Source organism: Diadema antillarum, unplaced genomic scaffold (assembly GCF_040938485.1).
Source record: "Diadema antillarum isolate AM-2024a unplaced genomic scaffold, OU_Dant_1.0 scf00000040, whole genome shotgun sequence".
NCBI classification, from domain to species: Eukaryota; Metazoa; Echinodermata; class Echinoidea; order Diadematoida; family Diadematidae; genus Diadema; species Diadema antillarum.
In genome coordinates this window covers 647146-719234 of record NW_027270929.1, presented here as the reverse complement: position 1 = coordinate 719234, position 72089 = coordinate 647146, and the positions used below count along the sequence as shown (strand labels likewise).

At 39.2% G+C, this 72089-nt stretch overlaps 3 protein-coding genes across 3 annotated transcripts in view; 2 read left to right on the top strand and 1 right to left on the bottom strand.

The window, feature by feature from the left end:
* LOC139711267 (acyl-coenzyme A thioesterase 1-like) overlaps positions 1–921 on the top strand; it is a 9786-nt gene extending 8865 nt beyond the window's left edge. Inside the window, exons 5-6 of the mRNA XM_071623181.1 lie at positions 1–22; positions 773–921. The exon at positions 1–22 is cut by the window's left edge and continues 117 nt beyond it. Of these exons, the coding sequence (XP_071479282.1) occupies positions 1–22; positions 773–921 (171 nt within the window). The remainder of the gene's footprint in view (positions 23–772) is intronic.
* A 24759-nt stretch (positions 922–25680) lies between these two features.
* LOC139711256 (acyl-coenzyme A thioesterase 2, mitochondrial-like) lies at positions 25681–50146 on the top strand. The gene is made up of 6 exons (XM_071623170.1): positions 25681–25951; positions 30713–30960; positions 42760–42977; positions 43603–43717; positions 49106–49244; positions 49995–50146. The coding sequence occupies exons 1-6, from the start codon at positions 25681–25683 to the stop codon at positions 50144–50146; spliced, it is 1143 nt and encodes a 380-aa protein (XP_071479271.1).
* An 8006-nt stretch (positions 50147–58152) lies between these two features.
* The window catches only part of LOC139711808 (ubiquitin-protein ligase E3B-like), a 56451-nt gene continuing 42514 nt past the window's right edge, over positions 58153–72089 (bottom strand). Inside the window, exons 19-28 of the mRNA XM_071623662.1 lie at positions 68628–68747; positions 67879–67956; positions 67174–67272; positions 65792–65899; positions 63750–63887; positions 62449–62573; positions 61359–61541; positions 60552–60663; positions 59371–59463; positions 58153–58371 (exon numbers count right to left, since the gene is read on the bottom strand). Of these exons, the coding sequence (XP_071479763.1) occupies positions 58180–58371; positions 59371–59463; positions 60552–60663; positions 61359–61541; positions 62449–62573; positions 63750–63887; positions 65792–65899; positions 67174–67272; positions 67879–67956; positions 68628–68747 (1248 nt within the window). The 3' untranslated portion in view covers positions 58153–58179. The remainder of the gene's footprint in view (positions 58372–59370; positions 59464–60551; positions 60664–61358; positions 61542–62448; positions 62574–63749; positions 63888–65791; positions 65900–67173; positions 67273–67878; positions 67957–68627; positions 68748–72089) is intronic.

Genomic DNA, 72089 nt, shown 5'->3' with positions numbered 1-72089 from the left:
TACATGCCTGATGTTGTTGACGGTAAGTCAGACAAAAATCGATTTTTAAAATTAAAATTCAGCTGGCACTCAATGAAAAACTTGTCTATTATAGATACTGGTATTGCTTTTACTCTCATGCAGTTCTACCCTTTTGTATCTGTATTTATGAAATCAAAAATTGGAGACTCTGACGAAGGGGCTGATAAAACTGTGGAAACGCTGCAGACTTATGTTGCAGTCATTTCCTGTTTAAAGTAAATAGAATGACACTGCATTCATAATTTTAATGCAAGTTGTACTTTCAGAACATATGACATTTTCTAGTTACCCTGTCAATTGATGATTTATCTGTATTTTTATTCGTTTGATTCATTGGTCGATAAGTAAGTTATGGTCACCAGTTTTACGAGAAGAGACCTCGTATACTGTCCGAGTCTTTAGACAGAAGCAACCCTCCGCAGGTCAGGCTGTGACATATTGGAATTAAACATTTGCCATGAAATCCTTTTTATTTGTTTGTTTGCTTTAATCAATACCAACGACTTAATGTATATACCGTAGTTGTATCATAATCTGAAGATAGTGAGGAATTTGGTGATTTGTTTCAGCTACTGCCAAGTACCCGCCCCCTCAAAAAAAAAATCCATACAATTTGCATTGAAACCCAGGGATACATGAAACATTTTCCCCACTGTCAAACTGTTGTTTTTGATAATCTTATTTTTAAGAATTTTCAGTGAAGATATAATTCAAAGGTTTAACACATTCTAATGTATATCCGATCCAACAGCCCCCGTATACGCCCGCTGGGGCGGTGAACCGAAGCTGCATGCAGAGGCGCAAGTTAAAGCATGGCAGAAGATGCTTGACTTCTTCAGAAAGCATCTTGGCCCTGTAGAGTCTTTGAGACGGGACTGGTTATCCAGTGATTCTGTCTAAAATAAAAAGCTTGAATTTGGATACATTTAGAGTGACAGGTTATAAAGTAAATGCTAGTTGGACTGATCAGCCAATGGCGAAGCCATTATATTTTGTTACTCTCCCTACTACTTCGATTTTTTTAACCATTTAGCATTTTGATGTTGAAGTATTGAAACTGAATTTTATTTGTTGAAAATTAAGTAGTTTTCACTTTTTATGAAAGACCCAGCACAACCTTCGTAACAGAGTGATGCATCCACATTTCCGTGGCAGAGAGTATATTATCGACAGAAAAGAAAGTCAAATTCAAAACTAAGAACCGTAATGAAGGCGATGGAGGATTTGGAGATGGATTTATTTAGTTGATACATGTATGACAGCCGTGAAACAGTCGTGCGTATACTTTTAACATTTTTCACTTCTTCATGAAAACTTCATGACGGATCATCATCAAATTTGGCAAGTAGAATCTCCACGGGAATAGCATCCAGAACCCCCTATCCGTCCCCAAACGATGTTTAAAACAAACAGTGCTATAAATGAGAAAAAAAAATATTCCGAAAATGTGAGAATAATGAGTAACTTGAAAGCTTTTGAAAGAATGTTTATAGAGTATGTGTGTTAGTGTGGATTTCATAATTTTGTTTGAGCTAATTTATCTTAATTTACTTGAACCAGTTTGTGTCGCCCTCTTATTGAGCGTTTCTGGTTTAAGTGGTTGTGAGTTATGTCCATATTTCCTTTTTTTTCCCGTTGGTTTCTAGTTTCTGCTATGTTGTTATGTATTTCATCATGTTAAGCTTGTTTTTATTGTCAATTTGCTTTGATTGATTTGTTGACTGTTGTGTTGTTTTTGTTGTTGTTGTTACACTGTATTCACGGCCTCTCTGGAAAACAGCCTTACTGGTGATTGAGGGCATTTTATTCGGTGATAAGATAAAACAAACAAACAAATTTTGATTACATTAAAAAAAAAACTTAAGGGGGGGGGGAGGGCGGGTAAGAGGGTGCGCGTTGCTCCTCCGGATCTACCACCCAGAACCACATTGTCATTTCACAGATACCGATAGGTCAAGACATTCCCATTTCGGAGAAATTCCTGGTGTCTCTGGACAACAGTAATGACGTCAAGTGAAAGCTTAACCAATTCAAAGTAAAATGATAGCGACAGTTTTACAGATAGACAGCGCCAGCCAATAAGGGAAGGCGGCAGAACATAATGCGAAACTTTCCAAGAAGTTATTATGTTGAAACAGGGCGAGACTGATACCTCCTATTGTCTACACTTTCATCTTTGGAAGAGGGGTCTTTCATGTGCCGAAACTAGCCCTACTTTTTATAATTTCATTTACTTCTTATTCAGCGTTGATCATGCTTCTGGGTCTTTCACATGTGAAAAAAAAAATTCATGCGCGCCCCCATGCGGCGATATATGATGACAGATCAAAAAAAAAAAAAAAAAAAGACCTATTGTGTCGCGGAAAGTCGGCTGCAACACAAAAGTGGGAAAAGGTGACAGCCAAATCTGGCATCAATGGATATATCGAAAACACAAATAATTAGCCTATTTTTCAGAATATTCACCATATAATGTTCATGAAGATTGCGTTTCTTTGTATTTTTTACAGCATTCGTACAGTAAAATGAACTCTGCAGACTATATGGGAGGAATTATAGGTCTTTTTTTTTTTTAAATGTTTGTGGGGGAATGCTCGATCTTTACAAGGATTGCTTTTTTAGCATTCCTCCCAATCCCCTGCAACTTCAAAATTCTCTTTATGTTTTTTCTTTTTTTACCTTATCAATATTGTGGTATATCCACAAGTTCTGTATACCATATTTTGTCATGTCTGTTCTAAGCACTTATATCTTATTAAAGAATGTAATAAGTAAAAAACATGTTTTGTAGGAGATGGAAAAAAAAAAAGAATGAATGAATGCATGCAGGAATGAATGAATGCATGCAAGCATAAATCAAATGAATGAATGAATGAATGAATAAATGGGCTTGAATGGGGCTAGCAGAGCAAGCGCGTAACATGGACCGAAAAAGGTCAGTCGGGGATATGTTCCGCGGAAACTACGTATATACACTACAGACGGAAGGCTCTCGTACCCTATACTGTAGGGCTATGCATACCAACGGAACCAATGTAATTGGCTGACGATGATCAGTTAAAATCGTGTCATTATAGCGTGCCGACGAGCTGATAGCTGTCTCTTCCAGTGAAAATTCAAACCAGATCCTTGATATTCTGTCAGCTGTTGAGGGCAGTGTATTTATAAGATATATCTACTATTTTAGTTTCAAAACTTGTCAATCTAGGATTGTGACTTAAATGTGATGGAGGATGGTGAGGTATACTTCATGCAACACGTCCATAGGGACAGTGGTTACGCATCCCCCTCAGCGGTGCCAATAGGGGCAAGGGGAGAGCGTGGGGGGGGGGGAGGCTTTGTCTGTCTCTCGGAGGAGAACCGCAAAACTCAAAAGCTCCTGTAGAATGGTATAGTAAAATTAAATTTTTGTGTTGATTTACCTTCAAACACTAAGAGCTAAAACATACTTCTCGTAAGGACTTACAATTCATCTTTCATCAATCATTATTATTATCATTATTATCAATCATTGTTATTATCGCCAGAACGACAATGGTTCATCCGCCTACAGCATGTGGCTTATCCGACCCCAAATCTGCATTAGAGAAGAATTTGCTGTATAACTGTATAAATGTACTTTTTTTTCTCTATGTTTCGGTCATTGTTGTACCCGTGCTCCCCATCTTAATCTTTAACTCGACTTTAACTGGGACCTACGCTCAACAAGCTCGCTTTTAAGTAGGTTCCTTCATATTTCTTTAGCATCCATTCACAGATTCAAAACTTCATATATCGATCACTATATGTTTTATGTATTTGCAATATTTTATGTATGTCTCCAGCTTGATATCATGTACTTCATTTAATTTTGTTATATTTGATGTATTTTTTCATCGAGAAATATGAAAATAAATCGAAATTGAAATTGAAATTGAAATCATTTGAATTTGCTAGCAGTATAAAATCGAAAAGCTCAACAAAAAAATTCTCTGGCTGACGAGATTTGCCAGATAATGAATTATCTTCTATATAATTTCGAGTTCAAAAGTGTGAAATGATGAAAATCAGTAAACCGACTTTTATTCCGGCAGCGTCATCCCCGTTCAGTAGAGGGTGTGTGTCCGGGCGTGATGATCGAATCGTGTTCAATCAGTAATGTTGAATCGCATGCAGACACAAAATGCGTGCAATTATACCCTCTCGCGAGATGGATATCGCAATCGCCCGATATGTTGTAATCGATGTCATCGAGTGTAAAACGTCACGTAGCAGCAACGATCGGGTAAATTCTGATACTTCCGGCGAACCTATTTGGTTGATATTTCGCACTTATGTCATTAACCAATGGCAATCGCGTTATCATGGTGTGCTTTCGCACATTCATCTACATTAGCGTAGCCTATTAGAGCAAAAATCAACAGTTCTACAGACCCACGAGTACCTGAAGAGAACTGTAGGTTTTCACTTTAAATGAGGAATGGAAAACTCTACTTCTTGAGCCCCCCTGCTATTATCTTGCATGATGCTGCGCTGTGATCATAATACGATGAATAAGTACAAAGTACGTTCACATACATGCCAACATTTTGATTTGAGAAAGCAGTAATCCAGGCAAGGGCGTGAAACGACCAAGCGGTGGGGGGGGGGGGGGGAATAAGGGGGACTTGCCCACCTCCCAGAGCAGGAAAAGAAAGGAAAAAATGGAGATTTGAGAAGTAAGATGGGTCGACAGGCTGCTTAGAAGTCCTATTTCAATGATGAGCAAACGATAATCAAGACTCCTAGATTAATTTAGACATCAGTCAATTTTACTTTTATGCAACAATTATGTCAGACCAGCAATCTATTAACATATTGTTACCCCTCATTCAAGGTGAAGGACAACATGTCTTACCATTGGTATAGTTACTTCAAGGGTAAATCATTCAACACTGTTTGAGTTTTGTAAACATTGTGTTTTTAGCGAAAATTGTTCAAGTACATGGAAGGTAATTTTATATTTTTTATATTTTTTTATCTTTTATATAGAGGGCGCGCGCCTGACAGGCAGCCGTCTTACGAACTTTGTCTCCCAAAATCACTTCATATCGACAATATTCTTGTGTCAACCTACTTGAATCAAGTATCAATGTGTTCGTTAATGCATCGTGACCTCCTTGGATCTTATTCGTGGCACTTTGGAGTCGCTTTTTCTTTGAATTAACGTTTCTTCAAACACTTGGTCTCGCTACCTCCAAGCTCAAGTTGATCTGCCATCTGTTTCTACACGCTTGTTCGCTTTACGTGTTATACAACATCGGGCATTGGATTATCAACCCTTTTCTTAAGAAGCAAAAGAACTCAACCCTCTTCTAAAGATCGTGACAATGAACGAACCGCACCGATGGGTTTCTTCAAGGCATTGATTCTTGTCTACACGATACTACTGGTAAGCGAATGCGAATGTAGTGTTTGTGTCCGCCATGATGACCATTCGCTCTATCCGTCCTTCCGCGCAAAAACAGCTAACTGTTACGCTCCGAAAAGATACTTCAACGCCCCGGTAAGATATTGTGCGAACTCATGTGCCACATTCAACATTCCTTTGATATGCTGTGGTGATATCAAATCGAACCCTGGGCCCGTGTATCGAGCTCCGTGTACCTCACATCTTCACGATGAATTACCTGCGAGTAATGGGTTTACATACAACTCGACCAAACTGTATAGCTTGGCACATTTACCTAACCCGTACCACTCCGAGAAAACCTGGAACACCATTAAAGAACTTGGCATTAGAAAGAAATTACCAACTCATCGAGGTACTCGTGCAGGGAGAAGGAAAAGCAAGCATTTTCGCAACCATATACCAACAGTCAATGAAGTCTACAGGCAGAAAAGAGACGTTTCGAACAGAACCTCGAATGCACAAAACATAATTCGAGTCCATTCGTCTCGTCTTTCAAGCAGTGGTGATCATTGTAAGTTATCGTTACCGTCTTTCCTACTTCTCAATGCACGTTCACTACCTAACAAATTTGACGAACTCGAGTCCACCATTCTCGAACACAACATCGATCTCTGTGCAGTCACTGAAACTTGGTTTCGGCATGATTTACCCACTGAACTAGTGTCGATTCATGGCTACTCTGTGTTTGTTAAATCAAGAGTGAATCGTGTCGGAGGAGGGGTTGCCTTTTACCTGAAACATGACCTGTACCCTTCTTATCCAAGTGACATAGTTGTGCCTGATGACTTAGAGGTAACCTGGATTCGTCTTCGCCCTACTCGTTTACCCCGGGATGTTTCTTGTATATTCTGCGCTGTTATTTACTACGCACAGCCTGACACAACGACAGCGAACAGACTGACTGAACACCTTCTAACCAGTATCGACACGCTGTCGACATCCCATCCTGATGCTGCTTTCATTCTATCAGGCGATTTCAACCAGCTAGACGTGCGACCTCTTTTGACAGATAACCGATTCATTCAAGTGGTTAATCAACCTACCAGAGGTGACCGCATATTGGACAAAATTATCAGCAACGTGAGCCAATATTACTGCAATGTTCGAATCTTGTCTCCGATTGGAACATCTGACCACGCCACAATACTTTGGCAACCTCACTCCCCATGGTAAAAGACAAGCAACATATCCAGTCTTCGCGTGAACCGCCCTATGCCCGACAGCGCCAAACGCTCGTTCGGCAGGTGGATAAGCTCTCATGATTGGTCAGAAGTTACAACGGCCAACAGCGTCAACGCCCAGTGCGAATCGTTCTTCCAGACTCTTCGCGACGCTATAGATCTACACTTCCCGAAACGCCATGCAAAATTGCACTCTCGTGACAAGCCCTGGATGTCCGCCGAAATTAAATTACTTATTAAACGTCGTCAGGTGGCGTTCCATAACAAGCGCTCTACTGAATGGAAATGTCTCCGAAACCGTGTCAAAGATGAAATCAGGAAAGCAAAGAAAGAATACTACTCTTCTCGAATACAGCGCTTAAAACGAGAAAATCCAACCGCATGGTACCGTGAAATCCGTGTCTTAACTGGCAGTAGAAGTGAACCTCCTCCCTTTGTGATCGACGGAATAGAGCCCTCTGATTTCAAGGCGACTGCCGACGCGATAAGTGAATATTTCGTGGCGATTTCAGAGGATTTACCTCCATTAGATTTGGCTCTTCTTCCTGCCTTTCTCCCTCCCCCATGCCCTTGCCCAACAATTTACCCATGGGAAATTCAGAAAGCCCTACAAAAAGTCAAACTAAAAACAGCATGCGGACGGGATGAGATTTCAGCACGGATCATACGTGAATATTCATTCGAATTAGCCACTCCACTCGCACATATCATTAACTCTTCACTACAAAAATGTGTCGTTCCGGATATGTGGAAACGTGCTATCGTAATTCCGATCCCAAAAGCCTCCCCACCTAGGCTTGACAAACTACGCCCCGTCTCGCTTACTGATCATTTTGCAAATGTCGCTGAAGGCTTTGTATCCAAGTGGACTTTCAACGACATGCTGCCAAAACTAGATCCACATCAATTCGGGAACCGGAAGTTTTTGTCTACATCACATTGCATCATTGACATCTTGCACCACATGTACGTGAATGCAGAGAAGTCGAAATCGTCTTCCACGCTGGTTCTGACTGATTTTACAAAAGCCTTCGACCGAATCGACCATTCTGTAGCGATAACTAAACTCATCAAACTAGGAGTTCGCCCTTCTGATTCCATGGATCGCTGATTTTTTGTCCTCGCGTCAACAATGTGTACGTTACAAAAGCACACTCTCCGACTGGTCAAGTATACATGCAGGTGTCCCCCAAGGTACTCGATTAGGTCCCATTATCTTCCTCGCAATGATCAATGACTACCAACCCCCTCCCGGTATTCAAGCGTATATGTATGTTGATGATGTGTCTCTCGTTGAATGCCGCTCCCAAAATCAACTATCCAACATGCAACTGACGGTTACTCAGTTCTCTGAATGGTCTCAAATGAATGGAATGAAACTCAACCCTGTCAAATGTACCAGGATGGAAATCTCTTTCATGCGTGACCCCTCGACAATTGTTCCTATTCGACTTGAAAACTGTGTCATTGACTGTGTAGACACAGTGAAACTTCTCGGTATCACCATACAAAAAGATCTTAAGTGGGACTCTCACATTGCAGACCTTGTGAAACGTGCCAACAGAAAGCTTTACATGTTACGCCTATTGAAGCGCCATCATCTTCCAATCCCCGACATGATCGCGATATTCCATGGTTACATCAGGCCTATATTAGAATACGGAGTTCCCGTCTGGAGTGGTGCCGTTAACAAAGAGCAAATCGCGACACTGGAGCGGATCCAGAAACGCGCTCTTCGTATTATCTTTGGAAGAGATTACACAACCTACGACCAAATACTGCTCGCGCATGAACTTCAATACTTGGAAGGAAGGAGAAAGCTGCTTTGCTTGTCCTTTTTCAAAAAGTCGATGAGAAACACTCAGCAATTCAGAGACCTTATCCCACCAACCCGTCAAACTGAACGTCAGTTACGACACACTCGTAGTTTTCAAGAGATACGATGCAAAACCAACAGAATGAAGCAAAGTCCTATTCCATACCTGGTTCGGCTATACAACTCTCAGTAAAGCTCCATTATATTCATTGTTTGGTCTTAATACTACGACCTTGCTTATGTTTATTTATTCTAAAAAGCAGATGTGCAATATTTTTTTTTAATATAGTATGGACTTCAACAATTCGCTTCTTTGTGTGTGTGCCAAGTGGCCGTCTTGTTTGTTTCATTATTTCTTTCTCTTCTCTTCTCTTCCCTCTCCTTCTTCTCCCTTCCTCCCTACATGGTCCGGTTATACAATTCACAGTTAAGCTTTAGCATATCAATCCCAATGGTTTATTGGTCACACTCTCCTTATGTATTTTTCTTTCTTTCTTTCTTTCTGGATGCATAATGTGCATTATTCATTTTCTAAGCTTTGCATTGTATTGTATTGTGCTCTATTGCATTGTATTTACGTGCGCTTCCAACATGGAATCGTCTATGATCAAGCTGTTATTTCTTTTTCTTCACTCTCTCTCTCTCTCTCCTTCTTTTCTTTTGTGACAAATACTTGTACTTATTGTACATTGTACTTAACCTCCAACACTTTTGCAATTTGCTCTCATTTGAGGTTTATCAATGTCTTTTGAGCAATACGTCCGTTTAAATATAATAATAATAATAATAATAATTGTTTTGGATATAAACTCCAAATTTTATTGTCCAAGAATGGAAATTCATATGTAATGCATATGTGTGTATACGTGGTATCTTTTTTTTTATTTTTTTTATTCCAGATATGCACGGTCCGTTGTTGTTGTTGTTGTTGTTGTTGTTTTTCCCCTATGTCAATACCGATGTTTGAAACTCATGTTAGTATTATGTGAATGTTTACAAGGCAGACTGCTATGTTTCTGTTTTCGGGGTATTTTTTTTTCTAAGTCTCACATATCTTCCCTCGCATCCGCTATAGTTTTTGGTTACATTGATTCCTCTTACTCTTCACTAGACTATATAACACTCCTCTTCTTCTCACCTTCTTTCTCCCTTGCATAGTTATCCCTCCGTTCTTTTGCGCGTTCTCTCTCTCTCTCTCTCTCTTCTTTCTGAATACAATTACGGTTGTATCTTTTGTTTCCAAGAGGATGGTACGGTTACTGTTTCGATTGGGCTTATGGGTTCCAATGTGTGTGGTTTTTTTTTTTTGTTTTTTTTTACGATGATTTCGAGATAATGCGAAATATTTTATTTGATATGAAAGAGTGTAAATTTTATAGAGGAATTTGATTTATATTATGAAAATATGTATATTTGTAATTCTGTTAATTGTTCTAGTCTTTGTACACTTGATAATTTCATCAATTCCATTTTTTCTTCCGCGGACTGTTTATATCTGTATTATGATATGATTCATTTTATGGAATTGTTGATTTATTTTTAATGCTCCAGCATTTTGAAGTAATGAACAGTTGCATACAAATGATTGAACTTATAAATGTATCTTAACTGATGATGTTTATGTTTTTTTTTCTTACGCGGACTCCCGCTTTCTCTTTTTCTCCCACCCTCATTTCTGCCTCCATAATCCCTATCAGTCTGTCTGTCTTTCTTCCCTTCCTCACTTCCTCTCGAGTCCATATCCGACTGATTATAATATGATGTGTTCATAATGGAAATGCTCTTTGTAATTTTATCATTATTTTATCTATATTGTGTATGTGTTATACTTTTGTAACATCGTGCAATTCAGTCTCTGACTGCAATACGATCGAAATAAAACCATTATTGAATTGAATTGAATTGAATTGAATTTTAATCACTCCGCCGAGTGAGATACGCGTGAACCATTTTGTTTTGTTGTTTTTTGTGTTGAAAAATTGTTATCATATGAGCACATACAAATTCCAACGTTAAAGGCATAGTGACGGGAAATGTAAACAGTGGGTATATATTCGAATGTTTCATTGTTTCCCGAATAAAACTTATTCATTATAGTGGGGAAAAAGGGGGGAAAGAAATGAGAAGTCTCGCTTCATGGCAGATTTTTAAAAGGGTGACAATGGGGAGGGAAGATGTCGCTCTGTATCACAGTGGCTGTAGGTGGAGGTGAGTGGGAGGTACAAAGACTCGCCTTCCAAAGAGCGGACAAACACATATTTTCTTTTCTCTTCTTTATGCCATCGAGATATCTAATACACAATAAATTCGTTTTCATTAGTCAACTTGGCAGTCTGGTACTCCACCCCCCCCCCCCCCCCCTCCATGCCCGTACAGTGTTCAACTCACATTGTCATTATAAAACAGACTTTCGGTATATCATCACTTGCGAAGGGGTAGAAATGAAGTACCCGGCTATCATCACGATCAATGTATACAGCATTTTTTCCTTCAAATTTGATATAATTTAGGCTATATACTCAGTAATCAGAAGATGACAGAGGTCATTTTCCGAAACTCTGACGCGTACAGAAAATTATGCAGTGTGTGAGTATCATAATTCGCGATCGATCTCCCATATTTGCCCGGATCAAAATGGCATATGGTACGGCTCCTTCATATCAGCACAGCAATGAGGGAGCGAGGTCTCCAGTGTTCTTAGCAACAGTTGATATCAATACACAATGGCAATATAATGCATTGATTACACCGATGATAATGTGCGCTACACGGTATACTCGTATGGGGGATTGTACATTGCAATGCCTGAAGTAAATTGAAATAAAGTGGAATATCAACGTACACAAGGCGAAAAACGGAGGGACCCACTGAAAAGACGGAGCTTGTAGAGTGTGGGCCCCTCGGGAGAGAAAGAATCAGTGGATAATATTGGTAGCAATCGGCATCAGAACAGAACAAGAATGACTGAAGCAACAACAGTAGAAAATAATTGTAACAGCAAAAGAAGAAAAAGTAAAGAAAGAAGAAAAGATGGAGAGAGAAAAAAGAAATGTTTAAAACAATTGACAAAGTAAAAATAGAAATAGACAAAATGAAAATAGAAATGGAAGCCCACACAGTCAGATAGAAAAGGAAAAAAACACACATAATGACAGCACTGCCACATAATGACAGACTGCCACATTTGTAGAGCCAACAAATGTCAAAATCACCCGCTAATGTCAAAATTACTACAAATGTCATAACACGTCAAACCATGGAATGTCAAAATTTCCATTTTTACTGCAAATGTCATAACGCGTCAAGAACAAATGTCAAAACTCATTGTTTGCATTATAATGATGAAAAAATAGCGAATCAGACTATAATTTGATCAATGTTTGTTTGTCTGTCCGTCTGTCTGTTAATTAGGATGAAACTTGGTGGGTGGATGAAGGCTGATCCCAGAATAACCCGTAAATGCCTAAACTCATGCTTGCATTATAACAGCGAGAAAAATGATATAATGAAATAAAACGGATTAAAATACAATCAAATCAAATAAGTGTCCCTGTTTTATGTGTATACGGATATATTAATCGTCTGTTTAGAGCATGGTTTTAATCTATTTGTTAAGGCCCTGTCACACCTTTCCGGGTAAGCTACGCGGGTTTGTAGCGAGTAGGAATTTTCCAGCACGCAGATGAATTTTCTGCGGGCGGACAATGATGTTGGCGAGTTTAATACGTACATTGCGTCTTACCTGCTAGACGCGTGCTACTTACCTGCCACTTGAGTGTATTCCGAGTGACCTTCGTGAGAGCTCTGAAACCGATCCGTTTTCAGTAACGAGCGACATACGGGGCCTGCGAAGTACCTGCGTGGGAGTTGCCTGCGAGGTGCTGCCGCTAAGGGCCTCCTTCTGGTGTTCTGCGTGACCTCTGCAGGCAAACCCTCTCGACTTATCCAGAACAAGTTTAGAGCATGCTCAAGGCCTTGTCACACCGTGTCTGGGGAAGCCTTGTTGATTTGCGGGGATTTTTTTTTTTTTTTTTTTTTTTTTTTTTTTTTTTTTTGCTACCCGGGGCTCCCTGCAGTTGGCCCGCACCTGACAGTAGGCCTACCTAGCACGTATCTCGCCCGTGGTTGCCCGGAAGTGCGCACGAAAATCATATTTACCCGCAGCCAAGTTTTGAGCGTTAATGACCAAAACTTTTGGTGAGTCGCGGACTCGCGGGAATTACCTGCGGAGGTCCACACAGAGCAATAAAAGCGGTAACTGATCCTCAGCGTGCACGCAATTAGTTCCCATAGCTCGCTCTTCGCCCGCAGAAGTGACCAGCTACATGGAAGTTGGCAGTCACTGTAAGAAGCCCGTAGTTATAGTTGCCGCAAGTCACAGGTAGTTGGCCAGCTTGAAGTACGTAAGTTGCCCGTGGATCTATGCCAATGCGCCAGAAGCGCGTGTCATTTGCGGGCATTCTATGAACATATCGTCGGCCGTTTCACATGTTTCGCGAACCGACGTAAGTGGTAAATTTCGAGCAAATTTTCACTTTTGAGTTTTTCATATGTTCTTAATGTACATACAAAGATCTACATATGAATTGAATTTGGTAGCATAAAAACACCGGGAAATATGAAAAATCGTTTACGTCCCCTTGAAAAAGAGGCCCTTTAGTCGAGGTGAGTGTTTCACGAACTGACGCAAAGCAATGCGTCTATGGGAAATGAGCGTGCGGTGTAACTTCGCGCACAGTGAAACGACGTGGACAATGTTTAGCACTGTACAGGACCCTCACACCCTGACACGTCAAGGCGGCAAAAATATTATGACTACAGCTGACAGTGTGTACAGTTGCAGGGATGCCAAGTTCAAAAAGTTTTTATGAGTGAGATTTCCATGACTCGGCATCTCGTCGCGCGAATATGTGCGCGAGCGAGGGTTTGGGAGAGGTTCTTCTCCCCCGTGGCCTCCCTCGGTAGGGAGCTTTTTCAATTTTTAGCTTTTAATGGTGCGATCAGGTGCTTACTTTAGTGACTTTTTTTTACTTATTTTGAAAGACAAAAGGGAAATATACCTTCAATTGCAACTACCACTTTAATCTTTTGAGCTATGCTTGTTATTATAGGCCTAAGTTGCAGACTTCGCCCGATGCGTGAGAAAAATGGGTGCCATGCGTGAGATCGTGAGACGGACCCTAAATGCTTGAGTCTCACGCAGAATGCGTGAGACTTGGTAGCTCTGCAGTTGCTATGCAATCGATGAATAAAGATTCCGTCCGCCAATGCATGATACATGTCCGCATTACATTGCACACAATGTGTTTTGCGCTGTACAACTCGAGTTCCACTTAATATCAAAGATATGTAATAAAAATTGCTTCATGCATTTGAAGATAAGAGGAACTGAAGAACTCTTTTTCGTAACATCCGTAAACAGGCATAGGCCTACGTTGAGATACATGTAAAACCATTGTTAAATCATTTTTTTTTTCTTTTTAATAGTCTAATTGAGTTACCGTTTTATGTTAAAGCTTGTTCTTATGAATCTAGTTTTAAACACACCGCACAGGAAGAACGTAAACACTTTTTTGGTTTTTACTTTCAGGTTTATATTTTACTGTAATCAGTAACAACAAATATAGCTTAAACGTATCACATTTTAGCAAACGTTATACTCTTTTTTAGGCCGAGGCAGTAAGATAAAATTCGATTTTTTTTTCCTATACATTGTTGAGTTTTCCTCTATAAGGTACAAAAGCAAAGAGTGAGAAAATGGACAATCTGTCGTTGCTTTAATACGAATACCATTAATGTAGCAATGGAAACAAAGGATCAAGGTGGAAAAATAGCTCAATCTTTGAGTGAAATGCAGATTTGATTGAAGTTCATAATTGAACCTCCGGACTGTTAATCTACTGCACTCATCGAAAATGATGGTAGCCTAGCAAGACATTTAGTTTTAAGGAGAAACAAAAATTATAAAGACAGAATTATGCTGAGTCTAAAGAAAGGCAATGTAAGTGTCAGTCATAATCTATTTTTTTTTTCAAAGTGCAACAAATCATACAAAGTTTTGTCATGCGATGTTTTATTTTTAACCCCTTAATTCTTTTTTAAGTTTTAGCGCAGCAGGAAGACTATCTATGTTGTTGTGTCACCGAAGAATAGTGACTAAAAAAGAAAATACAAATAGAAAGAGATTATTTTTTTTTTACATAAAGACAGAGCACTTAAAAGAAGGTAATGCGATTACGATTACCTTAAATCAATGTTGGTCGAGTATATTATTATGAACATTTCATTCAAATCTTTAGAAATGCTACGTTTTCAAAAAAAGAAAAATGTTGACCTGCAGTGACATCAAGTAATGCTGTCGACGTCTCATCCAGCGATGCCGGCATCGAAAATTACAAAATTCACCCATACTTTTGAACGGATTGACTGACTCTTCCCAAACTTCAACGAAGTTTTCTTCGTATATTGTTGCATTCACTCAATCAACATGTACTGAGTAGTTCCCAAGAAAACCAATGGGCAGGACCTCCCAAGGGGATAATGAGCTGACTTCAAAGATCTGCTTCTCTAATTCTTCTCCAGAATTGCTCACTTCAAGATTTTTTTTTTTTTTTTTTTTGGTGATGCGAGCTGAGTCCCGATTAAGAATCATATTTTGGCATAACAGGTTCTGTTGTGCCTCAATTCAGTGCTTGTCAGGGGCAACATTATATCTATCGTATATCAGAAGCGTCTCAATGATTTTATTTATGCCTTTATTATTGGTTGCTTACATTAGTAAAAAAATGGAGTTCAATCATATTCAATAAAATTCACTGATTGATTTAAATCAAAATTGTCCTCAGACGGGAATTACAGGGTTTTCAAAATAATAAAGTATGTTTACTTGGCTTGACCCACGGGATAGTCCACCAAATTGCAAAGACTATACTGTATAACATGGGCATAAAGATACATTTCTTTCGTTTTATTAATGACAATTATGAGAAATATTTTTAAAGAGGAAATACACCCCCTCGCCCCTCAAAAAATGAACTTCAAAAGAGAGAAGCATTCAATACTCAACAATAGAAAAAAAAAAGAATGACAAAAAATTGGGATGAGAAATGAGGAAGATAATTATGACAGTTTGAAATTTCATTTTTTTTAAACCGAAAAACACCAGCGGATTATTTTCCTGACCAGTCCTTATGAATATTCAAATAAGCGAGTTGATGTCATAGCCTCACAATTTCTCAAGTATGTTATAAATGAAATTCAGAAAAATTGTTATTTACAGCTAATACAAGTAAAAACATGTTCCCATGCCAAGATATTCCAGTGTTAGCATCTGTTCCTTGGTGGTTTTTTTTTTTTTGGTGTTTCAAGGCAAGTTTCGTATTTGTACAGCTGAAAAATTAGATTTTTTTTTCATTCCTGTATGTAAAGTGAATAAGAACTTGTAAGAGCATGACCTCGTCAATTTGCTGTTTTGAATATTCATAACGACCGGTCAAGAAGTGTTTCCCGAAGAAAAAAATGTGAAATTTAAAAATGTCTTATCTTCCTTATTTCTTATCCGATTTTTGCCATTTTTGTATTGATCTGTAGGGAATATATTTTTCCTTTTATTTCTATACAGATTGGTCTGAAGGATGCTGAACAATTTCTCATGAATATGTCTATTATCTTGTGAAGATATCGGATTTCATGACGACGATTGATGGCTTACCTTTTTCACCTTATACAAGATAATATGCTCTTTGATATAAATTGTGATTTTAATGGAAAGTGACATTGGTGATAACAAAAATGAATATTGATACGTTGTTAACATATCTATCTAGTTCGTGTAACTGTATTTAGAAGCATTACTTCATTGTAATCAAGAAAACAAGATTACTTCACCGACATGGTTTTAACGCCATTGGTGCCAGTGTCTAGAAATTATTAGACCTTCATAGAATAAAACAAAAGTAGCAATGACAACAAAATGGTAAGGGTGATCATAATCTGCAAAAACAGAAGAAAAAAAAAACCAATATCCAGACACATCTTGTGATGACCACAATTCATATCGATGGTGCTTCCTAAACACTTACTGGTATTTTCCTAGCTTGATTCATGAAATTACTATAATTGATAGGTATTGTAAACAAAGTGTAAAATTGACAATTAATAGCAAGAATTAAAGTAGTTTTATTTGATAGTTAGGGTATTTTAGAAAATCTCTGGACCATCTGTGAAAAAAATTGCTTACCAATAGCTTTCTTCATCAGTGTGTTCATAAAGGTGTCTACTAACACCTCTCAATTAGTTCCAACCCGAATCCTTGTGGACAATTCTGGGGAGCCAATCAAAGTTGGGCACCCGGAAAGGGGGGAGGGGCAGAAATGGAAAAACAATTTTTGTCCAATATAAGCATGTGAGATGTCTAACTAGGGGTTTATGGGGGTCCTGAATCGATTCCAACATTTAGTTTTGAGTAAAAAACTACTATCTAACCGTAAATTAGGCCACGCCCTCCATTTTCCACCGCCGAAATACGTTAATATTGGTATTTGTATACGTATCTCATTGGGCTTATATAGTGGGTTTTTAGGGTACACTGAAAACGCATTTGTGTGCGATGGGAAGTAGTCGTTCCCATTTCTCTTATATCCATTACACCAAATATAATTCTATTACTGCTGTACATACTTATTAAATGTTTGATTCTCAATAAGTTCGAACTAATATCCTTGTTGAAAGAACTGAAGATCCAGTTAAACCTACGCAACAAGGGAGGGGGGTTGGTCAAACACTGGGAAATTATTTTTATTTTCCAGTATTAGCGTGTGAGATGTCTAATTAGGGGTTTCTGGGGTGCTGAATGGATTCGAAACACTAGTTTTGAGTAAAAACTACTAACTGACCATTAAATTAGGCCACGCCTACTTTTTGCTCCCGCCGAATCATGTATCATTGGTATTTTATACGTATCTCAGTGGGTTTATGTAGTGAGTTTTTTAGAGTGCTGAATTGAGTTCCATCATTGAATTTGAGCTATACCCACTCTAAAAAACAGTGCGCAAAACACTGCAACATAAGTGTGCAACTGGAAGTAGTCGTTCCCACTTCTCTTACTTCCATTACGCCCCATTACAATCCAACAGAAATGTATCCCAATATCAAAACCTTGGTACTTTACCCTACTCCCCGACATCTCCCTCACTACTCTCATCAGCTCTTTGGTTGATGTTCTGGCAAGAGTTACCATGACATTTGCCGCAAGCAGAAATACACTTGACTCCTTGCTACAGCACGTAAGTGTGCTACAGTCCCCCTCACAGTTGCAGCTGACAAACTTCAGAAGATAGTCCGGTGCCATGGGGTCTGTTGAATGGCCCGGTGCGTAACCTTGGTCACCGAGCTTCCATCCGTACTCCAAGACATGAAATGGAGATGGAGTTTGCAACATTAGCCAATCGCTGGTTTGGAGATAAGCTCGTAGAGAATACTGCGCTACAGATTCTGTTGTCGGGGACAGTTTCTCAGGTTTGATGCTCCCAGCAGCAGCCCACATGCTGAAGATGTCAAATCTCAAGTCTCCCAATTCTTTGGGCGGTTTTCCATGGAACATGAGCTTAAATAATTCACAGCCGGCTTTAATGATATCATCTTTTTTGGCTCGGATGTCCAGAAACACACCCATGGCCCTTTCTGCATTGTCAGTCTCGCAGAGTTTGTTTGCCAAAGTTGATTGGCTGAACCCAGAAATCGCTGACACTGTATCGCAGCCGGAGAAGCTCTGCAAGAAGATCAATACTTCCATTATCTCTCTGGGAGGGCCTCCCTGATCTTTGCGATATCATAAGATGTTTCTTTTGCTCTTGTGAGGAAGATGGGGTGGTCTGCAGCATGATGAATCATCAAAACCATGATGTCGGTGTCCTCAGCCCTAACCTCAACAGGAGAATCTTTTGACTTTAGCAGTGTCTGCATCATCGTGGCATTGCTGTACACTGATCCCATTTCTACTGAATGTCTCAGCAAGCAGCAGAATGAGCTGGACCTTGTTGCTCTTGTTGTCAAGGAACTTTTCTCTTGGAACGAGGCTTTTGATGTCTGGGTAAATCAAAATGTCGCAGCATGGTCCTTAGTGGAGCTGCCGTATCCATCAAAGACCATTGTGATTTGGAGAAACTGGCTCCCCATGGACTTCACAAACTGGAGGTAGCTTTCGGCAATGCCCTTCCAGGTGAGGTTAGCCTCCCACTTGACGTTGTGCAGGAACCACCCACCATCAATCAGCACACTCGTGCAGGGGGTTTGTTCAACGGGTTCCACAAATGGCCTTCGGTCTTGACTTCACGCTCATTGATGATGATTAGACGGTTGAAGAGCTTGAGTGATCCAATAACCAGCTTCTTTTCATTGACTTTGGGTCCACTTCTGAGGCTCTCTAATGAGTTCACCTTGTGCTTAGTTTCCATTGAATCCAGAACCGTTCGTCCATTCATCTTGGCCTGCATGGCTCTGCCAACCTCCTCTGCCTGATCAGCGTTGACTGGGTCCTCTGGAGTGCTGCTGAATCCTGTTGAAAGGGATACTAGGGTCTTCTTGTCCAGTGTTGCATCGAAGGGGTTGACCTCCTCCAATCATCCGACAATGGCGTTGACAGCATCTACGTCATTCTTCATCTGGGCTCTTGTGACATATGGTTGTTCATTCCCTGTTCAAGTTCCTGGTGAATGCATAAGCAGTGTAGCGTCTGAACCCAACACCTGTGAGCAGATTCACTCCGGAACCGTCCTTTGTTTAGACCGCCTGAGGACTTGGCCTCACACATGAGTGTGGTTTCTATCATGATGTCAGTCCATGTACCTGACATCTCGTGGTCTGAGAACCTGACTGCATGGTTTCCATACACAGTGAATTTGGTAAGAGCTTACCAAATTCTAGACAAAGGACGCCTCCGGAATGAATCTGCTCACTGGTGTTGGGTTCAGACGCTAAACCACTTCTCATGCATTCACCAAGAACTTGAATAGGGTATGGGCAAGCGTGGGGTACCTGACCACACAGACGTCACAAGAGCCCAGATGAAGAATGACGTAGATGCTGTCAACGCCATTGTCGGATGGTTAGAGGAGGTCAACCCTTCGATGCAACATGGGACAAGAAGACCCTAATATCCTTTTCAACAGGATTCAGCAGCACTCAAGAGGACCCAGTCAGCGCTGATCAAGCAGAGGAGGTTGGCAGAGCTATGCAGGCCAAGATGAAATGACGAATGGTTTTGGATTCAATGGAAACTAAGCACAAGGGGAAGTCAGAGAGCCTCAGATGTGGACCCAAAGTCAATGGAAAGAAGCTGGTTATTGACTCACTCAAGCTCTTCAACCGTCTAATCATCATCAGTGAGCGTGAAGTCAAGACCAAAGAAGCTCTGATTTGACTTGACGCCAACACCAATGTCTCTATTTGACAAAGACCAAAAGATGCGAAAGCGAGACAAGGCTGCCCTAGCAAGATTTCTGAAGGCATCTGTCGAACCCGTTGAACAAAACCCCTGCACGAGTGAGCTGATTGATGGTGGGTGGCTCCTGCACAACGTCAAGTGAGAGGCTAACCCCATCTGGAAGGACATTGCCGAGAGCTACCTCCAGTTTGTGAAGTCCATGGGGAGCCAGTTTCTCCAAATCACTGTGGTCTTTGATGGATACGGCAGCTCCACTAAGGACCATGATCACCTAAGACGAACAAAGAATGCATGCTGCGACATTTTGATTCGCCCAGACATCAAAAGCCTCGTTCCAAGAGAAAAGTTCTTTGACAACAAGAGCAACAAGGTCCAGCTCATTCTGCTGCTTGCTGAGACATTCAGTAGAAATAGGGTCAGTGTACAGCAATGCCACGATGATGCAGACACTGCTAAAGTCCGGGCAGCTCTAGTTGAGGCAAAAGATTCTCCTGTTGAGGTTAGGGCTGAGGACACCGACATCATGGTTTTGATGATTCATCATGCTGCAGACCACCCCATCTTCCTCACAAGAGCAAAAGAAACATCTTATGATATCGCAAAGATCAGGGAGGCCCTCCCAGAGAGATACTGGAAGTATTGATCTTCTTGCAGAGCTTCTCCCGCTGCGATACAGTCTCAGCGATTTCAGGGTTCAGACAATCAACTTTGGCAAACAAACTCTGCGAGACTGACAAGGCGGAAAGGGCCATGGATGTGTTTCTGGACATCCAAGCCAAAAAATATGATATCATTAAAGCCGGCTGTGAATTATTTAAGCTCATGTTCCATGGAAAACCACCCAAAGACTTGGAAGACTTGAGATTTGACATCTTCAGCAAGCTGCTGTGAGCATCAAACCTGAGAAACTGTCCCCGACAACAGAAGCTGCGGCGCAGTACCGGTTCTCTTCGAGCTTATCTCCAAACCAGAGATTGGCTAATGTTGCAAACTCCATCTCTATCTCATGTCTTGGAGTACGGATGGAAGCTCGGTGACCAAGGTTACGCATCAAGACCTTTAATAGACCCCATGGCACCGGACTATCTTCTGAAGTTTGTCAGCTGCAACTGTGAGGGGGACTGTAGCACACTTAGGTGCTGTAGTAAAAAGCAAGGAGTCAAGTGTATTTCTGCTTACGGCAAATGTCATGGTAACTCTTGCCAGAACATCAACCAAACAGCTGATATGAGCGGTGAGGGAGATGTTGGGGGATAGGGTAAAGTACCAAGGTTTTAATATTGAGATACATTTCTGTTGGATTATAATGGGGCATTATGGAAGCAAGAGAAGTGGGAACGACTACTTCCAATTGCACACTTATGTTGCAGTGTCTTGCCCACTGTTTTTACTTTTATAGAGTGGGCATAGCTCAAATTCATTGATAGAACTCAATTCAGCCTTCTAAAAAAACTCAATATATAAACCCATTGAGATACGTATAAAATACCAATAATACATGATTCGGCGGGTGCAAAAAGTAGGCGTGGCCTAATTTGATGGTCAGGTAGTAGTTTTTACTAAAAATAATGTTTCGAATCCATTCAGCACCACCAGAAACCCCTAATTAGACATCTCACACGCTAGTACTGGAAAAAATAATTTCCCCATTGTTTGACCCCCCTTGTTGCCTAGGTTTAACTGGCTCCCAAGTTTGGTTTTTTTTTTCCCCACAAGGATATTGGTTCAACCTTATTGAGAATCAAACATTTAATAAGTATGTACAGCAATAATAGGATTATATTTGGTGTTTATAATGGATATAAGAGAAATGGGAACGACTACTTCCCATCGCACACAAATGTTTTCAGTGCACCCTAAAACCCCACTATATAAGCCCAATGAGATACGTGTAAAAATACCAAAGGTGTAAGTAGACACCTTTATGAACACACCGGTGAAGAAAACTATTGGTGAGCAATTTTTTCACAGATGGTCCAGAGATTTTATAAAATACCCTAACTATGATGTTATCATAACTTCAATTTGGTTCTGAAAAAGCCATGATACCGCTCATTTGTTCTTCGAGTTTGAACATATTCAACAACTATAATCTCTTCATCACAAGTCATTGCATGATTTATTGCCCAAGATTAGAGATTCACAATAAGTGGGTCTACAAAATCTCAGAATGCGCGCTACTAATATAGTCGTACGCGCTGTTACGATGATTCTGTACAAAATGCTGAAACGCACATGCAGCGTCCCATCTGCGTCAGTTCGTGAAAGGTATTGGCGGCAGTTGTAACGAAAAACATGGGAGGCGTAGAGGGATGCGTCGGTTCGTGAAACGCGCAAGCGCGTAAAAGCAACGTTTTCATTTTCACGAACTGACTTACATGTTTGCTTGAAGATATTTAATAAATTAACGACCAGATGAAGTTCAATCTAACGTTACATGTAATATGAGAACTTACTGACTCTTCCTATCTACAAAATTAATTAATTTCATTCTGTAATGACCAAGAAAAAGCAAGTCAAACTTTCCAAAGCGTTTATCTCAGAATCAACTTTTGACCGTCAGGTGTCACTTGCGTCGGTTCGTGAAACGACCGACGAGAATACGGGTGTTTTACTGGCAAGGAACAGTGACGAAACTGCCAACTTCCATGTAACTGGTCAGTTCTGCGGGCGAAGAGCGAGCTATGGGAACTAATTGCGTGCATGCTGAGGGTCAGTTACAGCCTTTATTGCTCTGCGTGGACCTCTCCGGGCAATTCCCGCGACTCACCAAAAGTTTTGATCATGCTCTAAACTTATGGCTGCGGGTAAATCGGACTTTCGTGCGCACCTCCGAGCAACTACGGGCGAGATACGTGCTATTTAAAGTAAAAGGTACCGTCAGTTGCGAGCCAACTGCGGGGAGCTCCGGGTAGCAAGAAATTTTCCCCGCAAATTAACCCGCAAGGCCTCCCCAGACATGGTGTGACAATAAAGGCCTTGAGCATGCTCTGAACTTGTTCTGGATGAGTCGCGAGGGTTTGCCTGCAGAAGTCACGCAGAAAACCAGTAGGAGGCCCTTAGCGGCAGCACCTCGCAGGCCAACCTCCCACCCAGGTACTTTGCAGTTGTAACGCAGGTACTTTGCAGTCCCCGTATGTCGCTCGTAGCTTAAAACGGATCGGTTTCAAAACTCTCACGCAGGTCACACGGAACGCACGCAAGTATCAAGTAAATAGCACAGGTAAGACGCAAGTACGGAACTCGCCAACATCCTTCTCCGCCCGCAGAAAAATTTCGTGCGTGCTAGAAAATCCCTACTCGCAACAAGGCTGCGTAGCTTACCCGGAAAGGTGTGACAGGGCCTATACAATGGGTTACGTCTGCCGCGGATTGATACGGATGAGTGACGTAGGGGGACGCAGCTTGGACGCAGGCAATCGCAGGGTCGCATGGTGACGTAACTGTCCGTACATAATCCGTAAAGAAACGCAAAATGACGGCGCCAAGCCTGCGAAATTTTGAAATGTTCAAAATTCCGCAGAGGGACTCCACGGATGCAGACTCACGCAAGTAACCGTAACTAAACGTAACTTCCCATAACTGAACGTAACTATCCGAAGCTTGGACACAGACCATCAGCAAAAACAAACACACAAACAAAAATAAAACAAAAACAAAAACAAAAAACTCGTCCATTTGCGTGCATTTGCGTCCACCATAAGTATGCGAAATTAACCGCAAGTTAAGGTATCCGTTTGTCCGCTTATGGATATTTACGGATAGTTACGGATGCTGCGGACGATTGCGTCCTTCGACGTTTTCGTTTCCTTTCCATTTCCATGGGACGAGAAACTCATGGGAAACCACACAACCAGTGTTGGCAAGCTGCAGGGCATTAAACTTTTTACCTGAAGGACTGCTACAACACAGTCGGAGCGGTGGAGAGGCAGAACCGCATGGTCGAGTTATGAAATTTCTCTCATAAAAGGTCATTTTCGGTGTCACCCATTAATACACATGACCCTTGGTGCTGAACTTTTTTTTCTTGCACTATTTGAATATATATTATTCGAAAAAAAAGGCAATATTTTGGGTAGGGGATTCGGTGACAGCATTTAATTCATTATTTTTTATGTCCGGGAAAGGTGTGGGACAGCGATGATCCGAACTATTTAAAATGAGAACGAATTTAATATTTCTCTATAGTCTCACCCATTTTACACTCAATGGAATGTGTTTTACATTTTTTTTATATTGTAGTTGGGTGTGGAAGAGGGTGTTTCAAAGTCCTATTGTGTTTTTTTTTTTCTGGAGATTTATTAAGCATTACTTTATCATAGCAGTCTCCTTAACATAACCCAGTAAGTCATGAATATCGCTGCACAATTACAGCGTACAATCTGAGTTTGTCTATTCCATGATTGCAAATTATATTTTCTTATATACTCTATTCTTTAACTTATCGATCTGTATTGTATTTAATTTGTGTCATAATTATGTTATGTATTCTGTAGCCTATATTATGATGTATATTCATATTTGAGTTTCACAAATAAATTCAAACTTCAAGTTCAAAATTTCACTTTTCCTTTCTTACTGTAAAACAAATTAAAGCAAGACGAAAAGTTTTCACAACTTGCACACTATTCAGTTTCAGTTTTCCTCAGTATACAATATAAGACAGTCCAATATGTGATAACCCTGCTGTCATAAATAGCCTACATTGACTGAGCAGGGATCGTCAGAGGAAAACCGCATTGTCCATGATTGTTAATAACAACCTGTAACTATCTGAAAAAAAAAAACCCGCAACTCTCCGCAAGTGTTCATAACTATTCGAAAGTTTACGCAGGTTGAAAGAATAAATTACTTGCTAATTCGTAAGATTATCCACAAGTGGACGCAAGTATTCGCATATGGTCGTATCTGTCTGTATCGCCCGCATTTTCCCCGTATGTTTTGTTTTAAAAAAATGGTGACGGCAAGGGAACCGTGGGAGTCCGCAGAAAATAAATGATTTTTTTTTGACGTTTTTAAACCCCCACACGCATACAAACACCCATTTCCCTTACACTAACCCATCATCCACCCACTCCACACACTCACACACACACACACACACACACACACACACACAGCCACACACACACACACACACCCTCACCCGTCCCTCAAACCGACACCCCGTCCATCCACTCCTCTTCTCTACACGCGCAACCCACACATACACACACACACACACACAATCGCAAACTAAAATGGACACTCAATTATCATGTGCGCGCGTACATACACACTTCCTCGACTTTTACATGCCTTGTTTGCATCGATGTAGCCATGTAAGTTATGCATTGGTATTCCAATGTCTACTCAGTATGTCAAAATGGTGTACCCCCAAATGTGCTTTGAGGGCGGGCGACAATGCCGTCAGCTCCCTGCACAATTCGTGCAGGGGGAGGGGGGGGGGGCTGCAATAGTTCTGACTTACAATGGTGAGAGGAAGCAATTAGTAACACAGTAATGTGATAAAGCAATGATGTCTGCAGTGTCTGACCTTCACAATTCTTCATACATGACTGGCGAACAACATGGTTTCTGATCTTTTTTTTTTGTGGCGCTGTAATAAGCTTTTGATACGAATAAGCTGTTCGCATTAAAGTCGGTTCGTAGTTGGCATGCCGTGACTGTTTCTTCTTCTTCCTGTGAAATTTCCATTTACAAATAAAATCGGTGAATTGATAATACACGAGACGTCTACAAGTGTTACAGGTTTTGGTGTTCTTACAAACTGGTTTGCCAAGGAAGCATGGCTATGCCGGGAATTTGGCAGGATTTTGCCAGGAGGACATGCCGGCTGCTCGCCGGATTCAATGGCTTCAAGCTATTCCATTCCAGAGCACCTGCAATTGAAGTTTATCCACAGGTAGGGATGATGGATGAACAAGTGATAATAGGAGCAAGTGGTTTGGAACCCCGTCAACAGATAATCCTACGATCAAGCGTCAAGTCCGAATGCGGAAAATACTCGTTTCAAGCGCACGCTACGTACGAAGCTGATAATCTTGGTCGTGTGAGAGGTGAGCCCGACCTCAGGCACTGATGTGCCACTCTTGGTGAATGGTGGTATAGACCTAACTCATAACTACGATCATACTTAGTAAAATTAAATGAATAAACAAGCAAACAAACAAAAACCCGCACTTATCTTATGTGGTCACAGCCATATCCTACAAAGAGATTTAAAAATAAATTTGACTTCATTTTGTTCTCTGTGAAAAAAAAAACAACTTTCAATTTTAATAAAGAAATTGAATGTGTTAGTGACCATGCATCATATACCATGTAAAAGTCGCGGGCCACCAGAGGCAAAAATAGTTCAACCAAGGCAATATTCAGGTTTTTGTATTTCCTAAACGAGCAATTCTTCTTCATAATTCATTAGTTTAGAAATAATTTTTTTTCACAATTACTGTTTCGAAAACTTATTCAAGTGCAATTAGATATGTCTTAAAGGTCTTTTTCAAATCTTACAAACCGTTTAGACATTTCTCACTTTTAATCCCAGAACTTTTGAAAGGATTAAGCTTCTCCAACAATCGTTCCCATGAAATATCACCACGCTAAGCCAAGCATAAATTCTACCCACAAGTATAGCCCTAACCCTAATACTAATTCTCATTATTCTCAACCTAAAACCCTATCCCAGTCCATTTGTGTTATTTTATACATGATTTCAAAGCTTAGTGTATGCTCTTTCAGATTCTGCCCTAAACTAAAAATCCATGAATGTGTGACAAATTTTCGATGGTTTTTGTGATGCGGGGTCATTATAAAGAGATAAAGAAACAAACATTCAAAATGATTGGTTCTACCTATCATAACTGGCAGTGTGGCAGTACTTGCAAACCTCTTCAATGTTAATCAAAATTTATGTCCATCAAACGTCCTTACAACCATGACTATTGACTGATAATTACATTATCAAATCAATTCCAACCTAATCTCTAATGATATTTGCAAAGTTTTCTGCTTGTGCACTTTAGCTGTAACCTAACAAAATTGAAAGCGTTTACATGCTGCTTTTTAATGAATGGACAAAAGTTGGAATCAAACTATGCACTGTCGCTTTGCATTTAACGCGCCTCCTATACTGCGCGATGGTGATATTTGAAATAATGTCACCTTAATATTAATATTTCGAAACTATATATCAGATAACAGTGTCATTGATATGAGTAATAGCTGAATTATATACGATTTTGTTGGAGGTGATTTGAATAAGAAAACATAAAACACTTTCATTAAATCCATGATTAATTCTGATGTAAAAGAGGCATTCCAGACGATTTTCATGATTTCACATCGTGGAGTACATAAATCAATAGCGCAATGTATAGATTCGTGGAATTTGTTGTGATCCTTGAACAAAAAAAAAAAAAAATGATACTCTGAAAAAACCAAAGGAATTTCACCAAACAAGAATTATGACATAGGAGCTTCACATATTTCAGAAATGTAGCAATGTAATTCCTATGTAGTTCACCTGTGAAGAATTTATGCATGCTTTCTTCATTTGTTCTGCTTCCTTGAGCCCTTACTTATGCATTCTTATAATGAGGCTGCCATGTCATCATCCTTGTTCATTGTGATTTGTTACAATTTTTTAAAAACATTGTTATTCCTCATCCCAATCACTATAAGTTCTGCAATCATTGTACCCAGCATAACCGATTTATAGTTGTTCATTCTTTGTAAAAGTCTGAAAATCATCCGAAGGTCTCCTTTAAGTTCCAGATTTTGGTCAAATCAATGAGGTCCAAGAGAATGCATGGAGTCACAACTGACTTATTTCCTTTGCTATGTTCGATGCCGTCGCTCAAAAATATTTGAAGCATGTGCCAAACAGGATCTGCCACGCAGATAGGAAGACAATTGACTCGTGTCGCATTGCATAATCACTAGCCACTTTCTAAGGAAGATATGTCTTTGTGATGGTAATTACTTTTCGCTATCCCTTTTCATAAAAGGTAGGTGGTCAATATGACACGAGAATGTGCGAATAGAAATTGCGCAAAAATGCTGAAAAAAAGATGAAAATTACTCGACTAGGCATACCCAGGCACTAATCTGATATATCTATCAATAAAGAATTATACTTAAAGGTTATTCCATGTTAGTTTTATTTGTTGGAATTAAGCGGAAAAGTGCTAAAACCTGCTTTTCAGGATGGTACAGTTTTAAACATTTTCACATGATACAGCTCTGATTTACACTTTTGCACAAATATCTGCACGGGATTGACTTTTGTTTTACATGCTTTATCATTAAATGAAATTTCGTTTCATTTAATAAAAAGATAAGCAAAATATGACCAATATTATGTTAATGTTCAAAATGAATCTTCAGATTGCTCAGCAAGACGACGGCTTCGAACATCGATCATCAAAGGCACAAATGCACCTGTGAAATTTAATATCAATAGAAATATGACAACTGTTTGAATAACTACAGCCAGTTGGAACTCCAGTTCTTAAACCTCCTTGGTCAAATTTGAACTCTCTGTACAATATTGAACTTTACACAGGAACCAATGATGTGTATGTGAGTGTGTGCTTACAATGACCCTGAACAATAGACATGGATACCACAATTACCACCTTTCCAGAGCTCTGCTGACAAAGCTTCTGGTCTCTTCCTCCAAGGCGCATGAATGCTTATTCATAAGTCATGATGGCTTGCCCTGGGCACTGCTAGTCTGAAGCCATGTTCAGACGTATTTTTAGTAGGAGTAAAATTTTATGGCGCAGCAATTAGAATTCAAATTTATGCTTATCTTACCACGACCCTGTGTCCACACGACGGTCGTGGGGAGAAACTCTGACCAATTTACCACGGCCTTCGTGGGGATCACCGTGGAGGGTCGGTGTAACTTCCGGAAGTGGTAGCGCCGCGCACGTCGACCATATCATTGTTTTTTTTTACCAGCGGCATTCATCTTCTCCATTCTTGTTGATAAGAATTTTTGCAATTAGAATTCAAATTTATGCTTATCTTACCACGACCCTGTGTCCACACGACGGTCGTGGGGAGAAACTCTGACCAATTTACCACGGCCTTCATGGGGATCACCGTGGAGGGTCGGTGTAACTTCCGGAAGTGGTAGCGCCGCGCACGTCGACCATATCATTGTTTTTTTACCAGCGGCATTCATCTTCTCCATTCTTGTTGATAAGAATTTTTGAGCGCTAGCTTCTCCGTTGCGATCAACTAGGTTAGAATTGTACTGCACGCGGACGTGTACTCGCATTTGACTCCGGAAGTTTTACCTAGGTCGTATAAGGTTTGTAAGGTCATAGATACTCCAAGGGCTTGTCCGCACGGGTAATTTACTCCGACCGGCTAGTCGTGGTAGCGAGATACTCCTGAAAAAACTCAGGAGTATCTTGGACGGAGGAAGAGGTCGTGGTAAATTCCCCCAACCGGAGGAAGTTACCACGACCTTGTTCAGACGGGCACTACTCCGACCTTTCCTCCGACCTTCCTCCGACCAAGCTTCCTCCGACCCTTCCTCCGAAGTTACTCCGACCAAAACTGCCTCCGTCTGATATTCATGGAAAAGGGTAAAATGCATGCACATGAAAAAAAGTAACCACACGTTTTCATATGTTGCATGCACTACATTTCAGGATGAATAAAAAACTATATACTCATGAATATGTAATAATAAGCATTCAAACCCTGGCCATTGTTCAGGGCCACTGCCTGGGTGTTAACCACACACTCCCATACATACCAAGTTATGTACAGAGGGTTGAAGACAGAGCAAAATGTAACTTAAAAATAAATATTGAATTTAATGAAACTGATTCATGCTTTCATTTTTTAAATCACCTCCAACAAACACCATTCAGCTATTGCTCATACCAATGTCAGTGTTATCTGATATACAGTTTGTGAACCATTAAGGACCAAAAGTTGGATTTTTTTTGTAACACCTTATAGTACTTATATACATTACAGAGTGCCAGAAACTTGCGACATCATAGCCATCTATCGCTATAGGAAATTGAATTTAAACAACCTCACCTACAAACCCGAGTGTTTACGCTTTCATCTGGTTTCAATCAAAACCAACCTAAGAATGTGTCATCATCACTTTGGTACTCTAGGACCCCGTTTACAGTGCGGGGCTGGGCCGAGCCGCGGCCGAGCCCAGCCTCAATTGCGGGGCCGAGCCCCGCAATTTTGTCCGTTTACACTGCCGGGCTCGGCCGCGCTTTTAATTCAAACCTTTCAATATTTTGTCGTAGTGGCGCTCTGCTTGTAAACAAACGCAATTTGGTATAGTCTGGTTTTCAGACCCTTTGCCAACTGGATTCCGTGGCGACGAAGTCGCCGTTCGGGCAAAGGCCTTTGCCGAAGGAAAATCCTTTGCAGGACAAAACCACCTTAAACTATACTAGTCTTCGACGTTGAGGGGGTTAACATCCTGAATAATAACCAAATAGTACGGACAGAGGGTTTGGAAGCCAGACTAAAATTGGCCGCGCATTTGGCCCAGTTTGCGTTTACACTGAGAAAAGGCCGGGCTCGGCCGCGGCCGAGCCGCGGCCGAGACCACCTCCAGAGCGTGGCCAAATTCGCGGCCAATTTGGGCTCCGCATTTGGCCTTTTGCGCGTTTACACTGAAATGAAAGCGGGCTCGGCCGCGGCCGAGCCTCGCACTGTAAACGGGGTCTTGGAGCAATGTATCATAAGAAAATTATGTAAATTTGCGTATACATGTGCGTGTGAGTGGTGGAATGTTGATTACATACTCCCTGTCTTGCCCCTATCAGTGAGTGAACAACCGTCACTGGGAGGAACCTATTCAGGACTTGACCCTATGGGATTGCTGTGGGGCGTGGTTCCTGACGCGGAATCCGCCAAAAAGAAGGCCAGACTTTTTAAGACCGATCCAGACATTCACCACTGGGTGTACACTCTCGATCTGTGCGACGGACATGTGCCCAACGTAGACCAAGGCCCCGGAGAAATTCTCGCCTCCGAAACCTTAACAAGACGTTTCATCGCCCCGTATGTGGAAGTGAAGGACCTGGCATATGAATCATTTCATGGAACACTTTATTTACCAAAGGAAGACGGTAAATATGACAATATAGTTGTATTTCAACCTTTATCTGAGCGAAACATTTTAATTATTTTGTCCATGCGAACATGTAGGATCACAAAACCGTAGGATCAAAAACTAAAAATGAGAAAAACATTGTATCAACATAATGAGATATAGGGCCTACGCTTTTTATACAACGTATCAAAATTCCAAGAGTTACACATTTTCTAAACACCTATATTAGGCTTACTAGGCAAGTTTTACGTCTTCAGTGTCACTATATTTCGCTGAAAAGCAAAAAAGTTCATTTCGCTGATGAAAGGAGAAGTTTGGCCTCAGGCCAAATAGAAAACAACAACAACAACAACAACAACAACAACAACAACAACAACAAGACAAGTAGAAATTACCTGTACATGTAGTTTCTTGTCGTCATGCACATCAGATTCTGGTGCCACGTAGATTTTTTTTTTTGTTACCATTTACTGTTTTTTTTTTACATGGCAATGAAAATATCAACAAATTGTACCCCTCATCCTTGTCCGCATCTTTTTTTTTCAAGTTGCGTCATCATTTTTATTATTTGTCCCGCACATATGCTGATCATTTTTTTTTTTTGCCTGATTAGCGTTTATCATTCCGCTAGGTAAGAGTGATCTTCAAGCCAGGCAATGTGGCTAGATCGTCCGATGAATGAACTAAGCTCAGAGCTTAATTCGTCATCGGACGCCTTTCTCGATAACAAGTTGTATTAGTGTCGGATGAGTGTCGAGTCAATCTGTTAGTGTGTCAGATTGGTATTGCGCAGCTATTGACCGTGTCTGGCCGATCAACGTCAGGCAACAATTTGTGGAGTATCCGATGATTAACCGTCATCTGATGCTCACCTGATTCCAATCTGCGGTCCGCACGACGTTTTCGAGATCGAGATCGAAAGGTTGATAGCTTATCAACTCAACTGTCACCTGACACTCATCGTCCACTCATTGTACAAACCTAGTCACATCCAATGCATCCAATCCATCCAATAAAAGGAGGGTGATTGCGGCCCTCGCGGTTAGCCAACATGGGCGCCTTGGCAGACTTTTATCGGACAATAACCGTTAGCTACATCCTGATTATGAAGATTGGGAGTCCATGACTAAGTCCCTTTTGTAGTATTTGTAATGTGGAATGAGACCTCAGGTATTATAGATAAAAATTTGGATTAAGTGAATGCAGTAATATAAGTCGAACACATCAGTAAAAGCTAGAGGAAACTCGGACGATCTGTTCACAAGTCATGAATTGTTTAACCCTAACTAAGCCGGGGGGGGGGGGGGGGGGGGCCTCCGAGGCCCCCCCCCCCCCCACCTCGACGTTCCGCGCGATGTATCGCAATCGCAAAAAGCTATCGCCGCGACGTTTCATGACTTTTTTTTTTCGAGTCTCCCGCATCTTTTGACACCAAATTTGCGACGCCCGGGCGCGCGGTTCCGAAGTTACGCATAAATATGTACATGCATGTCAGACCAAAAATTGCTCAAAAACGTTAATTCGTGTACAATTTCAATGCAAACTGTGCTTGCAGGCAAATTTCATAAAAGCATGATTATTTTGGGGTTTAATGATTAAAATCAATGAATAACATATTTTCTTGTTCGGAGCGATGTCGCGGACAAATTTCATCGAAAAAACAAAGAAATACATTAGAAATTCAAAAAAACAATAAAATACTTAAAGAATTTTTTCTGATATCACAATTTTTTTTATTACATTTGCTAAGGACACTAAAAAGAATATTTACACAAAAAATGTGCCTGTTTTGAGCTTTATTTTGTGATTAATACCAAATAGTCTGATTTTATGTATCATTATGCATAAATTAGCATAATTTAGCATAAATGATGATTTTTTGAAAAAATAACTTCATGGTATTTTAGATTACATCATAGGCAATGTGTGTGCCAATTTTCGTCGCGATCGATGGTTGAGATCTGGAGGGGGGGGGGCCCTGGGAAGTCCCCCCCCCCCCCGGCTCTATCAACTACCTAAATAGCTCGGCCTAGTTAGGGTTAAGTTGTCCCGCTTAGCAAAATACTAAAGAGAACTAAAGTATTTTGTGACGTCAGGTATGGGAAACGATATCAACGAATTCTACAAAATTGTGTTTTTTTTTCTGTGAAAAGTTTACATTACTTTCCTGTTGCTGATATATGATATGAGAAAATTTATTCCCCCTCCTCCTCGATTTCTGAGTGAGGTAAATAAAATCATGTTATTAGATGCCAGAAAAGTGAAAACATGTTTTATTTTTCTTACATTATTTCACTAACGCGTTCTACTAATTATTGCTTCATCTACGTAAACCAAGCGTAGGCCTACAATTGAATTCATTTCTCTTTAAGTGTTAGCAGACTCCTGTGCCCCTACCTAAAATGCCAATGGACTATGGTAATTATGCACTTCTATGCCTACAACTCCAAAGGAGGATAGTCTGATCCCCGTCACTACTAATGCTACTGTTAGTGACTGTTGAGACCAATTAAAGCAGGCCTTCCTCACCTCATAAACTACAGTTGAGTTATGAAACTAAAATAAAAAGTGATAAAATCAGTTTATCTCTGTGATACAAACATTGTTTTGAATTGCTTTAGCTTCCTCCTTATTGAAAGACTTCAGAGATACATGGGATTGACATTTCAGTTAGGTTATCGTCAGGAGGTGTATTGTTTTGAAGAATCTGTTTGACCCGCTTCGAAACATATTTTGGCGCAAATCAGCCCAGTATCTGGTCTGAATCTGATTAGAACGTGATTACATACCGATTAGATGGACTGGTGTCCTGTGATTGTCAGAAGTGTTGGGTCAGTCTCATATCACTCTCCAATCACAGTCAGATGAACAGTCGGCTACCAGCTTTCGATCCGATTACCCCGATCAACGTCAGATCTTTGTCGGATTCGCTAGAAGTCGCAGGGGCCCCAAATTCCGTTTGTAGGCTCGGATTTCATCAGACCTCAATAGAACGCCGAAATTTTGGCATTCCGAGGAGCGGATGAGCCTCCGATGGCCAGTGGAATGGAGCCTTCAGTTTGTACATCGTGATAACACGTCTTTGCACATCGTGTATTATGGACGGCCAAAAGAGCTTAAATTAACATTACATCAAACGGACAAAGGAGCCAAAAGGACGAAAGTCGTCAACTCAGAAGGACAAAAGATGATAAGTCAAAAGGACTCAAAAGGACAAGGAACGCCATGTCAGAATTACATGGGACGTTAAGTCGAAAAGACAAAAGACGTGAAGTCGAAAAGACAAAGTACGATACCCCAGAAGGACAATGGGAGTTAAGTCAAAAGAACTAAGGACGATAGGTTAGAAGGACAAGTACGTCAACTCAGAAGGATGGAGGATGTTTACAGAAACAAACTGAACATATGAGGCCTGCAGAGAGAGCTAGTCGAACGTAGTCATGTAGCGCTGGCGCTGCACACAGTTGCACCTGTAGTTTACAACAATATCTGTTGGAACAAGTTTGTATGATTGTATGTTTGCTGGCGCGCCGGTGTGCCGCTCATATGTAGTACCTATAGCTAGATATACTTTAGACTGGGTCTTCTTCGGGGATCTAGTGACAGCGGGAGGGTATTGCCGGATACGACGCAATGACGACCTACTTGTGTACATCTAGTTTGTTGTCAAGTACTTGTAAGCGCGAGACATCTTCATCGAGACAAAGGCCTTTGCAGGGTGAATTCGAAATGTCGGAGTTCCTTTGAAATCATTTAGGCTAGTTCAATAAACAGTATAGAGAATAATCATTGTAGCTGGTCTAACTCTCACAGTTAGCACGACCAGACGCCATGTGCAACCTGCTGTACTGGGACAGGGCTGCGTATAGAACAATTCTAACCTTTTATCTAGTCTGGAGTTAGACCAAAAGATTAATCTGTGCTTTCATTGGGGATGGATATATTCCGCGGAGACTACGTCTGTATTAACTATATCATAATCATAAATCTTTTATGATGAAATCAGAGCTGTTAAGAGCAAAACTAACATGCATTAGTATAACAGCAAATCATGCATCCAGCCCCAAGGAAAGAATTCGATTGATAGAATGCTAGGTACGTGTAGAGCTATTTCCACTATGACAAGCTCTGCACATGTAGGTCAAGGTTTAGATTTATTCCTATCCAATCTCAAAATGCGAGAAAATGAACTTTTGAAATCCACAGGGCCCTACTTCTATAGGTTCTTTTAGATTTAGTGTCGATGGAGCAGATGTCAAGAATGTTACTTTTTAAAGGCCTAGATGTACACATATCTAGTTTGATGATAAAGCCGAATAACAGTAGACTTTAGGCAAATGACATTGAAATATGTAGCCAGATTGCTGGATGCTTTGCCATTTATTGGGGAAGGGTGCACTACAATGTAGGCAAAATAGGCCTATAAGTGATGTAGAAGCTGTTAGTGTTATAAGAACTCTTGGGTTACAAATTAAGAACACGCAAAAATATTGCCACACTCTAGGGTATCACTGTTATTACTACTTTCGACAGCCTCGATGTATGTAGGCGAAAAATAACAGTTCTGACAGTAGGCCTACCTCACAATTACATGGGTAGGGGGTGAGTAGGTCTACATGTAGACAGAAAAAAAAAATTGGCTTTTGACTTTTTTAGTGGTCCTTATCCGTGAAGCCAGACATAGTGTCTGAAGAACATGTACAGTGAGGCACACTCCCACTTTTCCGGGATGGCGAATTATCCCGGAAGAGAGGGATTAATTGTCTTTATTTGTCCTTATTTATCGTCCTTTATCCTTAATTCGACTAGCTCTCCCTCTGTTGTCCTCATAATTATGTCATCAGTTTGTTTCTGTAAACGTAATTTGTCTTTTTGATGTGCCGATAATTTCAGCGTCTGTTGTCGTTTTGATTCTTAGTCCTTCGTCTGTTTGATGTGATGTTAATTTTGGCCCGTTTGGCCGCCAATATGTATTTTCTACAAACACGTGGCTCGATTTCAACGTTTAATTATTCCATGGAGGCCTTCTCCTATCGGAAACCCGCTACACCGTGCTAGCTAGGATTGTAAAGAAAAAAAAAAGCCTTATGAAAACAAGCGAATGTTCTAAAAAAATCATGTCACTATGCACGTGGATTAGATAAAAACAAGCGCATAAATCGCAAAACAAAAATAGATGAAAATGGTGAAACTTACAATAATGAGTAAAGATGGCGACTGCGCCAAAGCGATAACGATTGCACGATCGATATAGAAATGATGTGCTATCGTGATCGCGAAAGTGTTGTTTTTTCTTGAAATCTGGAGGGTCAAGAACATCTTTAGGGCCGGTCGCGTTACGCGGGCACGCCAATCCAACATTTTGTGTTTCTTGGCCCAATTGTTGTTTTGTATACTCCCTCGTTGATGATTTTCAAGCATGTACAAACACACTGTAAATATGTCACACCCAAAAATACTTTCCTCTGAGTCTCGAAAGTACAGTAGGTATCATAGATCTGACCTATTAGACAGTGAACACAGAAGTAATCCTAAGTATATTGGAAACATCAGCTGCATGGCTGAATCTGCGTAACAGCAAGACATTATTCCTTTACCACTCCTGTGGTATTTGTTCTTATTGTCATGTTACGTTTTGATATTACGACAATTCAGGCCAGTGGGAAAAACAACTTATCCATAAGACACACAGTCTCCCCATCAGATAAATACCACACATTTTCAGCGTTGTTCATGACAGGACCATGGGAGCTATTTTCTTTGCTTATAGGACCTAGTTTAAAGGGTGATTAAGATCATGGAAAGTATAGACATAAAGGAGCATTAAGACAGCGGGTTAGTAAGGAATAGGAGCAACAAAATTCATTTTAACAGCGAAGGTTGCTTTGTGTTCCCTCATTTCTGGTCTCATTTAAGTGCGTTTACTATTACTGCCAACACTTTCTCCGTTTGCATCGTTTGGATAATAGTTTTCCTTATTCTCGCATGAAATATTCATTCTGTACGTAAGGACTGAAAAAAGACAGAATGTTGTGAAATGTTACGAACAACAAACAATGAATCGTGATCAGGGTCTCCATTACTCGTAACAAGGAAGAGATTAGGGAAAAAGCAGTGTGTATACAGTGTAGTATTTAAGGCATGTCAAACTTGACTTGTCGTGTTTTAACGTCAAAACGGTAGTAAAAAAAACCACAAAAAACCCGAAGACCCATTGCGTCACTCTTTTTGGTGCGGAAGTGAAATGTACCGTGATTTTGTCTGCCTTGGAATAACTATTAAACAGTCGCCCCGTCACAACTGCCCCTGATCATTGAGATGGCCGGAATAAACCCCAGAAGTCTTCAAGACAGACCTCAGCTTCTAGCATCCCACGGTTTTGCAGTCTTTGATTTCTGTTACTTCGATGCCATTGGAGAGGATATCTTGAAACGTGCACCGAAAGGTCAGAACGCGTATCTGGATTGCCAGCTGTTTTATGTAAGTCGACGAAATTTTTTACGGTTTTTGATCCCCTCCTTTTTCGTTTCAGACATGATAATCAGTGTATGCCGAGCCCTTTCAATTCAAATAACGTCAGTTTTGATTATTCACTACCTCCTGACCGAATAGGACAGTGCATCTACAGGGGCGGCGCAGCCGTGGGGTTTCGTGGACGGGGGACGGGGAGAGATGAGCTGAGGACCTTTTTTTTTTTTTTTGCTTGTTAGCTCATGAAACCCGGAAGTGGGCCCCCACACTTTTGAAAACAGTGCGCCGGCCCTGATCTTTCATAGCCATTGTGAACCACGGTCTCTGTGAACGTAATATACCTGATATTGGTCCTATCGATAATTGATTTTACTTGATTTACTACTACAACATACACTGAATTCAAAGAAATCAACAACATAACAGTGTTCAAAGGCGGATCCAAGAATTCCGTAAAGAGAGCGCCATTGCAAAATTAAAGGGGTGGATTTTTCATTAGTATTTCTTTTGTTTCAACAAACAAATAGGGGGAGGGCGGTGCGCCCCCTCTGGATCCGCCACTGATGATACATTATGACACATAACACACACACAAATCTTAGTGTTGACATCTATCATAAAAATGTCCCCTACTGCATGGGCGTCAACAGGGGGGGGGGGGGGGGTGCGTTGGGTGCGAACGCACTCCCTTCAGGAAAAAAAAAAAATCAGTCTGCGAGCGACCTCAATGCCGGACGCTAAATGATTATTGCTTTTTTAATTATCTCTTTTTAATTATTATTATTATTATTATTATTACTATTATTATTATTACTATTATAATTATGGAATTATAATTCTATTGTTTTGAACTTACATAGGGACAAGAAATTCGAGGGAAAAAATTTGCACCCCGGGCTCTTGCAGCACTTTTTTTTATACATTATCTACTTTACAGTGTTTACTATTTATCGACCGCACAGTACATATCGTACGGTACGGAGCACGCACACGTTTGCGTGTACGTGTACGTGTGCTGCAAGGATGCAGGGTCTATGTACAGCACTTTTATATTTCTGACCTATCCAAATTGAAAATGCGAGCCCAAGTGCGAGCCTTAGCTTCATAAAAATTTTGGAGGGGCAAGCATATTATTTTGCCCCCCCCCCTTATTAAATAATTCCCGAGATGAGAAGATTTTCTTGCTTTTTGACAGAAAAAAAAGTTCCCCATAAAAAGATTGGAAGGTAAGCATGTCATCTGCCCCCACACAATCATAGTTCCCGAGATGAGATTTTTTTGCTTTTTTATAGAAATCTGTCTAAATATTTCACAAAAGTGTGCACCAGGTTGCTGAATATCAACTCTACAAATGAAAATTCTCTCTCGTGTTGGAGGGGGATACCCCTTCCCACACCTCTTCCGTTTGGTATTTTCCCAATGTTTTATAGCAAGTGTGCACCGAACCTGTCACTTCACTTGAAAAAAAAAAATGCATAAGTTCCGTCGTGTGGGAGGGGATGATTATCTCCTTTCAATTCTGGTTTCCCTTCATATCACTGGTACACTAAAAGTCTTGGGGGATTGAGAGCTTCCTAAATTCCAAATGTCTTTATGAGCTGTTTTCATTTGAATTCTAAAAATGCAACAGCTTCCTCGTAATGTAAGAGCATCAATCCCGGAAGACATGGGGGCAACCGTCACCCTATAAGGAAAAGTGTCTTCATTTTTAAATAGAAAACTGTCCAAATATTTCATTCATTGTGCAACGGATTGCTGGATTCTAATTCTGAAAATGCAAAATCTCCGTCTCGTAGGAGGTTGATAACCCTCCCACACTCTCCCCCGTTAGGTCTCCAACCATACACTTAGCAAACTTGGGGGATTGACAAATTTCAGAATATTTCATCAAAAAGCATGTTTGATATTTTTTACTAGGATACCATTTTTTTTTTTTTTGCAAAAGTTCCCTCATCCTCTTTGATTTATGTTTCGGCTCCTACCCACAGGCTCGACACATTTGGGGACTGACAATTTTCGGAGTATTTCATAGAAGTGTGCATTAGGGGGCAAAACGAATTTTTTGCCCCCCCCCCCCCCACGTTCCCTCTTTAACAAATAATTGATCAATTTATCGAAAACCAACATGAACAGTATATAAAGGCACTTTTCTCGTCTAAAAGTTGTCAATTCCATAACTGAAAATGCGAGATTTTTTGCCCATAATGGGGCGAATAATACACTAACAATTCACAGATACACTAATATTCCCCTCCCACACCTTCCCCCGCTCGGTCGCTTCGCTCCCTTGCGAGGATCTCACACCGTCACATAATGTACTCCCGTATGTTATAATCATAGTCCTTTACAGTGAATTTTCCACTATGTTTGATTCCCAGAAATTTGCTTTTAGATGCTCCACAAACGCGATTTTTGTACTGTGCTTTTACAAAAAGTCCCAACCGTGGCAACCTCCCCGCTCGGTCGCCTCGCTGCCTCGTCGAAGATCTCATACCGTCACTAATGTGCCCCCTATGTTATACAGTATTCATAGTCCTTCACAGTGATTTTTACGATGTTTAAATCCCTAGAAATTTGATTTAAAATGCCCTACAAACTTGATAAACGCGTCTTCTAAACTCCGTTTTTACAAAAAGTCCGTACCGTGGGAGGGGGTACCCCCTCCCACCCCTCCCTCACCGATTTTCTCACACCGTCACATAATGACGCGATTGTACCCCCCCCCCATGTTATATTCACAGTCCTTCACAGTGTTTTTTACGATGTTTAGTAAATCCGTAGAAATTTGATTTAAAGTGCCCTATAAACGCGTCTTTTATACTCTGTTTTTACAAAAAGTCCATACCGTGGGAGGGGGTACCACCCTCCCACACCGTCCCCCGTTTGGTCGCTTCGCTCCCTCGCCGAGGATCTCACACCGTCACATAATGTACCCCCATAATGTTATAGTCATAGTCGTTTACACAACCTCCCCCGCTCGGTCGCTTCGCTCCCTCGCCGAAGATCTCACACCGTCACTAATGTACCCCCCTGTGTTATAATCATATAGTCCTTTACAGTGAATTTTCCACTATGTTAAACTTAATGCTCATGAATACGTGCCACTAACAATGTGTGTATATACAACAATGTATAATGTGTACAGTGTATTATAAAAATGTACACAATGATACAGGAAACAATAAATCAAATTAAAAAAAAAAGAATTTCGCAGGTTACTATTAGTGTCAAAACGCGCCCCCTTGAAAAAATGCTGGCGACGCCCCTGTACTGCCATATAGATATTTAATAATTGAAACAGAGATAAATAACTCTTGAACCACCTCAAGTTCTTTCCGCGTATTCTCTAGTGCGATAACTTGTGGGGTAAAATGGTGATTAATTGTATCGAAGGCCTTGGAGAAGTCCAAGAATATACGACTGTATACGACTTTATCGATAAAATGAACAGCGTGGATGGTACCATGTTTTTTTCTCGAAAATCAAACTGGGAATTCATAAATATTTGGTATTCATTAAAAAAGATTATAATTCTGATGTATGTTATTTTTTTAGTACAGACAGTGAAGACATAATAAAGAGATCGGACGATAATTACTGACATCCAGAATATAGCCTTCTTAAATGTTGGAATTACTTTAGCCAATTTCATTTTATCAGAAAACATACCAGAAGAAACTGAAAAAAAAAAATAGGATGTGAACCAAAGGATCTGCAACTGATGATATAACACCTATCTTTATCATTTTAACCAGAAATGTGTTTGTTTCTTTGTTTGTTTTTAGAGGATACAATATTATCAATCTCGTCTCTATTTGTTGGAGTTTAAGAAAATTGAATTACGGTACCCTGGCCTAGGAATTCAGTAAAATTTTGTTCTCAAGCCGGAATACGTTGAGCAAGCGTTAACTTTTTTTTTTTTTTTTTTTTGGAGAAATAAGAATTAAAAAAACATTTGCAATATCAGCAGGGTCATTTACTATTCTATCATCAAAGTTTATTTCACATTTTTTTTTTGTTCGGAATATTCATAGTCTGCTTTAAAAAATTTTGGGTATTCTTAATATCAAACTTGAATCTTGACAGCTGCTGAGAGTAATACGTAGTCTTTTCCAAACGTAAAATCTTGATTAATGTGTTTTTACGATGTATATCTGTTCTTTGATCGTTCATTTTTTCCCAATTTTGTGTTTATAATACAAAGAATTGATTTTGAAATCTACGGTATCTATAGGTGCATTTTTATAATCCATTCTATTTTTTATGCCTCCGCCACGAAGTGTCGCCGGAGGTATTATGTTTTCGGGTTGTCCGTCCTTCCCTCCGTCTCTCTGTCCGTCCGTCCTTCCGGTCTGACTGTCCGTAATCAATTTTGTGGACAGCTTAACTCTATCATCGTTTGAGGTTTTCTAGTGAAACTTGGCATGTACATGAACGACTAAGCGAAGTTGTGCTAATCAACTTTTGGGTATACATGCTCGAGGTCAAAGGTCAAAGTCAAGGTAAAATGGTCAAAATTTCGATATTTCCCCCAAATCTACGCAATGCTTGAAGGTACTTTCTTAAACTTAGTGTGTACATATGACCTACCAAATAGAGATTCTCTGGACAGAGTTTTGGGTCAGGAGGTGAAACATCAAAGTCAGGTGAAAATGTAAGAATTTAATTTTTTTTCTCCATATCTCGGCAATGATTCAGGTTATCTTCATGGAATGTAGTATAGTAGGCCTACTGACTGGTATTAATTATCAACGGAATTTTAGGGTCATGGGGTCACGGGTGGAAGGTCAAGGTTAACTTCTCAAAATTTCGCTTTTCCCTCATATTTATGCAGTGTCCACGGGATTTTTCATAAATTAGTGTTAAGTCTATTACACAATAGAGATTCTATGGGAACTTTTGCAGAAAAGGTTATGAGTTCAAAGGTCAAGTGAAAGTGCTCACTATCACTTCTTCCATTTCTGGTAAATGGCTCATGGTATCATGCAACTTAATACATATTAAAATTCTGATTGACAGTGATTGTCTTGGGAATTTTAGGGTCATAGGGTCAAAGTCAAAGTTCAAAGGACAGGTTAACATGGTAACTAGAATATTACTTGATTCTGAAATAACACTTTGTCCTCATACCTTGAAAATTACTCAATGCATTTTAAACTATAAAAGAGGCAAAAAAAAAAACAAACAAGTTCAACATTTTTAAATCCCCAAATACATGCTCTCTCAGAAAAAGAAAAACATTCATGCTATTAAACTATTCCTTGACAAAATAATCTCAAACTGCAGGACATTCTTGAATTCGCCCGGAGCCATCCCCGTATCGACCACACGAGGATCGGCATCAGTGGTTCAAGCATGGGTGGTTCACTGACGCTCAACGCCGTACCAAGGCTTACGGATTTCCCCGTGCGCTGTGTATCAGTTGCGAAATGTATGGATATCCTCTCTATGTACCTGGGACTTCAAGGACCGGGTGGTTCCTTCATCCAACCCGCTCCATTGACGTAAGAATTTCTTGGAATTCTCCATGTATTCTCCATTTATGTTTTGCTAAAGGAGGTTATTTCTTATGTATTGGGGGGGGGGGGGTGGGGGAGAAATTCAATTCCCATGCCACCAAAAAAGAAAATTGTTCGTTTTCCAAAGAAAAATAGTTATAGTATACACTTATGAGTGAGTACACAGGAGTGAGGATTGAGCTTCTAACATTTTGTGATACTTAGCATGTTTAGAATTCACTTAATGTCATATAAGGGAGCATACAATAAGAAGATTCGAAGTTTGCATGTTTAAGAAAATTGACATTGCCGAGATAACCAACATAAAAGAGAGAGAGAAAAAACAACAACAACAAAACAAACAATCCTTATAAGACGTGGGTCCCACCTTTTGTTACGACCGCTTCGTTTTGGATATCTCAGCCATTTCAAAAGCAATTCTCATCAAATAAACTTTGGATTTCTTTTAGTACTTAATGTTCACTCACGGATGTTTCATATAAGAGGTTTCGATTATCTAAAAAAAAAAAATCATTAAAAAAAGGTTGGAAACCTGAAGCCCCATTTCAACTAAAACTGTGCCATCCCTTTCAAATTGTGTTTATATCTCATACATTCTATGTGACCATAGGAGAGAAAACAGATATTCGAATGTCACGCAGGACGAACATGGTACCCTGTGGGTAGACCCTGACTTCAACAACCATGTATTTGACGCGGCAAATCATGAAGACTACGTGGCCCCAGTAAGTGACAATTTGAGGTCATCATTTCTTTTCCATTGAACGATAATGATGATATTCATAGCAATAGTTTTCTTTGAATCCGTGATATAAAAAGTGATCTGAAGTCTTTCTTGGTATATATAGTGCACAGACTCACATCTGCAATAATGAAGAATAAGGGGCATAAAAACAATCATTAACTACTTTTAGATATAAAAATGTCAATCTGTACATCACAAGGACATCTCTCTCTCTCTCTCTCTCTCTATATATATATATATATATATATATGTTATATATTTAATATATCATATATATAATATATGTGCGTGTGTTTGTACATAATATATGGACGATGTGTGTGTGTGTGTGTGTGTGTGTGTGAAAGAGAAAGAGAGAGAGAGAGAGACTTATGTGTTATGAAAATGATTGTGCTGATACTCTGACGATCCTATTATTCACCCAAAATTCTCTCGAACCGGGTTCATGACAAAAAAGAAGAAGAAAAAATACTATTTACACAGATAGTCTGCCGACAAAATCATTCGGCGAATTGCAACTAGTGCTCCACGACATGTTCTTCGCCGATATTTGCTCAGAATATATGCGACATCTATTTTGTCGATATTGCTGCAAAGATTTGCTCCGCGACAACTGCCGCTATTATCTTTTCTTCTTAGGATACATCGCGCTTGAAATAGTTTCCTTCTACTTATTTGATGATTGTAATCTTGAAGTCAAGAACGTCCGAAAGGGAAGGGATGGGGGTTGTAAGATAATTTTTTTTTCTTCCACCAATACTTTTACGTTATTGATATGTTTGGAAACTTCAAATCTTTGCTGAAAATGAAATCAAATGCAGTGAACTGAAATGGAATTCCATAGATTATCATAGTTATTATTATTTTATCATTACCATTATCATTATCATTATAATTCATATTTTTCAACTTATCAGTGAAACCGGCGCGCCACGGAGCTACCACTACTGTCTTGTCCGACATTTTATCAGATTCCTTCACGCCCCACCCCCCTGCCTTTGCTTACCAGCTATTTCAGGGTTTGCCGATTTTCCGAGGCTGGCGAAGACCAACATTAAAAAAAGTCTCCCAAACTGTCGAATGACTGTCGGATTGACTCCCATACTGTTCCCCTGCATGCATGTCCTGTCATGTGTCTTTTGGTACAATTTATCTCATTTTACTTCACTTCATACTTTATATTTCCCTTTACATTTTCATTTAGAAGTAAAATAGTTCACGTGTGTTTGTTTGATTTTCGGTATTGGTTATCTGCACATTTAACTATAGTGTTTAGAAGGACGTTTTGCTATTTCGCTTTGCCGTCTTTAGTGGGGCAGATATGAAGCGAAAATTGGTCGAGATGCTTACATCCGACGAGGAGTATGAAATTTTATGGGTACTTTGGGGCGCTGATTGCCGGATCCAAGAGATGTGACTACTGGATCGGCCGCAATTTTGAATTTCCAATACGGCCGCAGTCATGAAATATTTTAAGATTCAAAGAACCTAAATCTGGCAAACAAGAGCGTTTTGACATGTTTAATTCGATGACGGATTAATTTGAAGTGTCTGATAAATATCGTATGGTCGCCATTTCGACTTCCAATATGGCCGCCTCTACGAAATGTTGAAAATCACTGTTTCGAATTCTAAATGACAGAGTGACCCAGAAATTTGGTGCAAATAGGTATTTTAATATGCTGGGTTAGAAATGGAATAATGTAATGTGTCTGACAAACGCTATGCCTGCCAATTCGATTTTCAATATGGCTGCCAAGACAAACATCACGACTAACATTCAGCATGCAAAAAAAAAGTGCAGCAACGGAAAGCATAATGCACTTTCACTGACACTCACAGTGTATATACAACAGCGGGCACTCAACCAGTTACAAACGCGCGCTCAATTAGGTAGCCTAATTTGATACAAACCCGAGATAGAGATTTTCAGCACTCCAACTTTGCAACTATAATAGAGAAATTCAAATTGGCTGCCTCGCAGCTTTCCAACATGTCAAATCAAATCAATCTGATATTGAAGTTGATACATAAAAGCATGGTAATATTATTCCCATGTTTTTATGTATCAAATTTCAATGGCTTGTATCATTCAGAACTGAAGATAGGGATCTTTGAATATTTTGTGATGGCGGCAATATTGAAATTTTAATGGCGACCTACCCAGTGGTCAGATCTGTTGGATCCGGCAATATTTGAAATTAGCGCCCCATGAAACACCCTTTTTATGCAAAATGTCATACTCTCCGCCGGATGTGAGCATCCGTTTCACGTATCTGCCCCACTAATGTGTTGATAGCAGTTCTGAAATTCTGAAATGGCATTAAAAAATATTAAAATTTGAGAAACTGTATACTCTACTTTACAAATACCGCATTGGGTTTTTATTTTTTTGTTTTGTTTTTTAATTTCGAGTCGAGCTTCACATGTACATCGATCTGAACCTTTTCATTATGAACAGAAGGCAATTGAACGGACAGCGAGTAATCTGATTTTAATGTAGAAAAACACTGACAATGGTAAGTGTCAAGGAGATGCTTTGAGCCCGAGCAAAATAATATTCATATCTTCCATCGAGTAATGATTCTGTCTTTAATGTGTCAGGTGGAAAATCTAACGATTCCAACCCTATTCCTTGTCTGCGGTGATGATCGAATTGTACCATCGGAAAAATGTTTGACCAGGGTAAGTATATGATATTCTCTTAAATGTAAGAAACTGAGTCCGCTGAATATCAAAGAAAGAGAACAACACGTGACACATCGGTGAGTTTGTTATGCCAAAAGACATTGAGAATCATCACCGAGGTTTATGCTCTTTGTGAGTGGGAATTTATAAGCTCTAAGGATTGCCATGATTCTAAGTTCTGTAATTCCTCGCATATCCTCGTGGGTTTCTTTGCTTGAGTTATACAATGCTGGTTAATCGTTTTTCTCTTATACTTATAATCAGCCACCAGTAATTTTTATGATCAGCAAACGTTACAATCAAAATGTAGGAAATGAGTTTATTTCTACTATGATCACGATGATGGTGAATCAGCAAATGAAAACGTCCACTTTGCACTCCTTATTTCAGTCAACCTCGATCTTTGTAAGCTCGCACAGTCAATTACCCGAGCTGAACGAGCTGAATAAGCTGTCAATACAACTGAAATCTAATGAAACGACTGCAGTTCATATAGTCTATGAAGTTTACGAAGCCTTATTGTGTGTGGTCATCTCCATTGCCAATAAGGAGAGGTCTTATATTGAATTATAGAACATTACGGAACATGTTTCCAATCCTTTTTCCAATGCCAATTTGCCGTACATTCGGGGGAAAGCTGGTACAGCAAAACGAAATTCTAAATGGAAAAAAAAGTCGTCAGCAATTGAGCTTCCTGGACCCAGGCCTGCTTATAATAGCTAAAGGCTTTCCCGACCAATTTCTAATCTTTTTTCCCATCCAGTTCCTTATTGCTACATTTGTGACCGTGCACAACAAAACAAACAAAAAGTCGCACCCCTTGATTTTACGTGAGGACTCGAAATAGTGAAAGTAGGTCAACTAAGTCAATCTTGAGTCTTTCATATTTTCTGAATGAGCTACTTTTCTTCTACATTATTCTTTAGTTTGGGATCATAACACGAATGGGAAAGTGTGTTTTCCGCAGTTTTTCTACAACCACTTTTGGGGGGAGAGTAGAATGATCAGGGATGTATTAGAGGCTCCTTTTCATTTCTTGAGATCCTATGTACACTCTTCACTTTCTAGTCCAATATCTTCAGAAGAGATTATTCTTCTGCTATGAAAGTGGCAATAATTCATGAACAGAATGTGTTAATAGAACATGCTCAATTTCAGCTTAATTTGATAATTCCTTCATTGTTATTGCTCCAGTGGTTGACATCCTGTGTTTTGTCCCTTTTATCACACCTAGCCGGGCTTGGTGAAAGATTAAGCGCTTGAATAGACCGTATACTTCAGAGCCTCTTATCTCAGTTCACTCTTTTCCAGAGTGTGTGCTTTCCAGTATTTATGTAGGTTAGGGGAGTCCATCTGAATTGAGTTATACATCATTTTAAAAGCTTAGAATCTGGTCTATCAGAATCTGCCCTTAACTAAAAATCCACGCCTGCCGACTTTTTGTTGGTTTTGTGACGCAGGGTCACATTTAGTTTAGTAAAATTTAGCCTACATGACATTTATGATCTCTTCATTCAAATTAATTTTGGAGCATTCAAAATACCTCTAACCTCATTCTAATTAACACTTTTTCAACTGATATTCGTATATAAGACAAAAAACCATTTCACTATATTGGTTCATTCAATTTAGAATGACATAGACACGTGATCACGTATATATGCTGCGCACTTCATTCAAATTCATTATGGGCATCCAATTCAACAATATTTGCAGTCACAGACATATTTATGCTTTGGTACTTTCTTTATTTTCTTTCCACACACTAAGACATACGGGTTCAAATTTGAACCCCAAAATTTTCCCTATACGACCACCCTAAACGGTGCAACTTTGCACCGCAATAAGCAATTTGCACCCTTAGAGGTGCAATACGCTGAATTTTGAGCCTGCAGGGGAGCGAATTTGCACCCTCAGTTTTGTGCTAATCAAGGGTGCAAACATGCACCATAAACATTAATACATAATTGTGAATTAAATATTGGACCACGAGTACCAAGGTTTTACTCCTAAGATCAAACTTACACTCCAATGGATATGTCCGCATCTTTGTAGGTACAAATATAAATATTAAGAGCTTTAATTTTCTACTTGCATAATAAAATGTACAAATGTGCATCCCAAGGTGCTGGTATAGGGACAAATAGGGTGCAAATTTGAACCATTATTTTTCAATGTGTGCATAGTTGTTGTTTTGTAAGCACCATAACAGTTCATATTTAGGCCTACGTATTCTTTTTAGAAATTTTGACAACCGTTTTTTCCCCCAATGTGCTTATTGAGTGTCCTATTATATAGTCCGAAGATAGAAGGTAGATTTGAATGAAATGTTTGGAATTTGACTGCCCGTTCGCGAATTTCAATGACCGAAGTACCATTTCTGCGAGTGATGGCGAATTTGAATGAACATAGTACCAGCCAATTTGAATAACCTTTCTTACGAATTCGAATGACACATTTGCAAATTTCATTGATCGAAATGCTAAACTTAACGCACAAACTGCAATTTTGAAAGACAGACTGTGCGATAACGAGGGTTTTTGCTAATGAATTAACCTCCTATCAAATGGACAGACAAAAGTGTGAAATTGGCGGGGAAAACCTATATTAGTGCATGTAAAAAGAACATCAGCATAGTGTAATGACAAAATCAATAATGTACTTTATTCACGTCCGAAAGGCGGCAGAGCGGATGAGACAAGCTGGAAACGGCCATCTTGTACACTTCGTCCATCTTCCCGGTGCTGGTCACCTCCTGGAAACCCCCTACCTTCCCCTCTCTACAGAATCACGCGTCTACGTGCCCGGTGTTTTGGACGGTAAGTCAGACAAAAATCAAACATTTCTTTTTCATTCCTTAAAAAGTTAATTTAGTTTTCAGTAAAATGTGTCGGTACTGCTTTTCTCACACGATGTATATCCCTTTTCTAGCTGTAGTTTTAAAAAAAATCAACAATCAGATATTCTGATGTATCTGCTGAATGTAGTACGTTGAAAAGCGAACGATTGGTATAAAAGTCATAGTTTTCCTAAAGAGATGTTAAAAGATTGTTGATAGAAGTTGTACATGATACAGAATATAACACATTCAACTTGCTCTGTTTTATTTGCTACGTTGCATATCATTTGAGCTGTTTAATTATTTCAGCTACTGGCTTATACAATAATCTATAATAAAAACTAGAGTCCTTGTTATACTGTCCGGTTCTGTAGACAGAAGCAACTCCAAGCTTCCAATGCGAGGGGCAGGTTTAGCTGTGATATATCGGAACTAAACGTTAGCAACGACACCCTTCTTGTGCTTGTTCGTTTGTTTGTTTGTTTGTTTTTCAATGTAAAACGATCTAAGGCAAACACCGCATTCGTATTACAACCTCATAGAGACAGCAAGCAAAATGTGTTTTGTTTGACAACTATAAATGACTTGTGAATCAAAATAAGAATAGTTTCAGAGGCACACATATCCTGCCACTGCCAATACTTTCTTTAATACTAGATGTAATATTCTGAATAAAGAGATAATTCAAGGACAAAAATAAATCATTGCTCATGTGTGTCCAATCCAATAGCTGTATACGCCCGCTGGGGAGGCGAGCCCAAGCTGCATGCAGAGGCGCAAGTTAAAGCATGGCAGAAGATGCTCGACTTCTTCAGACAACATCTTGGTCCTGTGGAGGCTTTGAGACGGGACTGGCTGTCCACTACATCTACATGTATCTAAAATGCAACGCTAAAGTTTGGATTCATTTAAGACGGCAGCTTTTTTTTTTTTTTTTTTTTTTTTTGGGGGGGGGGGCTATATGTTGATATGTTGGTGCGCTGAATATGCCAGTTCGCAGTTCCACTTTGCGCATGAATTGAAAAAGGTTATTCGTACCAACAGGCGCGTTGGTTTTTAAATTCACTGAGATAAGCATTTGTCAAGGAATGATTATTCATTCAGTCCTTATAAATGGTGCTTGCCAGTACATTTACCTGACAGATAAAATGGTATTTGGCAATATCAATAAAAAGAGATTGTTAATACGTTCAGTGCAAAGTAATGAAATGGATGCTTTTCCAAGTGTTATTTGACGGATCATTCTGGCCATCTGGGCCCCATTTCATAAAAGATGTTAGGATGACAGCTCTTGCTGGAATGACAACTTTCCACAGCAAACAACCAATCAGGAAGCTGTATTTTTGTCGTTACCATGACAATTGTTATTCCAGCAAAGAGTTGTCATCAAATAAACTCTTTATGAAATGGGGCCCTGGTCTACACAAGTTCATTGTTTGTTTTAACAGGATTGATGAATCCCATAAATTGTCACGTAAAGCGCTGAAAACGAGTGTTGTGTCCCTATAACCGACTGATAAAAAAGGTCATTAGCACCAATGTGCCCATGAGCTAACTCCGAACTGGCTTATAGTTTTCTCTCTTTTCATTTTCTATAGGCTGAAAGTTTGTATTGACTTGCGGTGATTGGCTTCTGGTTTTACGTAATGGGTTTTCAATTCTTAGCGTGTTGTTGGTATATAGAACTCTTAACATTATATTGATTGTGTATGATACTAGTGCATGTATGATTTATTTTTGTGCTCCCATTATAGGACTTTGAAACACTGATTAAGATGTTAAACACAGAAAAAGACAAAGTTTCTCAATGGTTTACGTGTAATAGATTGACTCTTAACGTTCCCCACTGTCCAAAAGGAAGTTTATACATTTTAAACATATTTCATCACGATCCTATTAAAGACTGATGATAATTTGTTTTTATGGACTGCCTGTGTAACTGAAGTGAGAACGATCAAATTCGTCGGAATTATGCAACTTACTCCAATTCAACTTAGAATGAATGTTTTTTAAATGTTTGCACATCTACTAAAAAGTAGATTTTACTCCGTCTGAGAAACTTAATATTTAGAAATGCTCTCACTTTTTTTAATACAGTGCTTTGATTCTACCATGCTTATATACAGCTATAAAGGAGAATTGATAGGGTCACATGAAACTAATCCAACATTTTACTCTAGGAACGGAATTTTGTAATTAATCGTTGATTGCCCTTAATTAGCCCCTTTTGACATTGACATTATAGTGACAGTCATATACTCCTAAAACTGCTCTCTCTATGCAAAAAAAAAAAAGTTCGTACTTCCTGAAAAGCTTGATTTTTGCTTCTTTTCACCTCAAACTACCACAGGAACTTTCCTGCCAATGTTATTTTGTGACATTACCACAGGACAGTTCAGGACGTTACCACAAGACAGCACAGCAGGAGAGTACCACAGGAGAGTACCACAGGAACTGTCCTGTGGCAATTATTGTGAGATATTTTGGGACATTGCCACAAAAAGTACCGGTACCACAGAACATTACCACAGGACAGTGCCACAGGACCAATACCACAGGACAGTACCATTATAGGAACTGTCCTGTGGTATTTTGGGACATTATCCCAGGAGAGTACCACAGGACCAGTACCACAGGACCAGTAGGCTTACCACACATGACAGTACCACAGGACAGTATCGCATAGGAACTGTCCTGTGGTATTTTGGGACATTACCACGTTAGGACATTACCACAAGAACAGTACAACCACATGCACAGGACAAAACGCACGAGGATTGTCATTTATACGGTTAAAACATTCAATACATGTACATAAGAGATCTGGGCCCCGTTTCATAAAAGATGTTAGGATAACAACTCTTGCTGGAATGGCAATTTCAATAGCAACAGTCAATCAGTAAGCTGGATTCTTGTTGTTACCATGACAATTGCCATTGATTCCAACAAGAGTTGCTGTCATCAACTTATTTATGAAATAGGGAACAGATGTGTCTGTTGCTTCGAATGAAATCGTATGTAATGAAATGTAATGTAATGTAATGTAATGTAATGTAATGTAATGTAATGTAATGTAAGTAGTTCAATGTAATTTAATTTAATGTAATGCAATGTGATGTAATGTAACAACTTTTGAGAGTTTTGCTTTGATGTAAAGCGCCTTGAGCATTAAATCTAAGTGGAGAACGAGGCTATAGAAATTGTATGTATTGTTGTTATTATTGTTCGTGAGTGAGGACCTGAAATACAAATACAGTAAGACTTGGGTACAGTATAGTCGACATTATTCACAACGTGACAATCAGTCCACTTACCCGAATGTCGACTTTAATACACGCATTAACGGAGTGAGCGGCAATTATAAAATCACTTATTTCTTTTTGAATGAACATGACTGTGTACAAGCTAGTTGTAGAATGATCAGACACTGCCGAAGTTGGGAATTCCTGGCATTTTAATCATCTTTGAACTTACTTCTTTCTCTTTACACTGACTTAGACGTTGAGAGTAATTAAAAGTTTTAAACAGAAAGGCAAGTGCAATCACGAGTCATGTCTAATGATTTACTTTATAAAAAAATAAAAAAAAGCGGTTGAATAATGTGTTTTTGTTTCCATGTGAAAAGAAGGGAAACGAGAACTGAGACATCACTACATTGCGCTCCCCTTGCGTTTATAGGGAAACGGATCGACATTTTCGCAATGTCAGGACATGTTCAAATTTCCTGCAGAGTTCCCAGTTCGCTTCTCTGCGTCGATATGACATCTAAGTGGCACTGAAATTTAAGAAGGATTTCATAAGAAAGTTTAATGTATAAACGGATAATTCGAGAAGGCATCAATATCATACTATGTATCGCATGTGGGGACTTATTATGCACTCAGCAAAAAAGTAAATACTTATTCAAATTCATATTTCTCATAGAATATTTGGCTGAATATTAATGTTTTATATACCATGTAAAAGGTAATTTAATTGGCTATCAACTTCAAAGGTCAATAAAAAGAGGAACTTTACGCATGAGTGAACACATTAGTTTCTCTTCTAAGGCTGAGGGATAAAAGATGCAAACAAGGCAAGTGCCAAAATGTGTCTCGCCCATTCGCGAAGAAGAAACGGACGGACAGACGCCACAGGCGATCCTTTAGTCTCCCCGCACCTCCGGTGGGCTGGACAAAAATGAACAAGTTGTCATGTGTGCTAAGTGCATGCTCTTCAATAATATAACAATTAAGTATAACAAGGCAAATTTCGTTCAGTAAGAAACACGATTTAATTTGAAACTAAATCGTATGAAAAAAAAACCTATGATATCAATGTTTTTGTAGTAAAGAAAGGCTAAACGTAGTGGAGGGAAATGAAGAATCTTCAGTCAAATCCAAATTCAAATTACATTAGAGAAGAAGCAATATTAACGAAAATGGAAGGAATTTGAAATGTCATTGCAATAAGGAAAATCAAAATGATATTTGTTCTTGAATTTGTCTCATGAATTCTTAAATTCCAAAAATAAAAATGGAATATTCAAAGAAACTCCGTCGATTTCGTCACAAAGCCTTTTCGGCTTACTCCCTATGTCATCTGAAGGTTGAGTTGACAAAAAATTCTTGTTTTTCGCCTTTAGATCCCCGCTTTGTTTTTGTTAAGTGATACAAGAGAACAAAACATGACCAGTTCATACATGTCTCTCTTTGCGTTAAATTCGTCTTTTGTAATCACTGCTATCTTCAGGGTATTTGCAAATGATTGACAAAATGTCAATTTCTGCAGTTTTTACTTGTGTGCCTTGGAGCGTTCACTCATGTGTAAGATTTCCCTTTGTATTAACGTACCAGGTTGATGATAACCAATTAAAATATGGTATGTTATTATGACAGGGGCCTATTGATTTTCATCAAAATCCTCTATGAAAAGTATGAACTGGAAAAAGTGTTCACATTCTTCCTTTTATGCTGAGTGTGTGTATATATATAAATATATATATATATGCACACACACTTGGTGATTCTATCCTTCTATGAAGAGTGCTCGATATCCTCAAAGGAAGAGCTTTAGACGAAGTATTGGAACAAGTTCACACGGTTGACTGCAGGTTCATCCGTATTTATTGCATATATATATATATATATATATATATATATATTTACAATGTATGTCAACAAATCAATGTGACCAATCGCATACAATAGTATTACGTGAGAAAGGAGAGTGTGGAAAGCATGCGTGCAATTTTCAGTGTTGTGACTTTTTGAAATGCTTGTTTTGTAGTTTGAAACATTGTTTGAAATAGACAAGACAGAATTCACAAAAATTTCACAAAATGACTAAGAGGTCCAGCTCTCCCTGCTCTGTCAAATGCAGTTGTTTGGTAGTCTGAAGTTCAAATCTCTCTTTTTGGTCAATCCTGATGTCTCATTTTATTGTACCCGAAATGGGTTTATATGAAAGAGCATTTATCATTTCCAAACAGCCCACAAAAGAGCGTTTCGACCTTGCCATTTTTTATGCACGTGCTACAAGGGTTTCCTGGCAGGGGTTACACTTAGAGCATTATTCATATAGGCCTAAAGAGCATTTCATACTGTCAACTCCACTGACGCGAAATGGAGGGCAACGGTTCAACACAACGTGCAAGGAAAATATCAAGACGCATAATATCTTTTTAAAGTATTTAATAAAATTTATAATGATTGATACAATAATGCAATTAAAACATTTTGTGTGTTTGACTATCGACGTCATTCTCACACACGGGTAGTAAATGTAACAAAACATTTTTCAATTTCATTTCGTTTTGTTTTTTCTTTTACTGGTGAGGCTGAATAATTATTCACTCCTTGATTGTAACACATTTTGGAAAAAAAAAGAAGAGAAAGAATAACAGACATGGTACAGACTAATGTTAAAAAAAAACAAAACATATTACCGAGCTGAGAGCACCACTCGTCAGTGGGAGAACGATAGAAATCTTCCCCAAACTCAGTTCAGATGCATTCACAGGAATATGTTGCATGATCATGGATGATGCATTGAAATTATAACTTTCTGGACCCAATGATGAAAACAATTGTCATTCATAAAATGATAACAAGTAAATGATAATGTGATGGGCTGGCATAAAAAAAAAGAAAATTACTTTGTTTTTGTGAATAACATTTTTGATATTAACTTACACATCCATCGAGGGTACAGAGCTAATCCATACTCCTGCATGAGGTACATTCCATCATCACAGATACATCAATAGTCTGTAATCAGCTCCACCTGTGAACCCTCCCCTCACCCCATCAATCAGCTTTTTGATCATTGCTTCCAGACCAAACACCTCAGCCACAACCAACTCATCTCTTCATCCACCTTCTCACCCACCCTTAAACCTAACCCAACGTTTTGAGCCATTTTCAGTCTAACGAGCATGCATAAAAGATTGTGCAGTGTTGTAATGGTATGCCTGATTTTTGCGAAAATGGTGTCATAAGATGCGTGAGACTTGAAAGTACAAAGTTCTTGAGCAGTGCAATAAAAAAATTTCGTGAGGCAAAGTGGTTGTGGAAAATGTCGAGGGGGAGGGGCGATTGAATCAACCCGCCCCCTCCCCAACCACGTTAAGGGTTGGTTAACCCTTAAGTGCACATTTTGCATGTTACAAACTCTGCAAAGGCATCACATACAACTGTAGGTAGAAGCATTAAGCAGAATTGATATGGTACGAGGATTTCAGCTCTCCAAATTTTCCCTCAACCCCATTCCCCCTTCATCCCCACCCCCCAAAAAAGAAGAAAAAAAAAAGGGGGGGAATAAATGCTCATCATTTTTTAAGCACTACCTTTGACTTGCAAAGAAAATGCCTCTGCAGCATCAAATACATTGCACTGGAGTAGCCAGTGGTTACAGCCATTTGAAACTCTTCCTGCCGCTCCGAGAATGAGAAATTTCAAGGAATTTAGGAAATATAAGACCGCAGATGGCAAAGAGGTGGGGAAAAAAAAAAACAGACAGGGCCTGTGAACAAAGCCCTTTGGATGTCTCTACATCATGAGCACATACAAAAAAAAAAAAAAAATCTGTACCATGCTGCCATGATCCTGACGACAAAACTTGTGCAGCTGCGAAACAACATACAAGTCTTCATAGTCCCTTTGTCTCAGCAATCACGTGAATCAAACGCCAGACCCATTACAATTGTATTCTTGCTCAAGGGTTTCATGTGAATGGGGCTTCCATTTGTGGAGGGTTTTGCATTATGATAAATGGAGTCCTGCACATACATGTACGGCTCTGCCAAGCAAAATAAAAAACACCAGATTTAAATTTTCATACACACTCGTCTATCCCCATGTTTTATACTTTCACTATATGCCTATTAAACAAAATCATTTCATTTAATCATAACAGTAACAGCAGTATTTCCTACTAATATATCTCAAGAAAATACACCGTTATCTCTTCAGCACTGGTGTATGATTATGTTAATGACTCATGAAGGAATAAACTGTGTACTAGTTACCAAATCTGTGGCATAAAGCAGCTAAAAATAGTATATAACACACAAATACTCTGTATTGCACTTAAAACATATTTTTTCCTCATCTCCTCCTTTTCTTTTATCCTCTCTGTCACAGATTACTCAATACTGGCAAATGTATATCACATGGACTGATGAAGCAACAATCTGTCTGCTACAGTATGAATAATCTGTCTGGAAAACATACGTTCAATGTCACTCATATGTCATAATACCCATCTGCCTTCATGAGAGACATTCACAACAGCATAATAACAGCAGCATGATGGGAAACTTTTCAGCAGCATCCCTTGATAGATACTGTGCTGAAACTTAATGTGGAGATTATCTATTAATATCCAGAAGGGATATCCCTCACTTTTCTTACAGTTCTATATTTAAATAGTATGCATGCAAGCAGGACTACTGTCAAACAGCAACCTTAAAGGGATGGTATAGTATTGGTGCAGATGAGAATTGGGCTTTAAACTTTTTGCAAGATACCAAGAAAACACTTATTATATAGTACAGAGCATACCATTTTAAGAGGAATTCAAAGTTTATTTGATGAAAATTGGGTTTGGAATGACTGAAATATCCAAAAACAAAGTAAAACAAAGCAATCGTAATAAAGCATACACTGTAGGTCCCACACTTTATTAGAATTGCTCTTTTTTTAATATCTCACCCATTTCAAAACCAATTTTCATCAAATAAATGTTGAATTCCTCATAGAATTACATGCTCTTTCATATTTCATAAGAGGTTTCTCGTTATCTCACCAAAAAATATTAGAAACCTGAAATTAGGTCTCAACCAAAACTGTACGATCCCTTTAACCCGTTGAGGATGAGTCCCGAGTATACTAGGGCAGGTGTCTACAGGAAATATGTGCTGTCGCAAAATCAAACCGTCCTCAACAGGTAAACAATAATTCTGACATGCTGGAAAAAAAAAATGATCAAGAGGGACACACAACTGTATATGTGCATCCTGTCACAGTCTATATCCGTAGAAAAAAAATGTGATTCGATACCCCTCTTGCATCTCACACTGTAACACTACATCAAAAACCAGAACGCACCTTGAGGCAAGCGGTTACTATGACGACATGAATTCCATTCTACTGCTGACGACATGACAACATCCAATCCTACCAGATCCTCCTTTACTGATATACTCCAGTGTCTGGAAAATATTTTTCTTTCTGTCTCTATTTATCTGTCTTATTCAGTTAAACCCTCTTTTGGGAAGTTCTGGGGTATGGACAAATAATATCAAATGCATAGCCTGTTTTTGTCCCCATTATGACATCATCATTGGCTAGGACACAAAAGTTTACTCCAACCACATGTTCATTCTCTGTGTAGTTTGGGTGTTTTGAACAATGCATCTTTCTGCTCCACTGTTGCTATGACAACTCAAAACCGGTGTTGCTGGTGATGGCATAGCGCAGTTTCTCCTTCAGCGTGCTCTTCTTCTGGTAGTTAGGGAGTTTGAGGAGGTTGAAGCAGGTTGAGGAGGTTGGAAGGCGGCTGACCGGGTCTCGACGCTGGATGCGTAAGAAGCCTCGAAGGACACTGCCCACTGTGTCGCCAGTGTCCTATTAGGAGGCAACAAAATAAGCAAAGGACATTAGCGGAAGTGGATGTTATCATGAGAGACTTTTCGATTTAGGAGGCCACCTAGTTGCTGGCTGCGATGGCTGTCTCACACAAGTACTGTGCATGCGTCGAGCAGTGAGCGTCAGATTTTCAAAGGTGCTAATTGTGCTTTACACCAGTGGACCAAATGTTGCTCATGTCAGCCCAATGAGCTTTGTTTTGATGCACAGACAACACAATGGACATACAGATAAAATTGCAAAGGCATTCAGTACAGCCAGTAGCGTGTGTCAGCTGAATGCCAACATCTCTCTCACCTGAGTTTTGTGATGCAATTGAAAAGTCCCTTTTGCTTGTTCAACACTGACTTCCATTTATGAAATTTCAATATCGTCGGTTGAGAATGATAAGGGCGTTAAGTTGTCACAAAACCCATAGTGTTCGAGACAACTTAACGCCCTTCTCATTCTCAACAGACGATATGTTCTTATATCATAAACATAAGCAATAACCCTGTAGCAACTGAAGATTCTGTACATGATGGCATATGTCCCTCAAAGGTACAGCAATATTATTCTCATTTCAACAACTTCCTAAATTATGCAAAATAGATCACTGCATGTTTATTTTTGTCTATCATAAGTTATGTTTATTTGAAAGCCTATAAAGACTTTTCCAAGAGACTTGTCTGTTACAGAAATAATTCTGACATACTTTTGTTGACCTTTGACCTCTTTCAAATTATGTAATCATAAATTCTGCATAAAAACAATAAGAAAAAGTAAAGCATAAAACTATAAAAAGCGGATGGGCAGTTTTGAATGTTTACTTACTCATGGGTTAAGGAATAACTCTGTGAATCAAATCTGTATAAAAAGCTGCGCAGTAACTAATACAACAACATACATTAGCAATGCAATGGACTTTAATACCTTTTACAAAGTATGAATTGTTCTATGATCATAATAATCAATGGATGATACTCGACACTTCCATACCTGATCATCACTGACTTCTACACATCTGATGGAGAAAGGAGGTTCCATGTGTGCAAAGCCAAGAAGAGGAGGCTTAGAACAGCTGGTCACGAACTGTAAGATGAACAAAAAAAATAATAACAATAATAATCAATGACATTCACATTATGGCTTCACAGTCATGTTCATCATTTACAGGTTTAATAAGTAGCACAGCATAAAAGAAAAAAAATGTCAGAACATTGGGTCGTTTTTGGATAGAGAAATGTCTACATGAGAAATATTAGCCACATCACACTAATTATCACTAATAATTATTGAATATCAAAAGGATTATACACTCAATTCAAAGACAAATTCACAAGCATTTTGATTGGCTTATTAGTTGATACTGCAAGGCATCTCTCCATTATGTTTATTAAAGTTCATGGTCACGTACAAGACTATGTTGGGTGACCCCAGAACAAGGCAACTAGTAAGAGCAAAAGAAAGGATGATATCAGTGAATCAGGCAGTCAATTGAACTACCCTGCAAAGTTGCACAGTTTGTCATACACGTCAGAGTTAGGGTTTTTATGTATACCCTATAGTGAAGAAAAGAGGTGATGACAGTGAATTATTTTGGGTATACACAGCACTCCTGTTACAATGAAGTCCTTGAGACTGGCATTTTTCCTTCGTTCTATAGAAATTTTGTTACAAACAAACACTAGAGTACATACTGGTGTATAGATGATAATTTTGGGACCTGAATTTTTACTTTGTTGTTATGAGAATTTTGTTATAACCGTGTTCATTATAATGGGAGTACACTTTACCAGTACACTGTATTTGCAATCAATTTGATTCATTTTAATTCAATTTAATTCATTTAGCATCATTTCAAGAGTACAATAAGAAGACATGCAAAAATACATAATAATATACAAAGTAGTTAGAACAAAGAAAGAAGACTTGAACTTGATAGTGAGAACCCTATGAGAAGCAGTGCTTATAGTCGATACGGACACCAATTTCACTTAGATAATTATTGATGTGATATACATTATAGTCCACTGGACATATGAAAGAAACAGCATAATTTTCCTCTTGATTCCTGCCCCCTCCTACCAAAACATATTGGGTGGAGATCTCTCTCCATTTTCTGCCCCTGTTGTTATTGATGTTATTGTTATTTCTCTGTTTGTATCTTGTTGTCTCACCTTGAGAAAGAGTCCTCTCTCCTCCTGAGTGAAGTCGTTGCTGAGGACGTCAAACAGCCAGTTGATGACGCGGTGCGAATTGTGAAATCCTCCGTAGTACTGGGTGTGCTTCCTACAGGGCAGAATGGACCAAGATGTTATATTAATACTGTGATTATCAATTCAACAATGAACCGATCGAATGCTCAAGTATCAATCCATCTGTTTATGTATTTCTTCACTTGTTTGTTCAATTTGTTTGATGTCTAAACGAACAACACATGCAAAAAGACCAAGTGTTTGAAGTTCTCTCACTGATTTTTATGACATTTAGTGTCCCGCAGATGATCTGCTCTCTGTATAAAACACATTCTTTTTAGACTCTAGCCACACTGCAACACTGAAGGAGTGCAGTAAAACAGATGGCTAAACAGTTGTACTAACATAATTTTCATCACACGAAAATAGAAGCAAATGCATGACAAATATCAAGTATAGGTGAATTCCAGAATTAGTATCCATGATTTTGTTTGACCCAAGAGCACACCAAGGACATGATTTTTTTTTCTTTATTCTTTTGGTATGTCATTATATTCCATACATAATTATTCATTGAGGCTACAATTGTGATTTATGTTTCAAACAAACATTTGTCTTCTGCAACTGCACCAAAAACGTGGGGAATGCAGTAAAATGCCGAAGGGGGGGGGGGGGGAATATACAATAGTATAGAGGAACTGAAATGAAACAAAATAGATATGAGAGGAGCCGATTATCAATTCAATCATTCCAGTTGCTTGGGGGGGGGGGGGGGGGGGGGACACTAACCTGAGATCAGACAGATCCAATGCATTTACATCGCCTGAGATCAGCCTCTGCACCTCTGGCCCAGAGAACCAGGCCAGCCACTGGGGGTTGACGATGGAGAGGAACCCCCTCTTGAAGGCCCTGGTCTGGTCCTTGATCTGCTGACACATTCTGAAGTGGGCCATCAGGTGGATGTACTTGATTCTGAGTGAAGGAGAGAGATGGAGTGGTAGTGAGATGGGTAGATGGATGGAAAAGAGAGAGAAAGAGAGGAGAAGAAAGAGTGGAGGAAGAGAATGAGATATAAGAGAAAAACATATAAGAGATAGAGATGGAGGGAGAAAGAAAGAGGTACATATTGAGACAACGAGACAAACACAGATAGAGAGAGAGAAAGAGATGGATAGACAGAGGGGAAAGGGGGAAGACACATAGCAGATATGAACTTATATTAAACACACAAAGTTTTAACAGGGTACTTAAGTCTTGATGCATGATTGTTTTTATAAGGACTCTCATGAATTGTAAGAAGTCATGAACTGCTTGACAAGAATGTGATCCAAAAAAAAATGCAGAGGAAGCAAGGAGGTTCAAGACTGGGATGTAAATTGTGAGAGGCAATCTTAACATTGTGCTGACTATCTTCTACCCATTCTTTCACTTTAATACAAATATGAATGATCCACAAAGTTCTAATTTCACAGCAAAGGGAAAATGCTATTACATATTTACAAACAAACATTAAAAAATATCAGAAAATTGTATGATTGCTTTTTCCTCTCTTCATCAAGCCAGGAGGCACTGTAAAACACGATATATTCGCGGCATGAAATTTTCGCGGATTGCTACCGCCATTCAATGCTTGTAGTGTAGACAAGAACTTTCGTATGCATTTTCATTTTGCGACTCCTGGCTCTCGTGAAATTTGCGAAATTAAAATGCACACAAACATTCCTCATTTTACAGTAGTTGGGAAGATAATTTCACTTCTACTTTCAAATCCCAATCCTCATATCCTTTTGGAAATAAAAGATAATGAAAAAAGGTTTCTGTATATGAGGTGCAATATGAAAGTGGACATCAAATCTTCCCTACAGCAAGTGTGGCATACTTGTTCTGGTTGTTGACTGTGATGGCTTTCCCACCGGGGATGAGCTCGTGGGTAACCAGTTTGCCCATGAAGTCCTCGTCAAGAGAAAAGACCAGATCTAGGTCGGACACATCACCGTCGTAGTGCTGCATTTGCCACCATCAGAAAGAGGGTGGTTTGAAAGGGTAGGAGGAGAAAAGATCTGTAAGCATAGGAACTGTTCAGAAATTTCTATCAAGTCAGATGGAATTTCTGTACTAATCCACAAGCACTGGAGGGTGTCAACCTTGAGCATGGCCACAGCATCACGTGCATCATAGAACTCTGTATGCATAGTTTTTTTGTTGTTGTTTTTTTTTGGGGGGGGGAAATCTTAGTCACAGATCAGTACCTAAAAATTCATGCTAGCCCCTTTCAATCTCTGGAGAATGAAATCCATAACTTCCCAGTATCATTGCTCACAGAAAGACAAACAAACAAATGCTTACAAAAATATAACCTCCTTGGCAGAGGTACAAACTACATTTCTAGCTGGTAGAAATATCCGAATATGAATTTCAATCTGCTTTTTAACGGGACTTTCATCCATCCCTAATATGTTGAAAATCACACACAATCTAAACTTCTGAAAATGATGTCAAATCACCTGTTCACCCCATAGGACGAATGTCAAATTATTATTAATCAAATTCTACGTTACTCCACTAATTTCAGGCAAATTCAGAAACCTGCAGAAAGAGATCACACCAATGTGTGCAAAGTCTGTGAGCCAATTACATTTTCTTTCCACTCTCATGCACACAGATCTAAGTGGCAAAAGAGATTGTGCAATACACAGAACACAATGCAGACAGATAATATCAGCTGTTTTACGATCAAGTGTACACTTAACTCTTACCTCTACTAAGATTACTAACTCACATTTCATCTAAAGAGCAATATTCCATGACAGACTTTTATCCTATTGGGCAAAACTCAGACTTTGTTGCATCATTGTCACTCTGCAGCAGCTCGAATTGATCACTGACAAATATAATTCCAGTTTTTCTGTCAACCCACCATAACTTCTCGATGCTGAGTACAGCATACTGATTTCTGTAGGAAGTATCTGGATATCTCATTGGCCAATCACTTTGAAGCAACCGTGCCGCCATATTGCCACGCACAACACCCATACACTTGTGTATGTGTGCAAGTCCCCACAGAGTTTGCCTGGTATTAAAGATGGCAATGTGGCGGCTTCAGTTCTTTGTACAACGTGAATGGGCTAATGAGATATCCAGATACAGTACTTCTATAGAGATCAGTGGTACAGCACTGACCTTGACGAATGTGAGGTTCTTGTAGAGCTCCTTGTCCAGTGAGGGCAGCTCATCGAACGGACTGAAAAGGCTGCTGTGGTTATGGTCCAGGATTTGACTGAGGAAGAAGTGTGCAAAGGGAACCTCAACCACGATGCCCTGGTCGGAAACAAGAATGATGTCAGAATGTTAGTTTCAACATCATTTTACAGTATTTCATTACCTTGTAGTTCTGCTTTTTCTTTTTTTCTTTTTTATGTGAACTTATTGAAAAGTGTGTGTATTTCCAAATAACTACTTTCTACAACTCCATTGAAGATCTGACTAGCTTTCTGCAAAACTGGTACTTTAGCCCCTACACATCATTTTTTTTTCTAACTTGTTTTGCACTGGAAACATGCTTCTTTGTGACTGAGATCCTTTTTCACCACATCCTTTCAAATGTAGCTCATAGTCCTTCTCATGTAACTTTTATTCTCAGTCATTATGTTAATGTAAAAGCTATTACTTTCATGTACAGATATTTTCCGGAATGATGAGGTTAGACTTTTTGGCAAGATGTTGTTTTTGCGATTTGACACTGACGCTATCTAAGTGCACTAATGTCTGTCCATAAATTTACTGTGATCAAGACCAGGTGGCAATATTTTTGCGTGTTGTTAAATTCGTGGCCTAATAGTGATTCACAAAATTTGTGTATGTCTAAACCTTCATGAAATATTAAACAGCTTTTACAGTAATCTATGTGATATATACATGCACTGCTACAAAATATACTCAGCATATAGATCTATCATATTCATATTGTCTTTACCACATGTTGCATACATGGACTTTTACTTGACTTTGACCCTTTAGTAAGTTTATGCATTGAGTAATTTTCAAGGTATGGAGAAAAAGTGCAATTTCTGTAATGAATGATAAATTGTTAATATTTTCATCTGGCCCTTGACCCTTGACCTTTGACCATAAAATTCATAAAAGAATCATTGTCAGGCAGAACATATTTCAAGATAGCTTGAGCCACTTCGAGATATGGAGGAAAAAGTAAAGTTCAGCACTTTCACTTGATCTTTGACCTTTGACCTTTTTGGCCAAAAAAAACCCCCAAAACTTCCCAGAGAATCTCTATTGGGTTAAACATGAATACACCAAGTTTAAAAAGAAAATAATCCTCCAGGCATTGTATAAATATAAGGGAAATAGTAAAATTTTGAAGTGTTACCCTTGACCTTTGACCCATGACCTTTGACCCCATGAACCCAAAATTCCCATGATGATCACTGCCAGTCAGTACATGCATATATAGGCCTACTATGTTCCATGAAGATACCTTGAACCATTTCCAAGATATGGAGAAAAAAAGTGAAATTTTAACATTTCTACTTGACCTTTTGACCTTTGACCCCATGACCCCAAACTTTCACCAGAGAATCTTAATTGGGTAATACATGTATACACTAAGTTTCAAGAAAATATTTTCAGGCATTGCATAGATATGGGGGAAATAGTGACATTTTGAACATTTGACCTTGACCTTGACCGTTGACCTTGAGCATGTGCACCCAAAAGGTGATAGGCACAACTTCACCCCCTGATACAGATAAATGCCAAGTTTCATGAGGATACCTCGAAAGGTTTTTAGTTACGCTGTCCACAAAATTCATTACGGACGGACGGATGGAAGGACGGACGGACAGACGGAAGGAAGGACGGACGGAAGGACGTACACCCTGAAAACATAATGCCTCCGGCACCACCACGTGGTGGAAGCATAACACATAAACCAAACTTGTTACAGAAAAGATTCACAGAAAGGCAAGATCATCAAGACAGTAAAGACCCATCTTCACTGCATATGGGTACCTTGCAGCGCTCTGCAGTTGTAGTGATGTATTGCACAGAAACAAACAAACCAGCAACAACAGAAGGAAAATCTGTTCAGAACGCATGACACACGAGCTATTCAAATTAAACAATAATCATAGGCCCTATTGCATACAATATTTCAGTCAAGTTTTCTCAGATGGGATACAAGATCTGAAGAGAATGTCAGTACTAACCTCATACACGGCCTTGCCAAGCATCTTCCCAACAAACTCAAAGAGTGGCAAGTGATTCTCGTTGATGTACGAGGTGGGGCTGGGGTACAGTCTCTGCTCTGCTGTCGTCTGCAGAGAAATCAGAAAACTCCTCAGTCAAAATGGTGAAGGCCTTTGGACAGTGTGATAGGTTGAAATGGAGAGCAGGGCGATACATACATACAAGTGTAAATTATACAATACATAAATACATACAGAATACATTTTTTTTTGACCCTCCTGATAACTACTGGCATTTGATCCTAACCTGGGACACTCCGCACATCCACTATCAATAAAAGTTCTTTATCATGATCAGTTGCATAGAAAAAAATAAGGTCATTAAATTCCTTTTTCATTAAGAACCCCATGGAGTTGAATACATTGAGGCAAGAAAGCATATATAGTTTCCAATCCTCTTTCCAAAATACAGTTGAACCTCTCGTATCCGGACAAGTCGGGACCGGGGCTCATCCGGATAAGGGATTTGGCCGGATACGGGAGACTCAATGCTTTATACATGTACATATACACTTGTACATACACATGTACTGATGTAGCCCATTGTAGTACCACATGAAGTAACGTGTATACTGCAATCTTTTCATTGTTACACTCAGTAACAGACCCCAAAATAGAGGTTCGTGTTTGCAAGAATGAAATCATTTTCTTTTATAAATTCTTGGGATGATTTACCTAAATAATTATTAAGAAATGTATCAAGTATATGTAATTCATTGTGTTTGTGTAGGAGATCTCAAGGAGTTGGGAATCCCCCTTTCCTCCCGTAATTATTTTTAAAAAAATCACGGCGAGATTGCATCCGTATAATAGAGAGATCCGGATAAAGGGAGGCCGGATAAGAGAGGTTCAACTGTATGATGACATCGTTTTTTTTGCCAGAAAAAACAAAACAAAAAACAACAACAACAATGTTTTGGATAATTGGTAGAGATTTCCAGAAGAGAGATGTCAATACATTCACAGACCTCCCAACCTTTCTGACTGAAAAATAGGGATGATTTGACTCAAAAGTAGAAAAGAAAGAGCAGATCCATTGGAGTGCATAGAAAAATTATCAAGTAAATAGGAAACTGTTCTAAAAACAAGAGCTTGGAATGGACAAAATTCAGATTCTTTCCTCCAAATTCAGAATGGTTGGGAGGTTGGCATTCAAGTTGTGTATTCTATCTGTATTTTCTTTTCTCATCAAAATAACCTTCATATAGGACTGTCAAGTTTGTTTCTTTTTTTCTTTACAAAACAATTAATCATAAGCTAATGAAACAGCATGGTAAGTCACAGCTTGGAGGAATAGTGCATAAAAAGTTATGGGTTGATATGTAGCACGGACGACACTCTACCTTAAAAAGATTAAGTGATGGGTTGAAGACTGTCTTGATAGTTTCCTCTAGGAATTCCTTGAAGACTCCATCCTGGTCAATACCAGCTTCATCCAGACCCTGTATTGACAGGTGGGAGATGCCATTCATGTTACATGCATCATAGTGATTCATCAATCAGAAGGCAGCAAACACAGGGAAACATGCAATAAATAAAACAGCATTCCTTTCAAAACTGAAATTGGCACTTACTTCACCTTACTTTTCAATGCATAAAATGTCAGTGGAATTTTACAGCATGCACCTACCTAGAATTCAATCAATATTCCTGGACAAGCCATGATATCAAAAATCTACCTCGCAATTCTATCATTTGTTTTCTTGTAAAGGTATCACAGAAAGGGCAAAGTTGTGACGCCTCTCTTGTGATTCAGCAAAAAATGAAAAGCTTCAATACAATTATTTCTGTCATGGACAGAAAAAGGTACATTGTAACCGGATGGATTACATGTGTGGATGCATGACCCTTATCAACACTTGGACAAGCACGATCCAAATGGGTGCCCGTTTCATAAAACTTGTCATCAATGACAAATGCCACATTTCTATGACAAATTTGCTCTCAGCCAATCAGATGCAAGGATTTCAGTAGCTTGTCACATCTATGACAAATTGTCCATGATGACAAGTTTTATGAAACAGGCCCCTGGTGTATGACACACTGACCTGCTCATTGATGAAGTTGACCCGGATACAGCCCTTCAGAGCTTGGGCTGCCACAGATGCAAGCTGCTGGTAACCATCCTGAGGACATTAGGGGCACAGAGTAGTGAACCATCATTCAGGTTACAAATCTTTTTCTTTGGTTTCTTATATTATTTTGTTACGAATTGATGGTAGCAACTTTTAAAAAAAGCATGTATACATATATAATATACTCTGAATTTTTTGCCAATTCTGTGTGATTGCTGTCACTAAAAGTTCTGAAAATCCTCGGCAAAAATGAATTAAAAAAAAACCAATATAGAAAAGGGTGTTGAAACATGGTTGGTATGCTCTGCAAGTTTGAATGGCAATTATGCGTAACACACATCCAATACCAAATACTAATTTCACCTTTAATTAAGGAAGGTACGAGGATTAAATAACCACCTGAACTAGAAAATAAAACTAAGAGAAAAAGAGTGAATGTCATGACAATCCCTAACAAACAACTCACCAAGCACTAGCAACTACATGTATAGAGAATCATTTTGCATTTTTGATAGACAAAGGTCACTCAGATGCATACTGCAAAGCAAGATATTTTTGTGGCATAACATGTTTTGCGAAGTGCCACTGGCATTCAATGCACAGAGCATAGACATGACCTTCCGCGCGTATATAATTTTGCGAATAATATTGCTGAAATTACAATGCACACAAACATTACTACTTTGCATTGTTCTGTACGACATGAGAAGGGTTATACCCACCTCTACCAGCCTGGCCCTGTGGACTGTGACATAGGTAGAATGAGGTTGAGACATGGAGGATTCGGTGTAGCCCAGTGATTTCTTCTCATCACTCACTCTTTTCCTAAACAGGATCACTCTCTGTGGGAAGGTGAGCAGATCAATGGGTTGGTAGGTAACTTTATTTATAGATATAAGTAGATAAAATAATTGCTATAGACAGATAGATAGATTTGCAGAGATAGGTAGATAGATTGAGAGATAAAACATATAGATGAATTGAGAGATACAATAGGTAGATTTATATACAGACATACGTAGATAAATTGCTATAGACAGAGATAGATAGATTGGCAGAGTGATAGGTAGATAGAATGAGCGATAAAAACATATACATAAATTGAGACATGGAATAGATAGATAAGTATATGAAAAGACAGAAAGAATGATAAATTGATCAAAACTAGAAATGTCGCTTTGGCGACTGGTATGCCTCCACCATAATGCATGATTTTCCCAATAGGTCTAGATAGTACATGTGGACACTGTGTGATTACATTTTCACAAAATTGGCAAAATATTGGAATGACAAGTTTGTCACAAATGTGTTGAATGTTCACCTTCCTTGACGTAGGTTTAATTGGATGAATAGGAGAGCATGTATCTAGGGATTTAAGGACTTTAACTTGACTTTGACCCAGTCATACATTTAGGCATTGAGTAATTTTCAAGGTACAGGTGTGGAGAAAAAGTGCAATTTCTGAATTGAATAGTAAATTGTTACCATTTTCATATGGCCCTTGACCCTAAAATTCATAAGATAATTACTTTAGGTAGAACATGCATACTATGTACTAAGTTTCAAGGTAACTTGAGCCACTTCCGAGATAATGGAGGAAAAAGTTAGTTCAGCACTTTCACTTGATCTTTGACCTTTCGACCTTTGAGGCAAAAAGAGAAAAAAAAAAAACTTTCCAGAGAATTTCTATTAGGTTACACACGCATACATCAAGTGTAAAAAAATAACCCTGCTGGCATTGCATAAATATGAGGGTAATAGTAAAATTTTGAAGTCTTGCACTTGACCTTTGACCCCTGAACTTTGACCCCATGAACCCTACATTCTCTAGATAATCACTTCCAGTCAGTACATGTATATACTATGTTCCATGAAGATACCTTGAACAATTTTCCAAGGTGCGGAGAAAAAAAAGAAGTTTTAATATTTTTACTTGACCTTTTGACCTTTGACCTCATGACCCAAACTTTCACCAGAGAATCTTAATTGGGTAATACATGTATACACTAAGTTTCAAGAAAATATCTTCAGGCAGATATGGTGGAAATAGTGAAATGTTATGTATTTGACCCTGACCTTTTGACCTTTGATCTTTGACCTCGTGACCCACACTTTCACCAGAGAATTTTAATTGGGTAATACATGTATACACTAAGTTTCAAGAAAATCTCTTCAGGCATTCAATAGATATGGTGGAAATAGTGAAATTTTATGTATTTGACCCTGACCTTTTGACCTTTGGCCTTTGACCTCATGACCCAAACTTTCACCAGAGAATCTTAATTGAGTAATACATGTATACACTAAGTTTCAAGAAAATATCTTCAGGCATTCAATAGATATGGTGGAAATAGTGAAATTTTATGTATTTGACCTTGACCTTTTGACCTTTGACCTTGAGCATGTGCACCCAAAAGTTGATAGGCACAACTTCACCCCCTAATACACATACATGCCAAGTTTCATTAGGATACCTCAACAGGTTTCGATAGTTACCTTGTCCACAAAATTCATTACAGACGGACGGAAGGACGGACGGACGGAAGGAAGGACGGACGGACGGACGGACGGACGGAAGGACGGACGGACGGACGGACGGACAACCCGAAAACATAATGCCTCCGGCACCACTTCGTGGCGGAGGCATAAAAATAGATATAGCTTCACAGATACAAGGAAAGACAAGTTGATAGGAAGATGGATAAGAAAAGACTTATCATAATTTGTCTGATTACGCTTGTGCATGTATGAATTCTTGATGGTGTTTTCCCTTTTTATCAATGAATCTACTATATCAGGCTGGGAACTCCCTTTTCCAAGATACCCCGAGAGCCATCAAATTTCTTCAAAACAGAATTGGAATGAAAATGAATTATGTCATATTTTTATCCAAAGCAAATAAATGATGCCTTGTTTTAATTGTCTTTTACTATCCTTGCTTGCTTCAGCTCCATCTAGTAGCCTTCAGAAAAATAAAATGATATTCATATGTCCGGACAAATCAAATGGTTTCGGCATTTTATCAAGCACTCATGGTTGCAGAGCCTGCTTTGATTCTTAGAAAATGTGCATAAGCAGTATAAAACCAAATACTTTCAATGAAAGGATCATGACAGCAGCCATGACAAGACAGACATAGAAATTACAGCAAATAGATAGATAGATAGAGAGAGAGAGATAGAAAGATAAATAGATAGATAGATAGATAGATAGATAGATAGATAAATAAATAAATAAATAAATAAATAAATAAATAAATAAATAAACTAGATATATCGCTACGGCTACTGATATGCCTCCGCCATAATGCATGATTCTCCTAATAGGTCTATAGTACAATGTCTTGACAATGTGTGACGACAGTTTCACACAATTGGCAAAATATCAAAATGACAGGTTTGACACAAATGTGCTGAATGTTCACTTTCCTAGAACTAGGTTCAATTGGATGAATGATTAAAATGTCAGAGTGCAGGTATTTGGGGAACTGATGATTTTTACTTGACTTTTGACCCTTTTATAAGTTTATGCATTGAGTAATTTTCAAGGTATTGAGAAAAAATATAATTTCAGTATCAAATGGGAAAATAGCATTATCTAAACCTGGCCTTTGACCTTTGACCTCACAGTTCCAAAGAGAATCACTGTTAGGTTGAACATGCATAAATATGTAAGTTTCATGATGATACCTTGAGTTACTTTCGAGATATGGAGGAAAAAGTGCAATTTAGCACTTTCACTTGACCTTTTACCTTTTAACCTTTGACCTTTTGGCAAGAAACTTCCCCAAAAATATATATTGGGTAATACATGCCATACATCAAGTAAAAAAAAAAAGCCTTCAGGCATATTGCATTTTAAGGAAAGTAGTGATATTTTGAGGAGTTGACCTTGACCTGTGACCCCCTGACCTTTCACCCATGACCCCCAACTTCCCTAGATAATCACTGCCCATCGGTACAAGCATATATACTAAGTTCCATGAAGATACCTTGAACCATTTGCGAGATATGGAGAAAAACATGAAATTTCAATTTTTTTCACAAAATAACCTGTGACCTTTGACCTTTGACCCTGTGACCCTAAAATCCACACAAAGTATTATCCCCCAAGGATATACCCTCATACCAAGTTTGATGTAAAACCACCACACGGTTCTTGAGATATCGACAAAAACAAAACGG

Excerpts from the sequence above, each read along its gene's own strand:
- LOC139711256 (XM_071623170.1), top strand. The coding sequence starts at position 25,681 with ATGGCTATGCCGGGAATTTGGCAGGATTTTGCCAGGAGGACATGCCGG. Across the intron at positions 25,952-30,712 it reads TAATCTTGGTCGTGTGAGAG|TGAGTGAACAACCGTCACTG; the intron begins GTGAGCCCGACC and ends TGCCCCTATCAG. Across the intron at positions 43,718-49,105 it reads ATGAAGACTACGTGGCCCCA|GCGGCAGAGCGGATGAGACA; the intron begins GTAAGTGACAAT and ends CACGTCCGAAAG.